The 72,089-nt window shown below is 42.1% G+C and overlaps 2 protein-coding genes, 1 long non-coding RNA gene and 1 pseudogene across 3 annotated transcripts in view; 1 reads left to right on the top strand and 3 right to left on the bottom strand.

The window, feature by feature from the left end:
• LOC115191428 (tripartite motif-containing protein 16-like) overlaps window positions 1-6,259 on the bottom strand; it is a 15,162-nt gene extending 8,903 nt beyond the window's left edge. The window contains exons 1-2 of the mRNA XM_029749279.1: window positions 5,648-6,259; window positions 5,129-5,224 (exon numbers count right to left, since the gene is read on the bottom strand). Coding sequence (XP_029605139.1) covers window positions 5,129-5,224; window positions 5,648-6,244 — 693 coding nt within the window. The 5' untranslated portion in view covers window positions 6,245-6,259. The remainder of the gene's footprint in view (window positions 1-5,128; window positions 5,225-5,647) is intronic.
• A 14,427-nt stretch (window positions 6,260-20,686) lies between these two features.
• LOC115191467 (tripartite motif-containing protein 16-like) lies at window positions 20,687-37,245 on the bottom strand (annotated as a pseudogene).
• Window positions 37,246-49,211: 11,966 nt separating this feature from the next.
• On the bottom strand, window positions 49,212-52,097 carry LOC115191497 (uncharacterized). Its single transcript, XR_003877702.1, has 2 exons — window positions 51,959-52,097; window positions 49,212-49,334 (listed from the first exon to the last, which is right to left on the bottom strand). It is a non-coding gene; the product is annotated as an uncharacterized LOC115191497 (long non-coding RNA).
• A 4,476-nt stretch (window positions 52,098-56,573) lies between these two features.
• Window positions 56,574-66,022, top strand: LOC115191461 (tripartite motif-containing protein 16-like). Its single transcript, XM_029749307.1, has 6 exons — window positions 56,574-57,227; window positions 59,358-59,453; window positions 63,807-64,040; window positions 64,851-65,010; window positions 65,136-65,195; window positions 65,432-66,022. Exons 1-6 carry the CDS (start codon window positions 56,643-56,645, stop codon window positions 65,947-65,949), a joined length of 1,653 nt encoding a protein of 550 aa, XP_029605167.1. The 5' UTR covers window positions 56,574-56,642; the 3' UTR covers window positions 65,950-66,022.
• Window positions 66,023-72,089: the final 6,067 nt, after the last annotated feature.

The raw sequence follows: 72,089 nt of genomic DNA, 5'->3' as shown, positions 1-72,089 counted from the left end.
AGAAAATCATGGGACATATAGTCTTTGTTTGCATGCTATTTTATGTCAATCATATTGCTGCTTGTAGCCTATAACTGATGCTTAGTGGTCGTATGCTGCCATCTATTGGAAATATTTACCAATTAAAAGTTATTAATTCACATAAAGACATTGGTGAGGCAGCTGAGAAATAAAGTGTATTTAATTCCAGAGATCAGTCTCAAACCTGCCCCACCTATCCCACGCCAATTGCTGGACTTTCACATAGAGGTTACTATGTCACCCAGTTCAAACCACATTTAACATATAAAACAAATGAGTCCTGTTTATCAAGTGTTCTGCCTTGCAATAATAAATATAATAAAATAACTAATAAAAAGCAAATGCTTAGATAGGTTTTATTAAAAAAATGACCAATGTTATTTAGTACTAAAATGGTATTTACTAACATAATATTATTACTAAAATAGTTGTAGGCTACCCTACCCTAGAATTAGGGTTCAGGCTAAAATAGGTTATACGTAGGTTTAGAGTTTCTGTACAGCACTTTGTGACATCTGCTGATGTAAAAAGGGCTTCATAAATATATTTGATTGATTGTTAGGTTCAGGGTATTTAAAGAGAAAAACTGTATGGGTTTATAGCTCTCTTGCTCCTCCCTGTGGTCTTCTGTGGGTACTACATACCTCATTCACCACACTTGATAGGCTCATAATCTGAGGTAGAAACTGTGTCAGAGCTACAAATCAATGAGCTCCACCTATCCATTTGGTTTACAACTCAGTGAACCTGCGCAGCATTCTCTCTATTTGATGCCTATGAACCAACAGATTTCAACGATTATCATATTACCCAGCAGCCATTTAGAAACAACACATCTGTTTAAATCGGCCACATCTTGAAAAAGAGGACAGGGACATACGTTTTGTTTAGGTTTTAAACCTTTTTCTGAAAAAAAATATGGTTAAACATGTTTAACGTTTGATGGCTTTGCACCAACCATCTCTTCTAGTCACTAACACTGTAGGTCACTACAACGTGTAACCAGGTGAACAGTGAGCTTCCTCACCAAGTAGCTGTAACCTAGTTAATAATAAGTTACCTGAGGTAAACCTACAAGGTTAAAACCTGTTGGGGCTCGGGGGCAGTATTTTCACAGCCGGATGAAAAACGTACCCAATTTCAACAGGTTACTACTCTGGCCCAGAAAATAGAATATGCATATTATTAGTGGTTTTTGGATAGAAAACACTCTGAAGTTTCTAAAACTGTTTGAATGGTGTCTGTGAGTATAACATAACTCATATGGCAGGCAAAAGCCTGAGAAGATTCCAAGCAGGAAATGAAAATCTGGTGCCTGTATTTTTTTCCAAGTCCTTGCCTTTTTGACACACAGTGAGTTAGGGTTCATTTTGCACTTCCTAAGGCTTCCACTAGATGTCAACAGTCTTTTTTTTTGCCTTTTGCGGCAAACACAGACCGAACAAGAAGGCTGGGAAGCAGGTCACTGAGAAAACCACTTCAGTTCATTGTGCGCATTCACGTGAGAAGGGACCTATGTTCCAAAACTTTTTTCAAGACATAGCATGGGTCCAGTTGGAATATTACTGAAGTTTCACGTTCTAAAGGCCCTAAAGATTGATGCTATACAACGTTTGACATGTTTGAACGAACTTAAAGACTTTTTAAAAAACTTTTAGTCGTGAAATTTTGGGCGCACTTCCTACATTTGGAGTAGCTTACTGAACACGCGAACAACAAGGAGCTATTTGGACATAAATTATTAACTTTATCGAACAAAACAACATTTATTGTGGACCTGGGATTTCTGGAAGTGCCTTCTGATGAAGATTATTAAAGGTAAGTGAATATTTATAATGCTATTTATTCATTTAAATGACTCCAAAATGGCGGCTATCTGTATTGCGTAGTGTATTTTTCTGAGCACAGTACTCAGATTATTGCAAAGTGTGCTTTCCCAGTAAAGTTATTTTGAAATCTGACAATGCGGTTGCATTCAGGAGATGTTAATCTATAATTCTTTGAATAACAGTTTAATATTTTATCAACGTTTATGACGAGTATTTTTGTAGATTGTTGTGCTGTTCACCGAGAGTTTTGGGGGAAATACATTTTCTGAACGTCACGCGCCACTGTAAAATGCTGTTTTTGGAGAACAAAATGAGCTTGATCGAACAAAATGCATGTATTGTCTAACATAATGTCATAGGAGTGTCATCTGATGAAGATTGTCAAAGGTTAGTGCATCATTTTAGCTGGTTTTCTGCTTTTGGTGACGCCTGTCTTTGCATTGAAAATGGCTGTGTGTAATGTTTTGTCTATGTACTGTCCTAACATAATCTAACTTTATGCTTTCGCCGTAAAGCCTTTTTGAAATCGGACAACGTGGTTAGATTAAGGAGATGTTTATCTTTCAAAGGGTGTAAGATAGTTGTATGTTTGAGAAATTTGAATTATGACAATAGTTTCAAATTTGGCGCCCTGATGTTTCACAGGCTGTTGATAGTGTGTACCGCGAAGTTGATGCGGGCTGGTCTCATTGATAACAATAGTAAAGCTGACATTGTGATGCAGAACAATGGACTGGGAATAGAACTTTCAGAAGGTGTGTTGGTGCAACAGTGTTCAATACAACTAATAGGAGCTGGCAGGGTGAAACATGACCTAAAATAAGACCTGTTTTTTCAATACAACTAATAGGAGCTGGCAGGGTGAAACATGACCTAAAACAAGGCCTGTTTTTTCAAAACAACTAAAAGGAGCTGGCAGGGTGAAACATGACCTAAAATAAGGCCTGTTTTTTCAATACGACTAAAATGAGCTGGCAGGGTGAAACATGACCTAAAATAAGGCCTGTTTGTTCAATACAACTAATAGGATCTGGCAGGGTGAAACATGACCTAAAATAAGACCTGTTTTTTCAATACAACTAATAGGAGCTGGCAGGGTGAAACATTACCTAAAATTAGACCTGTTTTTTCAATACAACTAATAGGAGCTGGCAGGGTGAGACATGACCTAAAACAAGCCCCGCTTTTTCGCGTTTACTTCAAAACTACGGCAAACAGCTGGGACACATGGTAATATTATATAACTGGGCTCCTTTGCGGATGCAGTGAACTAGATTTATCTGGCTGATCGTGCTTGTCTGCCCTAAACAAACCCTGTGTACCACCCCTCCCCTGTTTAACCTTGAATTCAGTTAAGAAACAAACACTTGCCTACGAAAAGAGACACCCAACCAAAACCAACCAACTCTTTATGGATCTGTTCATACGGTGGCAGATTAGACACCACTACTCTTGTCGAAATCGGCACCAACACACCCCTCACATAAATCATACTGGTAACTAGCCGGGCAACAAGACTCACCTTTTACATTACCACAACCACCGCCTTGTTCATTCTGGATACAGAGTGTATATGTTCCTCTCCCACCTGTTCACCGACCATGATCAATAATTCCTCCACACCATTCTCCAGAACGCACCTGAAGAGACAGCGTTTCTTCTCCACTCGGTTGAGGACATCACACCTCCCAAACAAACTACTCTACTCCCCCCTCAACTCTAACCGATAAACAGTGGAAACCAATAAATAAACCCTTAACAACTAGAAAATACGCAAAAAGAATAGTAGCCCTCCTCAGGAACCACAAAACCCTCACACAACACCTTCTTCTTCTATGATATAATGGTGGTCCTCAAACCAACGTTAAAGGTGCATGGCGCCACCTACTGTGCTGGAGTGTGTTCAATCACGGTTTACACCATTTCTAAATCCTCCTACCTAACTCAGTACTTCTGAGAAAATAAAAAAGAGTCCTACTAACTTCTAATAGACCCTCCCCCATCCCCCAAATCCCTTCCAACCCCCCCCCGACCCCATCCAACCTCAATGACCCTACACTTCAAACTTTCCCTCTCTTCAACATCCTTACAACAATATAACAACACATGCTCCACCGTTTCATTGACAATACCCTCCAGACACAAACCATTCACATGCTGCCAACCAGATGTAAGGACCAGTTCAATGTACAATGTCCTAAGCACAATCGAGTAAACACCACCTCTTCCTTCCTAATCTGACCTTTGAATCTTGGTCCAACGACCTTTTAGAGGACATATAAATGCCGTCCCTTGTGCTCAGAGTCCCATCTCTTCTGCCACACATCTATCAAAATGTCTCTGATCTTACATTTGTCCTCACCTCTACCCAGTGGAACATTAATATATATTATATCTTGTAGTAAAGCTATTTTAGATAACTGGTCTACAATTTCATCCCTTCCACACCTGAATGTGCTGGGACCCAGCAGAATCTCACTATTACACCCATTCTCTCATTTCTCCATAATAACATAAATACCTACAACTGTCCAACCAAAACCACTGCCTTGTCTACTAGTATATTCCCAACAGTCATCTAGAACAGTAGCAGTGGGATGCTCAACCTCACAGCCTTGCAACCCAATAAGATAATGACAATTTATTACGCCGTATACCCAAAGGCATCTCACCTGCCTCCACTAGTAAGACACATACAGATGTTGATTTAAATGTCCTGACCAGTAAAGGGGTTATTTGTCATCATGGTCAGGCGTGGGGTGTTTGTTTTGTGTGTTTTAATGTTTTGGGGTTTTGTTCTATGCTTTATATTTCTATTCTTTTGAAAATAAATTTTGTGTAAAGTTTACTGTTCATTCATGATTGTTTATTATCTACTTCACTTGCTTTGGCATAGTAAATATATGTTTCCCATGCCAATAAAGATCTTTGAATTGAACTGAGAGAGAGAGAGAGCTTCCATGTTAATGTATAGGGGACATGAGACAGTCATGGTTACTCATGGTTATGTGATGAGGTAGCCCCGCCTGCGACTTCTAAATCAGTGTCGGCCCAATAGGGAATGTTCTCTTGGTGTAATGGTCAATATGTTGGTTTCTCCAAAGATAGACCTGGGTTCATATCCTGTCGGTGACATTAAACAGTCTATTCTCTGAAAGGGGTCCAGACAGCCTGTTCCCAACAGTGGGGTCAGTGGGATTGGAGAGGGACCCCTCTCCCTCTCTCTGATTGGAAGAGAGATGTGAAATGGTGTGTCTCCTCTGGTCAACAATACTCACCTTGAAAGACTCCACAGCCTGTTGGAGCTCCTTCAGCTCCTTCTCTCTCTCCTGGAGTCTCTGCTGGACCTTCTGCTGACTCATCCCCAGCTGCCTCTGTGGAGAATCACTCTTCAATGACCTATCAAGCTGTATTTCTCCAGTAGATCAATAGTATAGTAATGTGACATAGGGCCCATAGAGAGTAAGGTCTACAATCCTGAGGAAGTCCCTTTGCAATATTATATTATGTTGCTATGTGAATGATTATAGTTTTTATGGTAGGACTACATGTATCAAGGGGTTGAGACTGAACTTTGGACTCATAAAAGGCCATTCAGAATGATAATAGTGTTTGACTTTAGAAAATGGTGATACATTTGGAGAATCTGGGTTAACATATCTATATACTCAAGGTCTGTGTTCATATTTGTGGATCCATTTCATTTGAATGATCTTATATTCAAACAGCCTTAGTTCCTACTGTATCTTTAATTCTTTGTTTATCAGACAGTCACCAACAAGTTGTTCTGGTCTTACCTGTTTCTCAGTCCTCTCTGCTGCAGCTGACACTGTATCGTGGCCTTTATGTTCATCCATTGTACACAGATAGCAGATACACTGCTGATCGGTACGACAGTAAACCTCCAGCAGTTTGTCATGATCAGAGCAGATCTTCTCCTGTAGTTGTGCGGTGGCTTTGACCAGCTTGTGCTTCTTCAAAGCAGGAGATTCATAGTGCGATTGGAGGTGAGTCTCACAGTAAGAGGCCAGACACACCAGACAGGACATGAGGGCTTTCTGCTTTCTGGTCCCAGTGCAGACATCACACACCACATCTCCAGGTCCAGCATAGCACAGAGCAGGTGGGGGAGCAGCCTGGACTCCTGTCTTCTTCAGTTTCTCCACCACCTCAGCCAACATGTTATTTTTCCTCAGAGTAGGCCTTGGAGTGAAGGTCTCTCTGCACTGAGGACAGCTATAGACCCCTTTCAGAACATCCTGATCCCAGCAGTCCTCAATACAGCTCCTACAGTAACTGTGTCCACAGGGAATAACCACCGGCTCCTTCAGTAGATCCAGACAGACAGAACAGCAGAACTGGTCCTGGTCCAGCAGAACTCCCTGCTGAGCCATTTGGACGGTTGTTCACTCTCACACAGACAGACGACAGAGAGAATCAGATCAGTTTCGTTTCCTCAGAAGAGAGTTTGTGAAGTGGAGGGACTTCCTGGTTCTGCCAGAGGGGTGGGGTTATAAAGAGGGAGGGAGGGGTAAGAGGAATGGAGGAAGAGAGAGAGAGAGGAACTGCATGCAACAGCAAGAGGGAGACAAATAATTTTCTTCCAAGGTTAGAGCACTTAACATGGAACAAATGACATAATGAATCTTAAAATGTGAGTTGTTAGAATATATGAAGGGTAACAGTTTCTATGAAGTACGTATGTATCATTATTTTAATGACCTTTATAATGCCTTATAATACACCTATGTGTTGTAATGAATCAATAAGTCCTGAGGAGGTGTGATATATGGTTATTATACAGTACCACGGCTAAGGGCTGTTCTTAGACAAGACACAACACGGATTGAGAATTATCTAACACTTTCAACAATACAATCACATTTTATTTTATTGGTCGCGTACACATATTTATCAGATGTTATTGTGGGTGTAGTGGAATGCTTGTGTTCCTAGCTCCAACAGTGCAGTAATATCTACCAATGCTTGTGTTCCTAGATCAGAGAGGGCAAATCTAAAAAGTAAAAGAAAATACTAGGACAAGCAATGATATATAGATATATACTGTGTACTGTGATGTGATGCATAGACAATTTGGAGTACATCTGTAGTATAATCTGAAGAATAGTATATGTACAGCAGTAGTTATATAGGATGAACCATGACTAGAATACAGTATATACATATGAAGTGGACAGCAGTAGTTATATAGGATGAACCAGGACTAGAATACAGTATATACATATGAAGTGGACAGCAGTAGTTATATAGGATGAACCGTGACTAGAATACAGTATATACATATGAAGTGGGTAAAACAGTAAACATTAATAAAGTGACCAGTGATTCCATGTCTATGTACACAGGGCAGCAGCCTCTAAGGCGCAGGGTAGAGTAACCTGGTGGTTGCCGTCTAGTGACAGTGACTAAAGTTCAGGACAGGGTAGAGTAACCTGGTGGTAGCTGTCTAGTGACAGTGACTAAAGTTCAGGACAGGGTAGAGTAACCTGGTGGTAGCTGTCTAGTGACAGTGACTAAAGTTCAGGACAGGGTAGAGTAACCTGGTGGTAGCTGTCTAGTGACAGAGACCAAAGTTCAGGACAGGGTAGAGTAACCTGGTGGTAGCTGTCTAGTGACAGTGACTAAAGTTCAGGACAGGGTAGAGTAACCTGGTGGTAGCTGTCTAGTGACAGTGACTAAAGTTCAGGACAGGGTAGAGTAACCTGGTGGTAGCTGTCTAGTGACAGAGACCAAAGTTCAGGACAGGGTAGAGTAACCTGGTGGTAGCTGTCTAGTGACAGTGACTAAAGTTCAGGACAGGGTAGAGTAACCTGGTGGTAGCTGTCTAGTGACAGTGACTAAAGTTCAGGACAGGGTAGAGTAACCTGGTGGTAGCTGTCTAGTGACAGTGACTAAAGTTCAGGACAGGGTAGAGTAACCTGGTGGTAGCTGTCACCCCTCTGGAGAGTCCTGCGGTTTGCTGGTCTCTTAATGATAATGAGATCTTTCCAGGTACATGGATCACTGGTTTACAGTATCTCTGCTTTTAGCTGGTCTCTTAGTGATAATGGGACCTTTCTAGGTACATGGATCACTGGTCTACAGTATCTCTGCTTTTAGCTGGTCTCTTAGTGATAATGGGACCTTTCTAGGTACATGGATCACTGGTCTATCTGGCTGTTCTAACTCCATGTTGTGCTGCACCTTGAGTTTTCCTCTTCCCTGAAAAACATCAGCATCAGCATCCTCAATATGAGTCATTTCACCATATGAACCCGTTTCACTAGACCCAGAAAGTTACATGACTTGAACCCAATGATGGCTGTTTTTTCTCCCTTTGCTATGACAAACTGAACCTTGTGAGATGTATCATCTCCCTCCAGCACCAATATTCATGTCCCTGAAGTGACATTTGCTTCACCGCTGTAATCTTTCAGTCTTCTCCTTTGTTTTGTGTTCTCCACTGGTTTTACCTGTAACTGTAACAATTCAGTCTCTGGAATGATGTTGACCTGTGCTCCAGGGTCACGTTTAAACACAATGTCAGTTCCGTTAGACTTGTAGGTAGCAGTCCAGTCCTCCTCTGGTCCTGTAAGTGTGACTGTCACCGCTGTTGTCCTGGTCCTAGTTGACACAGTGTACTGTATTTTGTTGTCTCCGCTGCCTGCATTTGAATGAGAAGTGGTTCTTCATGCCACAGTTGTAACACTGTTTTCTATATGCTGGGTACTGGTGAGGTCTGTACTCTCCTCCACAGTTGTAACACTGTTTTCTATATGCTGGGTACTGGTGAGGTCTGTGTTCTCCTCCACAGTTATAACACTGTTTTCTATATGCTGGGTACTGGTGAGGTCTGTGTTCTCCTCCACAGTTATAACACTGTTTTCTATATGCTGGGTACTGGTGAGGTCTGTGTTCTCCTCCACAGTTGTAACACTGTTTTCTATATGCTTGGTACTGGTGAGGTCTGTACTCTCCTCCACAGTTGTAACACTGTTTTCTATATGCTGGGTACTGGTGAGGTCTGTACTCTCCTCCACAGTTGTAACACTGTTTTCTATATGCTGGGTACTGGTGAGGTCTGTACTCTCCTCCACAGTTGTAACACTGTTTTCTATATGCTAGGTACTGGTGAGGTCTGTGTTCTCCTCCACAGTTGCTGCAGGAGCGCTGGTTCCCTTTATTGTGCTGCTGTCCTCTGCAGTTAGCCGTTTATCTGTAGCTCTTCCTTTGCTAACATAGTCCACTTTACATACTGTGTCACTAAGAACACCACTGTCCATTGACTGTATGTGACTCTGAGTCACCTCTCCAGCTTGACACATTTGTGTTGCTCTTTCTAGTGTCAATTCATTCTCACTAAGTAACTTGTCTCTCAGCCCCTTGTGTCTCGGCCCCTTGTCTCTCAGCCCCTTGTCTCTCGGCCCCTTGTCTCTCGGGCCCTTGTCTCTCGGCCCCTTGCCTCTCGGCCCCTTGCCTCTCGGCCCCTTGTCTCTCGGCCCCTTGCCTCTCAGCCCCTTGTCTCTCAGCCCCTTGTCTCTCAGCCCCTTGTCTCTCAGCCCCTTGTCTCTCAGCCCCTTGTCTCTCGGCCCCTTGTCTCTCGGCCCCTTGTCTCTCGGCCCCTTGTCTCTCAACCCATGATAATTATTTTGTATCAGCAAGTCTGCAATTTGACTGAAATCTACTGTTGAAAACATTCCTCTCAAATATCTTGTTTCTTCTGGGAGACATAAATACATCTGGTTAACCTCTACGGGCCACGGTGGCAGTATTGAGAATTTTGAAAAAATATGTGCCCATTTTTAACTGCCTCCTACACCAACTCAGAAGCTAGGATATGCATATTATTAACACATTCGGATAGAAAACACTCTGAATTTTCTAAAACAGTTTGAATGGTGTCTGTAAGTATAACAAAACTCATATTGCAGGCAAAAACCTGAGAAAAATTGATAAAAAAAATGAGAATTTTGTGGCTGTACTATTTAGTGTCATTGTTTATTAGATACCATAGTGAGAAAGGATTCAGTTCGCAACTCCTACGGATTCCACTAGATGTCAGCGATCTTTATAAAGTTGTTTGAAGCTTCTATGATTAACAGGGAGCAAATTAGAATGCATTGAAGTTGACGTCCGTGGGATGTCGTCACTTCCATTATGGCCTGCACCTGCGCAATCATGAGACACGAGACATTTTTAACAGTGAGTTTTAAAAGAATCTTACCCCCATTTTGTGGTCCACCTTCACAATTTGAAGTATTTAACCTGTTAGGGTATAGGGGGCAGTATTGAGAATTTTTTGAAAAAAGATGTGCCCATTTTTAACTGCCTCCTACACCTACCCAGTAACTACAATATGCATATACTTATTATATATGGATAGAAAACACCCTAAAGTTTCAAAAACTGTTTGAATGGTGTCTGTGAGTATAACAGAACTCATTTGGCAGGCAAAACCCTGAGACAGATTCTGACAGGAAGTGGATACCTGATGTGTTGAATTGACTTTGAGCCTATGCCATTGAAAAACAAAGGGGGTGAGGTATATTCTGGCACTTCCTATTGCTTCCACAAGATGTCCCCAGCCTTTACAAAGTGTTTTGAGTGTTCTACAGTGAGATCTGACCGAATAAGAGCCATGGAACGTGATGGTCCATTATTCACCCTGGCGCGCGATTTGATGGTGGGTACTCTCATTCCGAAACGTTTTAAAAGAAAACCCAATGGTCCGCCTTGAATTTTATTCATGTTCTGGTTAAAAAAGGCCCTAATGATTTATGCGATACAACGTTTGACATGTTTGAACGAACGGAAATATATTTTTTCCGTTCTTGAAGTGAAGTGAAGTCCGGCTGGCTTAGATCATGCGCTACAACACGGAGGTTTTTCGACATAAATGATGAGCTTTTTTGAACAAAACTACATTCGTTATGGACCTGGGACTCTTTGGAAGTGACATCTGATGAAGAGAATCAAAGGTAATGGATTATTTATATAGTATTTTCGATTTTAGATTCCTCCAACATGGCGGTTAGTCTGTATCGCGATGCGTATTTTTCTGGCGCAGTGCTCAGATTATTGCAAAGTGTGATTTCCCAGTAAGGTTAATTTAAAATCTGACAAGTCAATTGCGTTCAAGAGATGTAAATCTATAATTCTTTGAATGACAATATAATATTTTAGCAATGTTTTCTAATATTAATTAATTATTTTGTTGTCATGACTTGACTGCCGGTATTGGAGGGAAACGATTTCCTGAACATTAACGCCATAGTAAAACACTGTTTTTAGATATAAATATGAACTTGATAGAACTAAAAATGCATGCATTGTCTAACATAATGTCCTAGGAGTGTCATCTGATGGAGATTGTAAAAGGTTAGTGCATAATTTTAGCTGATTGTATGGTTTTGGTGAAGCCTGTCTTTGAATCGACAATGCATTGCACACCGCTATTGTCAATGTACTCTCCTAACATAACCTAACTTTATGCTTTCCCCGTAAAACCTTTTTGAAATCGGTAAACGTGGTTAGATTAAGAAGATATTTATCTTTCAAAGGCTGTAAGTTAGTTGTATGTTTGAGAAATTTGAATTTGTACATTTATTTGGTTTCAAATTTGCCGCTCTTGAAATGCACCTGCTGTTGATAGGGTGCGCCACGGGGGGCACGCTAACGTCCCAGGTAGCCTCAAGAAGTTAACTTCTCTGGGCTAGGTAGGACGTGACCATCCCACCTGCGAGACACACTATTCAACAGCCAGTGAAATAGCATGGCGCGAAATACAAAACAGCAAAAATGTCATAATTTCATTTTCTCAAACAATCAACTATTTTACAACATTTTGAAGATAAACTTCTCGTTAATCTAACCATATTGTCCAATTTCAAAAAGGCTTTATGGCGAAACCATAAAATTAGATTATGTTAGGACATAAACTTCACATGAAAAACCACACAGCCATTTTCCAAGCAAGGACATGTATCACAAAAACCCCAAATTCTGCTACAATATTCACTAACCTTTGATGATCTTCATCAGATGGCACTCATAGGACTTCATGTTACACAATACATGTATGTTTTGCTCGATAAAGTTCATATTTATATCCAAAAACCCCATCATACATTGGCGCGTGATGTTCAGAAAATGTATTCCCACCAAAACCGCCGGTGAATGTGCACATCAATTTACAAAAATACTCATCATAACTGTTATTGAAAGAATTATAGATGTACTTCTCCTTAACCTCTACGGGCTAGGGGGCAGCATTGAGAATTTTGGAAAAAATATGTTCCCATTTTTAACTGCCTCCTACACCAACTCAGAAGCTAGAATATGCATATTATTGTTCAGGTTTGGATAGAAAACACTCTGAATATTCTAAAACTGTTTGAATGGTGTCTGTGAGTATAACATAACTCCTATGGCAGGCAAAAACCTGACAAGGTTTCAAGCAGGAAGTACCCTGTCTGACAAGGAGTCGTGCGTCTTGCATCTTTTTATTGAAAAGTAAGGATCTTAGCTGTAACGTGACAATTCCCAGGGCTCCAATAGGCTCTCAGAGCCCGGGAAATAACTGAAGGTTTACGAGGGAGCCTCAGGCTGAAACACATTATCACCTTTTGTACATTTACATTTTACATTTTAGTCATTTAGCAGACACTCTTATCCAGAGTGACTTACAGTAGTGAATGCATACATTTCATACATTTTTTTTTTTCTGTGCTGGCCCCCCGTGGGAATCGAACCCACAACCCTGGTGTTGCAAACACCATGCTCTACCAACTGAGCTACAGGGAAGGCTAAGTGTCGACTCAGAGGACCTTTGAATGAGGCGCGTGCACGAGTCGCTCCTGAGGAGAAATTTTATTCGGCTGTTTAGGCTCAATGCATACTCCCGGTCGGAATATTATCACTTATCTACGAGATAAATGGCATAAAAATTGGTTTTAAACAGTGGTTGACATGCTTCGAAGTACGGTAATGGAATATTTAGACATTTTTGACACGCCAATGCGCCATGCATTGGCGTGTCAAAAAGCATTCTGATAGTGAAGAAGCATTCTGATAGTGTCTAGAACTCACGAACAAAACGTCGCTGTTTGGATATAACGATGGATTATTTGTGACCAAACCAACATTTGTTATTGAAGTAGAAGTCCTGGCAGTGTATTCTGATGAAGAACAAGCAAGGTAAGAACATTTTTCTTATAGGAAATGTGATTTTGGTGGAGGCTGACCTGGGTGGGTATCTAAATAGCTAGCCCTGTAATGCCGGGCTATGTACTTAGATTATTGCAAAATGTGCTTCATCCGAAAAGCTATTTTAAAATCGGACATATCGAGTGCATAGAGGAGTAATGTATCTATAATTCTTAAAATAATTGTTATGCTTTTTGTGAACGTTTATCGTGAGTAATTTAGCAAACTGTTAGTAAATTCCCCGGAAGTTTGCGGGGGTTATGCTTTTTCTGAACGTCACATGCTAATGTAAAAAGCTGGTTTTTGATATAAATATGAACTTGATTGAACAGACATGCATGTATTGTATAACACAATGTCCTAGGTGTGTCATCTGATGAAGATCATCAAAGGTTAGTGCTGCATTTAGCTGTGGTTTGGGTTTATGTGACATGATATGCTAGCTTGAAAAATGGGTGTCTGATTTTTTCTGGCTGGGCACTCTGCTGACATAATCTAATGTTTTGCTTTCGTTGTAAAGCATTTTTGAAATCGGACAGTGGGGTTAGATTAACGAGATTCTTGTCTTTAACCTGTTAGGGTATAGGGGGCAGTATTGAGAATTTTTTGAAAAAAGATGTGCCCATTTTAAACTGCCTCCTACACCTACCCAGTAACTACAATATGCATATACTTATTATATATGGATAGAAAACACCCTAAAGTTTCAAAAACTGTTTGAATGGTGTCTGTGAGTATAACAGAACTCATTTGGCAGGCAAAACCCTGAGACAGATTCTGACAGGAAGTGGATACCTGATGTGTTGAATTGACTTTGAGCCTATGCCATTGAAAAACAAAGGGGGTGAATTATATTCTGGCACTTCCTATTGCTTCCACAAGATGTCCCCAGCCTTTACAAAGTGTTTTGAGTGTTCTACAGTGAGATCTGACCGAATAAGAGCCATGGAACGTGATGGTCCATCATTCACCCTGGCGCGCGATTTGATGGTGGGTACTCTCATTCCGAAACGTTTTAAAAGAAAACCCAATGGTCCGCCTTGAATTTTATTCATGTTCTGGTTAAAAAAGGCCCTAATGATTTATGCGATACAACGTTTGACATGTTTGAACGAACGGAAATATATTTTTTGAGAAAAAGAGGGAACGGCGCACTCGCAGGCTCGTGCATACCCAAGCCCTTTGTCCATAGGCAGTCCACTCATTGACTGAGCTACTATTCTCTGCCCAGTAACAGGAGAAGGAGGAAACAAGTTTCTAAAGGCTGTTGACAGCCAATGGAAGCCATAGGAAGTGCAGTGTAGTTTCGATAGGGATTCGAAAGATTCGAAAGAAGAACCACAATTCTCAGAATTCCCACTTCCTGGTTGGATTTTTCTCAGGTTTTTGCCTGTATGAGTTCTGTTATACTCACAGACATCATTCAAACAGTTTTAGAAACTTCTGAGTGTTTTCTATCCAAATGTACTAATAATATGCAAATATTGGACTCTGGGCCCGAGTATTAGGCAGTTTACTCTGGGCACGCTTTTCATCCGAAAATGAAAATACTGCCCACTATACCTTAAAAAGTTAAGTACCAATGCATATTTTCAACTGGTTCTATTACCGAAATATGGTTCCTTTCCTCCCACTTGTTTGATGTTCCCAGACTCTCTATATTTAACCTCTACGGGCCACGGGGGCAGTATTGAGAATTTTGAAAGAAATATGTGCCCATTTTTAACTGCCTCCTACACCAACTCAGAAGCTAGGATATGCATATTATTAACACATTCGGATAGAAAACACTCTGAATTTTCTAAAACAGTTTGAATGGTGTCTGTAAGTATAACAAAACTCATATTGCAGGCAAAAACCTGTGAAAAATAGATAAAAAAAAAAAGAGAATTTTGTGACTGTACTATTTAGTGTCATTGTTTTAAAGATACCACAGTGAGAAAGGATTCAGTTCGCAACTCCTACTGCTTCCACTAGATGTCAACGATCTTTAGAAAGTTGTTTGAAGCATCTGTGATAAATACACACCGAATTAGAAAGCTTACAAGTTGACACGTCATCACTTCATTTTTTGCGCCTGCGCATGAATCTGAGAAGAGTGCCTTTGTCATTATCGTTTATTCTAGACACTTGATAGGTTGTGTGAAAATATTACTGATGTTTACTGATGTTTCACGTTAAAAATGGAACAAAAGATTAGTGCTAAACAACGTTTGACATGTTTAAACAAACGTAAATAGATTATTTACTAGGTTTTCTTTAGTTTTTCGACGTGACTTTACACTGCCCACCTCATTTTGTGGGAGCCTACTGAACGCTAACTATTTGGACATAAATTATGAACTTTGTCAAAAGAAACCACATTTGTTCTGGACCTGGGATCTCTGGCAGCGCCTTCTGATGGAGATAATCAAAGGTAAGGGGATATTTAGAATGTTATTATCGATATTAGATGATGCTAATGCTAACGGTATAGCTTAGCTTAGCTTAGCATATAGCTTATTGTTGTTAGCATAGTACCCAGTTTATACAAAATGTGATTTCCCAGTAAAGTTATTTTGAGATCTGGCCCTTCGGTAGCAATTACGAGATGATAATATATTATTCTTTGAATGACAATATTATAATTTACCAATGTTTTCGAATAGTAATTCCGTGATTTGTAATGCTGGATTCACTGGGTGCATTCGAGCCGAAAAAAATTCTGAATTTCACCGTGACTGTAAATGCTGTTTTTGGATATAAATATGAACTTGATGGAACTAAAAATGCATGTATTGTATAACATAATGTCCTATGAGTGTCATCTGATGCAGATTGTCAAAGGTAAGTGCATAATTCTAGCTAGTTTTCTGTCTGTTGATGCCCTTCTTTGAATTGGCTAAACATTACACGCAGCTATTGTCAATGTACTCTCCTCACATAACCTAACTTTATGCATTCTCCGTAATGCCTCTGAAAATCGGACAGCGTGGTTAGATTTAGGAGATATATCTTTCAAATGGAGGAAAATAGTTGATTATTTGATTTTTTGAAATGATTACTCTTGCAGTTTTGAATTCCCCGCCATGGTCACATGACAATGAATCCCAATACCGGGATAAGATCGGGATAAGATCCTCAACAGGTTAACAAAGGCTATTCAAGAGTCCTTCAGTAGAGTCAGAGAGAGAGGGAAGGGAGAAAGGTATTTATGGGGGGGTCATAAACTTTACCCACAGGCCAACGTCATGACAGTCCCCCCATGTTGGGTTCAATCTTGCGATTAACCTGCACGTTGCAAACCAACATCAAAATGACCGTGGGTTGCCCGGGTTGTGGACCATCGTTGTGGTCCCCATCTGGTGGTCGACCCGGGTAGGGTTTCTGCGAATAAAGAAGTCCAATCCATGGCTGGGCAGCAGATGTCCAGTTGGTAATTGCTGTTGCAGTCCCCTCTCTGGTGGTCAACCCGGGTAGTGTGTCTGCAAATGAAGAAGTCCGCTCCAAGGTTGGGCAGCGGATGTCCGGAGTGGGATCGCCGTTCCGGACCCGTCGTCCAGACTGGAAGATCTGGGCAGTAACTTAGGCAGATGTTAACAACGCACACACACTCATGAAATATATTATTACATTTCCTCCCAAATGAGCGGCGTTGTGGCACTAACTGATGGTTGTATGGGGGAGTTGTTTATGGCTATGTGCCGAAGAAATTGAAACAAAATGAATGAAAGCATAAACAAAAGAAAATATAGTTAAGCCACCTTAATCATCTAATTGGATTGTATTCTATCTACGTCCATGGTCTTGGCAAAATGACCCTATCATGGCATTGTCTAATGTCATATCTAGGGCTTTCCTAATTTGCGGGGTGTTGCTTAGTGTACTATCCTAAGTTGATAACTATATGATAAGTCTACAGCTGTAAGGCACTAGTTTTGGGCAGTCTACAGGGATGACCTATGGACTTCTGAAAAGAAAACTGGTGAGTGCTGTAGCTGTAGAGTTAAAGGCCTCAAAATAAATGTTCAACTTTAGTAAGGCTGGTATTTTGCTCATACCATTAAGGTCCTGGAGTGGCCTAGCCAGTCTCCAGACCTTAATCCCATAGAAAATCTGTGGAGGGAGCTGAAGGTTTGAGTTGCCAAGCGTCATTCTCGAAACCTTAATGACTTGGAGAAGATCTGTAAAGAGGAGTGGGACAAAATCCCTCCTGAGAACCTTGTGGCCAACTACAAGAAATGTCTGACCTCTGTGATTGCCAAAGGGTTTTGCCACCAAGTACTAAGTCATGTTTTGCAGAGGGGTCAAATACTTATTTCCCTCATTAAAATGCAAATCATTTTATAACATTTTTGACATCCGTTTTTCTGGATTTTTTTGTTGTTATTCTGTCTCTCACTGTTCAAATAAACCTACCATTAAAATTATAGACTGATCATTTCTTTGTAAGTGGGCAAACGTACAAAATCAGCAGGGGATCAAATACTTTTTTCCCCCACTGTATCAGTAATGTTCAGAATAGTACTTTAATATCATTGGAGATTGATGGTCTTTTTAATCCACTGTCCAGTGTCAGGAACAGATGAAGTTAGGTCTGCTACTGTTCAGTGATTAAATATGATTTATGGTGATGGGAAATAAAAAATGCAACACTAAACTTCATCTAGTAATAGTTTTCCTTTGTTATTTTTTCCAAGGTGTGTCTTTAACTTGTAAATTGATTATGTGGAGGTGAGCTAGGGAGCAAGGGTCTATAAATGAAAGATCCAGGCAGCCTCTCGTTTTAACAATAAATTGTCGAGGTCACCCCCTCTCCTAGGGAGGGTGACATGTTCGATGCCGATATAACGTAGGGACGAAATCGATTGGTTCTCTTCCAAAAAGTGGGCCACAACCGGGTAAGTCGAGTTTTTGCACCTAATGGTGCTACGATGCTCAGAGATTCGTACTTTTAACTCGCGCTTTGTTTTACCAGAATCATTTTCCCCCCTTGGACAAGTTATAAGATAACTGCCTTAGTGGAGCAGGTCATAACACCTTTGATTGGGATCTGTTTCCCTGTTTGGGGGAGTTTGAAGGATCTACGTGTATAAGTCCCATTGCATTGAGCACAGCCATTACACTTGCAATTTCCATCCTGTAGTGGGTGCAAATAGACATTGTGCAGGGTTATCTTGGGGTGGAGATATAGCTAATGGAACCAGTCTCCATTTGGGGAAAGTCGTTGTCAGTATAACATCTCTGTCTACAATAACATAACCCTGACCTTACTGTTTACAAATGGAACCGGTCTCCAGTTGGGGGAAAGTCCTTGTCAGTATAACCTCTCTGTCTACAATAACATAACTCTGACCTTACTGTTGACAAATGGAACATTCCACCCTAACATGTAGCTGGGAATACGTTATAAACATCAGAATGTCAGTGTGTATGCTGAACCTACTTCCTCAGTAAATGAAACTATGTATGTATGGAGGGGGAAGCCTGCTATTATCTGTCTATACTATGTATGTATGGAGGGGGAAGCCTGCTATTATCTGTCTATACTAGGTATGTATGGAGGGGGAAGCCTGCTATTATCTGTCTATACTATGTATGTATGGAGTGGGAAGCCTGCTATTATCTGTCTATACTATGTATGTATGGAGGGGGAAGCCTGCTATTATATGTCTATACTATGTATGTATGGAAGTGGAAGCCTGCTATTTTCTGTCTATACTATGTATGTATGGAGGTGGAAGCCTGCTATTATCTGTCTACACTATGTATGTATGGAGGGGGAAGCCTGCTATTATCTGTCTACACTATGTATGTATGGAGGGGGAAGCCTGCTATTATCTGTCTATACTATGTATGTATGGAGGGGGAAGCCTGCTATTATCTGTCTATACTATGTATGTGATGTACAACAAGCAGTGCAGCAGTAATGAATGAGGAGGAAAGTGATTTATAGGTTTGTGTTGTTATTATTATTAGTGGCTTGGGTCTTTTTTAATATCAAGGAATATTTCACTTCCTCTGTTCATAGGAGTAACAACATGAATTTGTGCATGAGTCAGAAGTAATGTGGTGCGACTCGAGTTTCGCCATCAGCTGGAAGACTGTGTCCCTTTTTGGTCAGTGGTGAAATGCTCATTGAATTTGTGAACAATATGGAGTCAATTCTATTCATTTCAATACGTAAATATGTTCTAGATGTGATAAATTAAAACAAAGCTTTGATGCAGTTTTTCACTTCACTATGCAAGACATGACGTATCACTTGTATGTACTCATTATTTTGTTTCCTGATTGTTGCACTGAGGATGACGTCACGTTGGCCCATGGTGGTGTTCTTCAACATCTAGATGTGTCGGCCTACAGCGCGTTCCTGGTGTGGATGGAGGTGAATCCAGGCTGAAGCAGGGGAAATGTTTCAAGAAGAGACTATTCCTAGATGAGTTGGGGAAAGCCATGGTGGCACCCCTCATTCAAAGGCGCCAACACCTTCCTCCAACACCTTCCTCCAACATCATCCTCTGCTGGATTGGTGAGAGATATACAAGGGCCAGAAGCAAGATCTACGGCCGGCAGAGACAAAAGAGACAGGAGGAAGAGGGGAATCTGTGTGCACCAAGAGATGTCAAAACCAGCATCACGTTCCATAAATGCAGTGCATATATTTGCAAGGCACATGCAACAACACCACGTATTGTCCAACATGTGCATGAGAAAACACAAAATGTAGCCACCATTGATTGACAGATTGTGAACATTTTAATGTTTTTGTAATTGTTAGTAATACTGTTATTGTTACTGTTGTTATTTAATGTGTTCAGACATTCATTTTGTAAGATGGTAAAGTTTTCATGTGTAGTTTTGGGCCGATGTCCTTTCTTTACGAATCAAATCATACCGGTCAGTTTGGACCAGGAACACAACTGATGTTATTTTGTGCCACTATTTAAACATTTAAAATGGTTTCAAAACAAATGTCCTTGTTAAACTTTGACACAAAGTAGTCTGTGATAAATAACACAATATGTTTCATCTGAGTATTTGTTATAGTCAAAATAATCCATACATTATGATTTTATTTCCTCAAAACGTGTTGTATGAACTCAGGTCAATGAGGCCTACAGGCCATAAATAGTAAATAGAAGATCAAAACTTGTAATGCTCACATGAACATCAGTTGATAAAAAGATCTAACACAATATTAGGTGATAATATGTATTATTATGGATTTATAATCAACTATAATGGGGCGGCCATTTTGGACCGGGAACACAGAATGAATTAACATGAAACCAACACAACAGGAGGGTGAATCTGTTCCTGACTCTGGATAGTGGATTAAAAAGACCATCAATCTCCAATGATATTAAAGTACTATTCTGAACATTACTGATATACTGAGTGGCAAATCAACATATCTGCTGGTTTTATTGTTTAGTTACTCTCTGATCCACTGAGGAAAACTACATAAACAGAGAACCAATTGAGAAAACATATCAATGGTATACATCAACACCATACATCTTGATTCATGGAAATGTACAATGTGGACCATCACCACCAGCATGACTAGTATCTATGTGGACCCTACTACAGTTTAACCAGCTCAGCTATAGACTACACCAGCATGACTAGTATCTATGTGGACCCTACTACAGTTTAACCAGCTCAGCAGTATCATTATAACAATTGAAACTAAACCCAGGATAGAGGGGCTGAGTGAATGTGGTCTGGACTCTGTGGAGGAGGGTCATTGTGTCGGAGACACTGTAGAAGGACAGAGTACCTGCCTTGTGATCCAGGTACACTCCTACTCTGGAGGACTGAGGGCCTGATACTTCAGTCTTAACAGTTTTGTGTCTGAAACAAAAACCATCACTATAGCACTGTAAACTCCAGGACTTGTTATTGTCTCCAAATGTATTACCTCTCACTGATCTGCTGATGTCTTTATATGAGACTGCTGTATAACCATCACCACTCCACTCCACCTCCCAGTAACAGCGTCCAGACAGACCCTCTCTACACAGAACCTGACACTGGTTGGTGAATCTGTCTGGATGGTCAGGATATGGTTGGACTTGGCGTGTACAGGTAACCTTTCTGTTCCCTTTAGACAGAGAGAGTTGTTTGTGTGCTGTGTTTGGGTCCAGTGTGAGCTGACAGGAATCTGGGAGAAGAGCAGAGAAGAGACCAATGAGGGGAGTCAGAACAATAAGTTAAGTCAGATACTGTATCTACCCTGTCTTTGATTAGAGCACAGCAGAGATCAAATCAGAGAAATATGAGGAGTCAGATAGATACCCAGTCTTTGATTAGATCTACTGTTGCTATATATTTCCAGAGGGATTGTTAGGAGTGTCAGTAAAAAGAAACTGATAGTTACTCCTATCATTGCTATGCAGACAACACACAATTAATCTTCTCCTTTCCTCCTTCTGACAACCAGGTGGCGAATCGCGTCTCTGCATGTCTGGCAGACATATCAGTGTGGATGACGGATCACCACCTCAAGCTGAACCTCGGCAAGACGGAGCTGCTCTTCCTCCCGGGTAAGGACTGCCCGTTCCATGATCTCGCCATCACGGTTGACAACTCCCTTGTGTCCTCCTCCCAGAGTGCTAAGAACCTTGGCGTGACCCTGGACAACACCCTGTCGTTCTCCACTAACATCAAGGCGGTGACCCGATCCTGTAGGTTCATGCTCTACAACACTCGCAGAGTACGACCCTGCCTCACACAGGAAGCGGCGCAGGTCCTAATCCAGGCACTTGTCATCTCCCGTCTGGATTACTGCAACTCGCTGTTGGCTGGGCTCCCTGCCTGTGCCATTAAACCCCTACAACTCATCCAGAACGCCGCAGCCCGTCTGGTGTTCAACCTTCCCAAGTTCTCTCACGTCACCCCGCTCCTCCGCTCTCTCCACTGGCTTCCAGTTGAAGCTCGCATCCGCTACAAGACCATGGTGCTTGCCTACGGAGCTGTGAGGGGAACGGCACCTCCGTACCTTCAGGCTCTGATCAGGCCCTACACCCAAACAAGGGCACTGCGTTCCTCCACCTCTGGCCTGCTCGCCTCCCTACCTCTGAGGAAGCACAGTTCCCGCTCAGCCCAGTCAAAACTTTTCGCTGCTCTGGCACCCCAATGGTGGAACAAGCTCCCTCACGACGCCAGGTAAGCGGAGTCAATCACCACCTTCCGGAGACACCTGAAACCCCACCTCTTTAAGGAATACCTGGGATAGGATAAAGTAATCCTTCTAATCCCCCCCCCCCCCTTAAAAGATTTAGATGCACTATTGTAAAGTGGTTGTTCCACTGGATATTATAAGGTGAATGCACCAATTTGTAAGTCGCTCTGGATAAGAGCGTCTGCTAAATGACTTATACGTAAATGTAAATGTACTTACCAATACAGAGACTCACATTGTAACAACTGTTCTCTGGTCTTGGGCTCTGGAGGCAGTACAACCTCCACTATATTCACTACAGACACACAAACACATTGACAAAGAGAGGGAATGTTATCATCATACCATATTCCACATGTATATGACTAGTAGGGAACTTTCAATGGTCTAAAGTTGATGTTCTTATTGTTTTCAACACACCTGTAGTGGAGATCTTGGTCCATTCTCCTTTAAGGAAGTCTTCTAGTTTCTCTCTCAGTTCAGACACAGTCTTACTCACATCTCCAAAGTACTGAAGAGGACGGACAACGATGCTGGGTAAGTCTGAAGATACACTGATACTGGAGAGAGACTGATAACTCTGGAGATAGAGAGACAGAGAGAAAGAGGGATAGAGAGAGCGAGGGAGAGCGAGTGCGAGGGAGAGAGAGAGGGACAGAGAGAGACAGAGGGACAGAGAGAAAGAGAGGTACAGACAGAGAGAGAGAGAGAGAGAGAGGGACGGACAGAGCGAGAGAGAGAGGGATGGACAGAGCGAGAGAGAGAGAGGGACAGACAGAGTGAGAGCGGAACGGACAGAGAGAGAGAGGAACGGACAGAGAGAGAGAGGAACGGACAGAGAGAGGGAGGGACGGACAGAGAGAGGGAGAAACAGGGACAGAGAGAGAGGAAGAGACAGGGACAGAAAGAGAGAGAGAGGGACGGACAGAGAGAGAGAGAGGGATGGACAGAGAGAGGGACGGACAGAGAGAGAGAGTGACGGACAGAGAGAGAGAGAGAGAGAGAGACGGACAGAGAGAGAGAGGGGGACGGACAGAGAGAGAGAGAGAGAGGGATGGACAGAGAGAGAGAGAGGGATGGACAGAGAGAGAGAGGGACGGACAGAGAGAGAGAGAGAGGGACGGACAGAGAGAGAGAGAGAGGGATGGACAGAGAGAGAGAGAGAGGGATGGACAGAGAGAGAGAGAGAGAGAGGGACGGACAGAGAGAGAGAGGGACGGACAGAGAGAGAGAGAGGGACGGACAGAGAGAGAGAGAGAGAGAGGGACGGACAGAGAGAGAGAGAGAGAGGGACGGACAAAGAGAGAGAGAGGGACGGACAGAGTGAGAGAGAGGGACAGAGAGAGGGAGAGACAGGGACAGAGAGAGGGAGAGACAGGGACAGAGAGACAGACAGGACAACATAATGATTAAGATGAATAGTTTCAAATTAGCCTCTTCACTATAGGGGGCACTATTTTCACGGCCGGATGAAAAAACGTGCCCGATTTAATCTGGTCACTACTCTTGCCCTTGAAACTAGAATATGCATATTATTAGTAGATTTGGATAGAAAGAACTATACAGTTTCTAAAACTGTTTGAATGGTGTCTGTGAGTATAACATAACTCATATGGCAGGCAACAACCTGAGAATATTTCAAGCAGGAAGTGGCCTGTCTGCGATTTTGTAGTCCTTCTTTTGCATCTCTATCGAAATTACAGGATCTAAGCTGTTATGTGACACTTTCTAAGGCTTCCATTGGCTCTCTGAAGCCTTCAGAAACCGGATTGAGGCGTCTTCTGTCTCCGGGCAAAGTACAGCAGCACACTTTGTCAGTGTACTGCCTGATGACAGAGAAACTGGATATGCGCATTCACGAGAACTCGCCATTTTTTTCTCTTCCTTTTTGAATGAATACAGCATTGTCCGGTTGGAATATTATCGCTACTTTACGAGAAAAATAGCATAACAATTGATTTTAAACAGCGTTTGACATGCTTCTAAGTACGGTAAAGGAATATTTTGACATTTTTTGTCTCGAAATGCGCTCGCGCGTTACCGTTTGGATAGTGACCTGAACGCACGAACAAAACGGAGGTATTGGATGTAACAATGGACTATTTGGAAAAAAAACAACATTTGTTGTTGAAGTAGCAGTCCTGGGAGTGCATTCTGACGAAGAACAGCAAAGGTAATCCAAGTTCACTGAGCCCCGAAGTTGGCGGGTGTCTGAATAGCTAGCCTGAATAGCTAGCCTGTGATGGCTGAGCTATGTACTCAGAATATTGCAAAATGTGCTTTAGTCGAAAAGCAATTTTAAAATCTGACATAGCGATTGCATAAAGGAGTTCTGTATCTATAATTCTTAAAATAATTGTTATGTTTTTTGTCAACGTTTATCATGAGTAACTTAGTAAATTCACCGGAAGTTTTGGGTGGGAATGCTAGTTCTGAACATCACATGCTAATGTAAAAAGCTGTTTTTTGATATAAATATGAACTTGATTGAACAAAACATGCATGTATTGTATAACATAATGTCCTAGGAGTGTCATCTGATGAAGATCATCAAAGGTTAGTGCTGCATTTAGCTGTGTTTCGTGCTTTTGTGACATATATGCTTGATTGAAAATGGCTGTGTGATTATTTTTGGATGGGTACTCTCCTGACATAATCTAATGTTTTGCTTTTGCTGTAAAGCCTTTTTGAAATCGGACAACGTGGTTGGATTAACGAGAGTCTTGTCTTTCAAATGGTGTAAAAATGTCATATGTTTGAGAACTTGAAGTTATAGCATTTTTAAGGTTTTTGTATTATCGTGCCACACTCTACCATTGGATAATGGTGAAATTGGTGATATTCCGCTAGCGGAACGTCTGTCCTCAACTGGTTTAAGTTAATTTCATATCACATGTAACAAGGCAGTTTATTTACCTGGAGGAAATGGATGTGATCCTCTGTGTGTGAGAGCTGCTCCAGCTCAGTGCTTCTCTTCCTCAGCTCAGCTAGCTCCTGCTTCAGTTGCTCCAGAAATCCTTCAGCTTGACTCACTTGAGCCTTCACTTGAGCTCTGATCAGCTCCTTCACCTCAGAGCTCCTTCTCTCAATGGAGCGGATCAGCTCAGTAAAGATCTGAACACTGTCCTCTACTGCTGCCTGTGCAGAGTGCTGTTAATAAGAGAGAGACAGAGAGAGAGAGAGAGAGAGAGAGAGACAGAGACAGAGAGAGAGCGGGAGAGAGACAGAGAGACAGAGAGACAGAGAGAGAGAGAGAGAGAGAGAGACAGTAGGTACAGTAGCCTCTGCACCTCATTGAGTCAGAACGCTGCCACCCTGCTCTCCAGGTCCACCAGGCCTTGTCCCCCTTCTGGAGAGGCAGGTACAGAACACCGCTTGGCCCTGCTCTACTCTCCTCCCTCCTGGTCCCCCCTCCAGTAGCCTGCCCCGCAGCAGAGCTCGACCCAGCCTCTGTCCCCTGAGTCCTAGTAGGCTGGACAATAGAACGAGTCAAAACGGCCAAAGAATGTTGTCTGAGCTGGAACACTAGCGAGGCCATAACAAATGAATTGAAACGAACCTTCACAGAGCCTCTTCTGACTGGAATGATCCTTAGAATTCCATTTCCCCGAAATGGCACCAAAAAATTTCTACCTTTTTATTTTACCACTAAAACCTGTTCTTAGGACCAAACTGAAAAATAACAACTGGTGTAGAAAGTAAACATCCGCACCTCGATGGTGCCAAGTGTGTTTATGTCTGCGTTACCAGGAAGTAGGAAAAAACGGGCAACTTCTGACTATTTCTGGTCTAGTGATCGATGACAGCAGAGGACGCTGCCCATCCTTTTGTCATTAGAAAGAGGAGATTCTCCTGATTAAAATGGTGTCCGACATGAAAACATCTAAATGTACACATTGTGAGATATTTAGTGAAACAGACATACCATAACTAAGCTGCTCAAACTTACATCATTAGAAATAATAGGTTATCCTGATTAAAATGGTGTAGAACTTCAAACCATTAAAATAAATACATCTATTACAGATAATTGGAGAAATAGACATGTCCCTATTTCCCCAAAACAATGGCAGTCAGAAAGTTATAACAGCAGTCTTTTATTTAACCAGCTTACCATTTATCTACGACCATTTGACTTTGTGTTTAACATTTAGTGGTTTGTAATCTAGCGGTTAAGAACGTTGGGCAGTAATTGAAAGGTGGCTGGTTCGAATCACCGAGCCGACTAGGTGAAACATCTGTAAATCGCCTTTTTTAGGCAGATTTAGTCACTTAACCCTAGTGGCTCTGGATAAGAGTGTCTGCTAAATGACTCATGTAAACGTAAACTAGAATTCTGTGAAAGGGCAGCTGGTAGCTTAGTGGTAATAGCGTTTGGCCGGGCAGCAGGTAGTCTAGTGTTTAGAGCTTTGGGCCAGTAACCGAAAGGTTGCTGGATTGAATCCCCGAGCTGACAAGGCACAAATCTGTCGTTCTGTCCCTGAACAAGGCAGTTAACCCACTGTTCCCTGGTAGGCCATCATTGAAAATAAGAATCTGTTCTTAAAACCTGTCTGGGCAAGGGGGCATTATTTTCACGTCCGGATGAAAAACGTATCCAATTTGAACAGAGTAAAATGGCCTAATACTCCTGCCCAGAGTCAAATATTTGCAAATGATTAGTAGATGTGGATAGAAAACACTCTGAAGTTTCTAAAACTGTTTGAATGGTGTCTGTAAGTATAACAGAACTCATATGGCAGTCAAAAACCTGAGGAAAAATACAAGCAGGAAATGAAAACCTTGTGGCTGTACTATTTTCAAGTCATTGCCAATGGAACACACAGTGACTAAGGATTCATTTTGCACTTTCCTAAGGCTTCCACTAGATGTCAACAGTCTTTAGAAAGTTGTTTGAGGCGTCTACGATGAACAGAGACCGAATGACAAGGCTGGGAAGTTGGTGACCCAGGGAATGACATCACTTCATTGGCGTGCATTCATGAGGGAGTATCCTCTGTTCCAAAACGTTTTTCAAGACACAGGAACCGTCCGGTTGAAATATTACTGAATCTTCACGTTCTAAAGGCCCTAAAGACTGATGCTATACAACTTTTGACACGTTTGAACGTAAATAGATTTTTTTTACTTTTCGTCATGACATTGTCCGTGCGCTTCCTACATTCGGAGTAGCTGAACTGAATGCGCGAACAACAAGGAGTTATTTGGACAGAAATTATGAACTTTATCGAACAAAACAACATTTGTTGTGGACCTGGGATACCTGGAAGTGCCTTCTGATGAAGATTATTAAAGTTAAGTAAATATTTCTATTGCTATTTATGCATTTAGATGACTCCAAAATGGCAGCTATCTGTATTGCGTAGTGTATTTTTCTGAGCAGAGTACTCAGATTATTGCAAAGTGTGCTTTCCCAGTAAAGTTATTTTGAAATCTGTCAATGCTGTTGCATTCAGGAGATATTGGTCTATAATTCTTTGAAAAATCAGTTTAATATTTTATCAACGTTTATGACGAGTATTTTTGTAAATTGTAGTGATGATTCACCGAAGGTTTTGGGGGAAATACATTTTCTGTCACGCGCCGATGTAAAATGCTGTTTTTAGATATAAATATGAACTTGATAGAACAAAAAACGCATGTATTGTCTAATATAATGTCCTAGGAGTATCATCTGATGAAGATTGTCAAAGGTTAGTGCATAATTTTTCCTAGTTTTCTGCTTTTGGTGACACCTGTCCTTGCATTGAAAATGGCTGTGTGTAATTTTAAAAATAAAAAACGTACCCGATTTAATCTGGTTACCACTCCTACCCAGTAACTAGAATATGCATATACTTATTACATATGGATAGAAAACACCCTAAAGTTTCTAAAACTCTTTGAATGGTGTCTGTGAGTATAACAGAACTCATTTGGCAGGCAAACATCTGAGAAGGTTTCATGCAGGAAGTGGCCTGTCTGACAAGGAGTCGTTCTTCTTGTTTCTGTTTATTGAAAAGTCAGGATCTTAGCTGTTACGTGACACTTCCCACAGCTCCAATGGGGTCTCAGAGCCCGGGAAAAACCTGAATGACGTAATTCAAAGCCCTGGCTGAAACACACGAGCGCTTTTGCTAAGTGGTCTATCAGGGGACAAAGGGCTTTAGGCGCGTGCATGGTCCACCCCCGTCTTTCTGTTGTTCCTGCTTCTTACAGACACGCAGATTCCCGGTCGGAATATTATCGCTTTTCTACGAGATAAATTGCATAAAAATTTACTTTAAACAGCGGTTGACATGCTTCGAAGTACGGTAATGAAATATTTAGAATTTTTTTGTCACGAAATGCACCTTGCGCACGATCGTTATTTACCATTTCGGATAGTTTCTGGAACGCACCAACAAAACGACGCTATTCGGATATAACGATGTATTATTTGGGACCAAACCAACATTTGTTATTGAAGTAGAAGTCCTGGGAGTGCATTCTGACGAAGAACAGGAAAGGTAAGACCATTTTTCTTATAGTAAATGTGATTATGGTGAAGGCTAAACTTGCCGGGTGTCTGAATAGCTAGCCCGTGATGGCTGGGCTATGTACTTAGAATATTGCAAAATGTGCTTCATCCGAAAAGCTATTTTAAAATCGGACATATCGAGTGCATAGAGGAGTTCTGTATCTATAATTCTTAAAATAATTGTTATGCTTTTTGTGAACGTTTATCGTGAGTAATTTAGTAAATTGTTAGTAAATTCATCGGAAGTAAGGGGGTATGCTAGTTCTGAACGTCACATGCTAATGTAAAAAGCTAGTTTTTGAAATAAATATGAACTTGATTGAACAAAACATGCATGTATTGTATAACATAATGTCCTAGGTGTGTCATCTGATGAAGATCATCAAAGGTTAGTGCTGCATTTAGCTGTCTTCTGGGTTTTTGTGACATTATATGCTAGCTTGAAAAATGGCAGTGTGATTATTTTTGGGAGGGTACTCTCCTGACATAATGTAATGTTTTGCTTTCGTTGTAAAGCCTTTTTGAAATCGGACAATGTGGTTAGATAAAGGAGAGTCTTGTCTTTAAAATGGTGTAAAATAGTCATGTTTGAAAAATTGAAGTTTTTTCATTTTTTAGGTATTTGTAATTCGCGCCACGCTATACGATTGGATAACAGGTTTTAACTGACTGAAGGCTACATTTAAAATATAAAAGCGTGGCAATAACTTATTACCTTTTCATTATGCATCGTCTTTTCTATTACAAAATAATTCCAATAGATGGCTGTTAGTGCTAAAATGATCTATAACACTTTATATTTTGCAATTCTGAGTAATTACTACATTAGTAAGGATATCCACTGTATTCAGTACTGCTGATAATGCTAAATAATTCCAATAGATGGGAGCATAAGACAGTTCAGATTAGTTTAGGTCAAGTACAAGTATCCAACTCAACAAGCCCCTCCAAAAACTTGTTCCGTCTGCGAGCAGCGAGCACTCTGCCTTCTCCCACAAGAGAGTGGCATGTTGAGGTACATTTACTAACCGTGAGGGCTGCATGATGTCATTTATTGTCAGGCTGGAAGATGCATCGTCTTTTCTAGTCCGAGGCTGTTTACTCCCAATATGACATATTAACATGATGTTATAATGCATGTTTACTAGGGTTGAGGTCAGCACATCTGACTAGTGGTTATTTGACCAGGGTTCAATACCTGCTATAGTTAATATTGTTTTGATCACCCAAAAGCAACACAGGACAAACAAGAGATATATAGCTAACTGTAAAGTAATGAGTGACCATTTTAGAAAATCATGGGACATATAGTCTTTGTTTGCATGCTATTTTATGTCAATCATATTGCTGCTTGTAGCCTATAACTGATGCTTAGTGGTCGTATGCTGCCATCTATTGGAAATATTTACCAATTAAAAGTTATTAATTCACATAAAGACATTGGTGAGGCAGCTGAGAAATAAAGTGTATTTAATTCCAGAGATCAGTCTCAAACCTGCCCCACCTATCCCACGCCAATTGCTGGACTTTCACATAGAGGTTACTATGTCACCCAGTTCAAACCACATTTAACATATCAAACAAATGAGTCTTGTGTATCAAGTGTTCTGCCTTGCAATAATAAATATAATAAATCAGCTAAGAAAAAGCAAATGCTTAAATAGGTTTTATTTCAAAAATAACAAAAGTTATTTAGTACTAAAATGGCATTTACTAAAATAATATTATTACTAAATAGTTTTAAGCTACCCTACCCTAGAATTAGGGTTCAGGCTAATATAGGTTATACGTAGGGTTAGAGTTTCTGTACAACACTTTGTGACATCTGCTGATGTAAAAAGGGCTTCATAAATATATTTGATTGATTGTTAGGTTCAGGGTATTTAAAGAGAAAAACTGTATGGGTTTATAGCTCTCTTGCTCCTCCCTGTGGTCTTCTGTGGGTACTACATACCTCATTGCGACCTGTACGCTCTCGTTGGTTGGCCCTCGCTTCATTCTCGTCGCCAAACCCACTGGCTACAGGTTATCTACAAGACCCTGCTTGGTAAAGCCCCACCTTATCTCAGCTCACTGGTCACCATAGCAGCAAACAGCCCATCCAACTACCTCATCCCCTTACTGTATTTATTTATCTTGCTCCTTTGTACCCCAGTATCTCTACTTGCACATTCATCTGTTCATCGATAACAGCTCAGCATTTAACACCATAGTACCCTCCAAACTCGTCATTAAGCTCGAGACCCTGGGTCTCGACCCCGCCCTGTGCAACTGGGTCCTGGACTTCCTGACGGGCCGCCCCCAGGTGGGGAAGGTAGGTAACAACATCTCTACCCCGCTGATCCTCAACACTGGGTTCCCACAAGGGTGCAGTCTCAGCCCTCTCCTGTACTCCTTGAGGAGTGAGGTCTGCACAACGCATCACCGGCTGCAAACTACCTACCCTCCAGGACACCTACACCACCCGATGTCACAGGAAGGCCAAAAAGATCATCATGGACAACAACCACCCGAGCCACTGCCTGTTCACCCCGCTATCATCCAGAAGGCGAGGTCAGTACAGGTGCATCAAAGCTGGGAATGAGATTCTGAAAAACAGCTTCTATCTCAAGGCCATCAGACTGTTAAACAGCCATCACTAACATTGAGTGGCTGTTACAAACATACTGACTCAACTCAAGCCACTTTATAATGGAAAAATGTATGTAATCAATTTATCACTAGCCACTTTATTACCCTACATTACTCATCTCATATGTATATACTGTACGCTAATACCATCTACTGCATTTTGCCATCTTGATGTAATTAAATGTGTCACTAGCCACTTTAAACAATGCCACTTTATATTATGTTTTCATACCCTACATTATTCATCTCATATGTATATACTTTATTCTATACCATCTACTGCATCTTGCCATCCTATATATTTATATGTACATATTCGTATTCATTCCTTTACACTTGTGTGTATAAAGAAGTTGTTGTGAATTGTTAGGTTATATTACTTGTTAGATATTACTGCACTGTCAGAACTAGAAGCACAAGCATTTCGCTATACATTAACACCTGCTAACCATGTCTATGTGACAAATACATTTGATTTGATCATCTGCACATCTACCCTTCCAGTGTCTAATTTCTATATTGTAAATTACTTCGCCACCATGGCCTATTTATTGCCTTAACTTACCTCATTTGCACTCACTGTATATTGACTTTTTGTATATATACTCACTGGATATCATAAGGTGAATGCACCAATTTGTAAGTCGCTCTGGATAAGAGAGTCTGCTAAATGACTTAAATGTAAATGTGATGTAAATGTTTTCTTTTGTTCTACTGTATTATTGACTGTATATTTGTTTTACTCCATGTGTAACTCTGTGTTGTTGTATGTGTCGAATTGCTTTGCTTTATCTTGGCCAAGTCGCAGTTGCAAATGAGAACTTGTTCTCAACTAGCCTACCTGGTTAAATAAAGGTGAAAGAAAAAAAAGAAAAAAAACATGCAGTATAGAACACCATCTAGAAGACATATCATTACATACAGTATAGAACACCATCTAGAAGACATATCATTACATACAGTATAGAACACCATCTAGAAGACAGAGACATATCATTACATACAGTATAGAACACCATCTAGAAGACAGAGACATATCATTACATACAGTATAGAACACCATCTAGAAGACAGACATATCATTACATACAGTATAGAACACCATCTAGAAGACATACCATTACATACAGTATAGAACACCATCTAGAAGACAGAGACATATCATTACATACAGTATAGAACACCATCTAGGAGACATATCATTACATACAGTATAAAACACCATCTAGAAGACAGAGACTTATCATTACATACAGTATAGAACACCATCTAGAAGACATATCATTACATACAGTATAGAACACCATCTAGAAGACAGAGACATATCATTACTTACAGTATAGAACACCATCTAGAAGACATATCATTACATACAGTATAGAACACCATCTAGAAGACAGAGACATATCATTACATACAGTATAGAACACCATCTAGAAGACAGAGACATATCATTACATACAGTATAGAACACCATCTAGAAGACAGAGACATATCATAACATACAGTATAGAACACCATCTAGGAGACATATCATAACATACAGTATAGAACACCATCTAGAAGAAAAAAAGAGACATACCTGGTTAAAAAAAGGTGAAAAAAAAGAAGAAAATTCAAGACACTTGATAGGCTCATAATCTGCGTCAGAGCTACAAATCAATGAGCTCCACCTATCCATTTGGTTTACAACTCAGTGAACCTGCACAGCATTCTCTCTGATGCCTACGAACCAACAGATTTCAACGATTATCATATTACCCAGCTGCCATTTAGAAAGAACATATTAAAAAAAGTTATTTCTTCATTTAAAAAAAATATTTTCTGGCTGTTTAAATCGGCCACATCCTGAAAAAGAGGACAAGGACATACGTTTTCTTTAGGTTTTAAACCTTTTTCTGAAAAAAAATATGGATAAACATTTTTAACGTTTGATGGCTTTGCACCAACCATCTCTTCTACTCACTAACACTGTAGGTCACTACAACATGTATCCAGGTAAACAGTGAGCTTCCTCACCAAGTAGCTGTAACCTAGTTAATAATAAGTTACCTGAGGTAAACACACAAGGTTAACGCGGGCTGGTCTCATTGATAACAATAGTGAAGCTGACATTGTGAAGCAGAACAATGGACTGGGAATAGAACTTTCAGAAGGTGAGTTGGTGCCACAGTGTTCAATACAACTAATAGGAGCTGGCAGGGTGAAACATGACCTAAAATAAGACCTGTTTTTTCAATACAACTAGTAGGAACTGTCAGGGTGAAACATGACCTAAAATAAGACCTGTTTTTTCAGTACAACTAATAGGAGCTGGCAGGGTGAAACATGACCTAAAATAAGACCTGTTTTTTCAGTACAACTAATAGGAGCTGGCAGGGTGAAACATGACCTAAAATAAGACCTGTTTTTTCAGTACAACTAATAGGAGCTGGCAGGGTGAAACATGACCTAAAATAAGACCTGTTTTTTTCAATACAACTAATAGGAGCTGGCAGGGTGAAACATGACCTAAAAAACCTAGACGAGAGTAAATGAAACAAAAACCACTTCAAATTTACCAAAACCAACCAACTCTTTAAGGATCTGTTCGTCCGTAAAAAACGGAGGCAGATTAGACACCACTACTCTTGTCGAAATCTGCACCAACACACCCCTCACATAAATCATACTGGTAACTAGCCGGGCAACAAGACTCACCTTTTACATTACCACAACCACCGCCTTGTTCATTCTGGATACAGAGTGTATATGTTCCTCTCCCACCTGTTCACCGACCATGATCAATAATTCCTCCACACCATTCTCCAGAACGCACCTGAAGAGACAGCGTTTCTTCTCCACTCGGTTGAGGACATCACACCTCCCAACCAAACTACGCTACTCCCCCCTCAACTCTAACCGATAAACAGTGGAAACTAAGAAATAAACCCTTAACAACTACAAAAAATTTTTGGAAAGTACGCAAAAAGAATAGTAGCCCTCCTCAGGAACCACAAAACCCTCACACAACACCTTCTTCTTCTATGATATAATGGCGGTCCACAAACCAACGTTAAAGGTGCATGGTGCCACCTACTGTGCTGGAGTGTGTTCAATCACGGTTTACACCATTTCTAAATCCTCCTACCTAACTCAGTACGTCTGAGAAAATAAAAAGAGTACCAGTAACTTCTAATAGACCCTCCCCCATCCCCCATATCCCTTCCAAATCCCCCCAACCCCATCCATCCTCAATGACCCTACACTTCAAACTTTCACTCTCTTCAACATTCTTACAACAATATAACAACACATGCTCATTGACAATACCCTCCAGACACAAACCATTCACATTCTGCCAACCAGATGTAAGGACCAGTTCAATGTACAATGTCCTAAGCACAATCGAGTAAACACCACCTCTTCCTTCCTAATCTGATCTTTAAATCTTGGTCCACCGACTTTTAGAGGACATATAAAGGCAGTCCCTTGTGCTCAGAGTCCCATCTCTTCTGCCACACATCTATCAAAATGTCTCTGATCTTACATTTGTCCTCACCTCTACCCAGTGGAATATTGTTTTAAAGCTCTTTAGCTAACTGGTCTACAATTTCATTCCCTTCCACACCTGAATGTGCTGGTCCCCAGCAGAATCTCACTACTACACCCATTCTCTCATTTCTCCATAATAACATTGATACCTACAACTGTCCAACCAAAACCACTGCCTTGTCTACTAGTATATTCCCAACAGTCATCTAGAACAGTAGCAGTGGGATGCTCAACCTCACAGCCTTGCAACCCAATAAGATAATGACAATTTATTACGCCGTATACCCAAAGGCATCTCACCTGCCTCCACTAGTAAGATACATACAGATGTTGATTTAAATGCACCAATACATATCCTTAAAGCTATATACTGGATTCTGTCCAGCTTCTGATGACAAGTCTTTGCCGCTGTTCCAGAAACTATACACCCGCAATCAATTGGCGTCCTGATCAGAGCTCAATAAATATCTATCAACGATTGTCTGTCAGCACCTGTAACGATCGGCGTCGGGTAATGAGGAAGCGGACCAAAGCGCAGCTGGGAGCGAACACATGTTTATTCAACACACTGGAATAAACACGTACACCAAAACAAGAAAATGCCGATACGGTACTTGCTCAAAAACAAAGAGACATCACCCCACAAACAGCGTGGGGAAAACAGAAACTTAAATGTGATCCCAATCAGAGACAATTAGCGACAGCTGTCTCTGATTGGGAATCGACAGAACCCAACATAGAAATAACCCACCTAGAGCCAACACAAGGCTAAAACGTAAACATAAAAAACAAACCAAGGAAAAATACCCAACATGACACACCCTGACCCAAAATACCCGAGTTCACCTGGTCAGGGCGTGACAGCACCCCATTCATAACCAGAGACCCACACAACCAACTACCATTAAAGTGATGGAATGAGAGCGAAAGACATCGTTACAACACTGTACTTAGACATAATATAATGTTTCTTCTTCTTTGGAGTTTAACGGCAGTTGGCATGTCCTCTTGATGTAATGGTCAAGATGTTGGTTTATCCCACGGTAGACCTGGGTTCATATCCTGTCAGTTACATTAAGCAGTCTATTCTCTGAAAGGAGTCCTGTTCCCGTCAGTGGGATTGGAGAGGGGCCCCTCTCTCTCTCTCTCTGACTGGAGGAGAGAAGTGAAATGTTGTGTCTCCTTTGGTCAACAATACCCACCTTGAAAGACTCCACAGCCTGTTGGAGCTCCGTCAGCTCCTTCTCTCTCTCCTGGAATCTCTGCTGGACCTTCTGCTGACTCATCCCCAGCTGCCTCTGTGGAGAATCACTCTTCAATGAGCTATCAAGCTTTATTTGTCCAGTAGATCAATAGTATAGTAATGTGACATAGGGCCCATAGAGAGTAAGGATTCAAATGTATCTGTGTGAAATTATATTATTACGTTGCTATGTGAATGATTATAGTTTTAACAGTATACGTAAATGTATCAAGGGGTTGAGACTGAACTTTGGACTCATAAAAGGCCATTCAGAATGATAATAGTGTTTGACTTCAGAAAATGGTGAAACATTTGGAGAATCTGGGTTAACATATCTATACAATCAAGGTTTGCGTTCATATTTGTTCTGCTGAGGATCCATTTCATTTGAATGATATCATATTCAAACAGCCTTAGTTCCTACTGTATCTTTAATTCTTTGTTTATCAGACAGTCACCAACAAGTTGTTCTGGTCTTACCTGTTTCTCAGTCTTCTCTGCTGCAGCTGACACTGTATCATGGCCTTTATGTTCATCCATTGTACACAGATAACAGATACACTGCTGATCGGTACGACAGTAAACCTCCAGCAGTTTGTCATGATGAGAGCAGATCTTCCCCTGTAGTTGTGTGGTGGCTTTGACCAGCTTGTGCTTCTTCAAAGCAGGAGATTCATAGTGAGATTGGAGGTGAGTCTCACAGTAAGAGGCCAGACATGCCAAACAGGACATGAGGGCTTTCTGCTTTCTGGTCCCAGTGCAGACATCACACGCCACATCTCCAGGTCCAGCACAGCACAGAGCAGGAGGGGGAGCAGCCTGGAGTCCTGTCTTCCTCAGTTTCTCTACCAGCTCAGCCAACATGTTATTTTTCCTCAGAGTAGGCCTTGGAGTGAAGGTCTCTCTGCACTGAGGACAGCTAGAGACCCATTTCAGAATATCCTGATCCCAGTAGTCCTCAATACAGCTTCTACAGTAACTGTGTCCACAGGGAATAGCCACTGTCCAGACAGACAGAACAGCAGAACTGGTCCTGGTCCAGCAGAACTCCCTGCTGAGCCATTTGGACGGATGTTCACTCTCACACAGACAGTCGACACAGAGACTCAGATCAGTTTCGTTTCCTCACAAGATAGTTTGTGGGAGGGGGATGGACTTCCTGATTCTGCCAGAGGGGTGGGGTTAGAGGGAGGAAGGGGTTAGAGGAATGGAGGAAGAGAGAGAGGAACTGCATGCAACAGCAAGAGGGAGACAAATAGTTTTGTTCCAAGGTTAAAGCCCTTAACATGGAACAAATGACATAATGAATCTTAAAATGTGAGTTGTTAGAATATATGAAGGGTAACAATTTCTATGAAGTACGTATGTATCATTATTTTAATGACCTTTATAATGCCTTATAATACACCTATGTGTTGTAATTAATCAATAAGTCCTGAGGAGGTGTGATATATGGCTATTATACAGTAACATGGCAAAGGGCTGTTCTTAGACAAGACACAACACGGATTGAGAATTATCTAACACTTTCAACAATACAATCACATTTGATTTTATTGGTCGCGTACACATATTTATCAGATGTTATCGCGGGTGTTGTGAAATGCTTGTGTTCCTAGCTCCAACTGTGCAGTAATATCTAACAATACACACTAATCTAAAAATAATCAGAATGCAATTAAGAAATATAAACATTTTAGGACGAGTAATGTCGGAGTATAAATGTATATATTGATCAGCATGTTTGTCTGTAACACACTTGGTATCACAATTCATGAACCCTTAAACATAATTCCATCCAGTACAGATATCTCATCCCTGTATTGACCATAATTGTAGGGTATAGGTCAACTCCCTCCAGTATAGATATCTCATCCCTGTATTAACCATAATGGTAGGGTATAGGTCAATTCCATCCAGTACAGATATCTCATCGCTGTATTGACCATAATGGTAGGGTATAGGTCAACTCCCTCCAGTACAGATATCTCATCCCTGTATTGACCATAATGGTAGGGTATAGGTTAACTCCATCCAGTACAGATATCTCATCCCTGTATTGACCATAAGGGTATAGCTTGTACAGACCACCTGCATGTTATGGCTTCAATTAACTTTAACAAACAGTCATCTTCTGCAGCAGCACGTGAAATAACTGTCCACATTTCATCTGAGACAGGGCAACTCTTTCTGATAAGGTTTACATGTATGGTGTCGTCCTGCTCGTATATCTGGTTTAGTTCTGAGCTGTCAAAAGCTCTGGACAATGTGTTTGCCAATAACAATTGTTTCCCTGACCTGTACTCCAGTTGCAAGTCATATTTGTGGAGTTTTAGAAACAGTCTCTGTAGCCTTGGTGGTGTGTATGTTAGACCCTTCTTTACAATAGTAACCAAAGGTTTATGATCTGTTTCTGCCCACACTGTTTTACCATAGATAAACACATGGAATTTATCACATGCATATGACAGTGCCAATGCCTCTTCGTCAATCTGATCATAGTTCCACTCAGAAGTTGTCAGAGCCCTGGAGTCATATGTGACTGGGCTTCATCTAGTGTCATACTGCTGTAACAACACTGCACCTAAACCTGCTTTAGAGGCATCTGCTGAGATGTTGGTGTTGAGCTTTTCATCACAGAACCTCAGTACTGGAGCATGCATGATCAATGCCTTGAGCTGCTCCAACTCTTTCTGCTGATTACTGTTCCAACACCACTCTGTAGTTTTACACAGTACACTTCTCATCTGACTCGTGGGAGTTGACAGATTAGGTACACATTTACCCACATAGTTAACCACATCTAAGAACCTTTGTACACCCTCTTGATCGGTAGACGGTGGCATGTTCTTGATGGCTGTCATTTTGCTCTGGTCATTTTGATCTTCACATGTTCGTTTTTCACCCAAGAATGTTTTCAACCTGGTTTTGTGTTCTTCAACAGTCTGACTCCATATTAACACATTATCAATGGACACTGTGGTGCCTGGCACACTCTCAAATATCTGTTGTACTGCCCTATGAAAGACTTCTGGTGCTGAAGTGAGACCAAACGGGAGCCTTTTAAATGAGAACCTACCAGAAGGAGTATTGAAAGTAGAAAGCCTTGTTCTCTCCTTGTCTAGACTGATCTGCCAAAACCCTGATGAGGCGTCTAGCTTTGAGTAGTGTTTATCCCCTGTTATGTCCCTGAATATCTCCCCTCTGGAAGGCAGCTGAAAGTGTTCCCTTTTTACATACTTGTTTATCTCTGTTGGATCCATACACAGTCTGAGAGAGCCGTCTTTCTTCTCCACTATTACCGGTGAGTGGACCCATTCAGAAGGCTCTTCTACTTTGTCTAGGATATCTAAGGCCTCTAGCCTCAGCAGCTCTGCTTTTAGCTGGTCTCTTAGTGATAATGGGACCTTTCTAGGTACATGGATCACTGGTCTACAGTATCTATGCTTTTAGCTGGTCTCTTAGTGATAATGAGATCTTTCTAGGTACATGGATCACTGGTCTATCTGGCTGTTCTAACTCCATGTTGTGCTGCACCTTGAGTTTTCCTCTTCCCTGAAAAACATCAGCATCTGCATCCTCAACATGAGTCATTTCCATTAGTCAATGTCAGTTCCATTAGTCTTGTAGGTAGCAGTCCAGTCCTCCTCTGGTCCTGTAAGTGCTACTGTTCCCACATAGACATCAAGTATGTCCAGTCTTTTACATCTTGTCTCTCAGATGAGAGAGACAGAAATGGTTGTGTCCCTGTGGTGTTTTTTAGATAAAGACTTTGTAGTCCACCTGATAGAGAAGGACCCAAGGATACGCTACACATGTGACCAGGCTCTTCAGCAGCCCTGGTAGACTGAACACACACACACCTTCTGTTGTCCTCCAACAGAGCCTGGCCCTCATGTCTCTCTCCCTCCCTCAAGATTGATGGAGACACAGCCCTGGATCAGAACATCCATGAGTCAACAAGAACTTCACCAAGAGCAAATGGAAGGTGGGCTACTCTTACTGTCCTCTCCTGCTATCAACTGTTAGACCTTCATGGAACATTCTAGGAGCTTTATGGTGCAAAATGGCCTTTTACAATAAGGGTATCTTTACAAGGGGGTTATAAAGGGTTTATAATTAGTTTATTAATGGTTAATGAATCATTTGTAAATGCGTAAGTCTCTGATGGAAATGTGTTTGGTCCTGCAGCAAGTGTTTAATGCCACAGCGGTGGTCCGTCACGAAGAGTCTCCAGCTTGGGACCAGTCAGACCACCCTGCCCAGCCCTGTAGAAGAGACTCCCAGTCAGACCACCCTGCCCAGCTCTATAGAAGAGACTTCCAGTCAGACCACCCTGCCCAGCCCTGTAGAAGAGACTCCCAGTCAGACCACCCTGCCCAGCCCTGTAGAAGAGACTCCCAGTCAGACCACCCTGCCCAGACCTGTAGAAGAGACTCCCAGCCAGTCCACCCTGCCCAGCTCTATAGAAGAGACTCCCAGTCAGACAACCCTGCCCAGCCCCTGTAGAAGAGACTCCCAGTCAGACCACCCTGCCCAGCCCCTGTAGAAGAGACTCCCAGCCAGACCACCCTGCCCAGCCCTGTAGAAGAGGCTCCCAGCCAGACCACCCTGCCCAGCCCATGTAGAAGAGACTCCCAGTCAGACCACCCTGCCCAGCCCTGTAGAAGAGGCTCCCAGCCAGACCACCCTGCCCAGCCCTGTAGAAGAGGCTGGGTCATATTATTGTGGGAGTGGGACAGAGTTTAAACAGTGTATTCCTGGGTCATGTTATTGTGGGAGTGGGATAGAGTTTAGACAGGGTTTGTACTCTGGCTTTTTAAAAATGGACGTCTGCTTGTTTTTATCTCTGTATTTGTGTTGTTTTTAATGGTCATTATCATTCCCCCTTGACAATGTCGCATCCTAAGATGCTGGGTTCTTTTACTGAAGACTCCAAAGCTTATAATAAACGTAACAGATTCATTTAATGTTCTCCTGAATACATTCCAGTCGACCTTCTCTCTACAGTGTCCCAACTCACCAATACGTCATTGAACTTTACCCGCCCTTTCATCTCGTAATCCAATCATTTCAATACAAGAACGGAAACCCTATTGTCATTTGTTAATTCAAATAACTCAACCCCTGCATACATATATATATTTGCATGATTTCAAATGGCATTTGAATCCAGGGTCATATTAGTTAGGGAAAACTGTAGTGAAATATTATGCAACAGACAACAAAAACAAAAGTTTATTTTCTTAAGTTCATTAGTCACCTCCTAATTTCAGTAAATTTTCTTCAGTTTGGTGCCTCGTGAATATGACTCAGGTCTCCGTGGAAACATCAATGTAAATTCACCTTTGATTTTTACTCCTCACTTTCCCTTTCAGGTCCATAGGGTTTTACTGCCCCCTGCTGGAGACTGGAGCACACTGCAGTCCCTGGCTTTCTTTGTGCAGCTGAAGGATGAGGTCCTCATCACCTGTTGTGATGGGTCCAACAAATATCCCCAGGTGAAGGCAGGGTCCTATCTCATCCAACACGTCAATGACTTTTATAGGAGGGAGGGAGCATTTCCAATGTTAAGCTATGGAATGAACTGTACATTTTATGGTGAATTTTAATACAGTTTACTTTAATACAATAATTCCTTGAATGTAATTAGTTTGTGTATTGTAATTATGTTATTGAAACAGAATAAGTCAGAAATGAGAAAATAAATAAGTCCAGTCCAACAATTACCTCTCTCCTTTTTCACATCCCTCTATCATCTCTCCATGGGGGAGTACAACCATTACCTCTCTCCTCTTTCACATCCCTCTATCATCTTTCCATGGGGGAGAACAACCGTTTCCTCTCTCCTCTTTCACATCCCTCTATCATCTCTCCATGGGGGAGTACAACCATTACCTCTCTCCTCTTTCACATCCCTCTATCATCTCTCCATGGGGGAGTACAACCATTACCTCTCTCCTCTTTCACATCCCTCTATCATCTCTCCATGGGGGAGTACAACCATTACCTCTCTCCTCTTTCACATCCCTCTATCATCTCTCCATGGGGGAGTACAACCATTACCTCTCTCCTCTTTCACATCCCTCTATTATCTCTCCATGGGGGCGTCCCAATAATCTCTCCTTCCTCCTGAAGTGTAGCTTTCCTTCACTACTCCTCACAAGTGTAAAAGCATTTTCAAGATTTCAAAAAGGCTTTACAACGAAAGCAAAACATTAGATTATGTCAGCAGAGTACCCAGCCAGAAATAATTAGACATCCATTTTTCAAGCTAGCATATAATGGCACATAAACCCAAACCACAGCTAAATGCAGCACTAACCTTTGATGATCTTCATCAGATGACAACCCTAGGACATTATGTTATACAATACATGCATGTTTTGTTCAATCAAGTTCATATTTATATCAAAAACCAGCTTTTTACATTAGCATGTGACGTTCAGAACTAGCATACCCCCCGCAAACTTCCGGTGAATTTACTAAATTACTCACGATAAACGTTCACAAAAAACATAACAATTATTTTAAGAATTATAGATACAGAACTCCTCTATGCACTCGCTATGTCCGATTTTAAAATAGCTTTTCGGTGAAAGCACATTTTGCAATATTCTGAGTAGATAGCCCGGCATCACAGGGCTAGCTATATTTGACACCCACCAAGTTTAGCCCTGACCAAAGTCAGATTTACTATAAGAAAAATGTTATTACCTTTGCTGTTCTTCGTCAGAATGCACTCCCAGGACTTCTACTTCAATAACAAATGTTGGTTTGGTTCAAAATAATCCATAGTTATGTTCAAATATCCTCTGTTTTGTTCGTGCGTTCAAGACACTATCCGAATGGTAAAGAAGGGTGATGCGCACGACGCATTTCGTGACAAAACATTTCTAAATATTCCATTACCGTACATCGAAGCATGTCAACCGCTGTTTAAAATCAATTTTTATGCAATTTCTCTCATAAAAAGCGATAATATTCCGACCGGGAAAGCGTGTTTACGTTCAAAGAGAGAGAAAATAAAAGCATGGGATCCCCTCGTGCACGAGCCTCAGTCTGATGGTACTCTGACTGGCCACTATCCAAACGCGCTAATGTTTTTCAGCCAGAGGCTGGAATTACATCATTCAGCTTTTTCCCGGGTTCTGAGAGCCTATGGGAGCCGTAGGAAGTGTCACGTTACAGCAAAGATCCTCAGTTTTCAATAAACAGAGCCAAGAAGAACAAGAACTTGTCAGACATGCCACTTCCTGTAAGGAATCTTCTCAGGTTTTTGCCTGCCATATGAGTTATGTTATACTCACAGACACCATTCAAACAGTTTTAGAACCTTTAGGATGTTTTCTATCCAAAGCCAATAAGTATATGCATATTTTAGTTACTGGGCAGGAGTAGTAACCAGATTAAATCGGGTACGTTTTTTATCCGGCCATGCAAATACTGCCCCCTATCCCCAACAGGTTAATAATGTCCTGCTTGGGCTAGGGGGCAGTATTTTCACTTTTGGATGAAAAGCATGCCCAGAGAAAACGGCCTAATACTCGGGCCCAGAGTCAAATATTTGCAAATTATTAGTAGATTTGGATAGAAAACACTCTAAAGTTTCCAAAACTGTTTGAATGATGTCTGTGAGTATAAGAGCCCTCATATGGCAGGCAAAAACCTGAGAAAAATACAACCAGGAAATGGAAATCTGATGCCTGTAGGCTTTTCAAGTCATTGCCTTTCTAACACACAGTGACTTAGGGTTCATTAGGGTTCACTTAGGGTTCACTTCCTAAGGCTTCCACTAGATGTCAACAGTATTTAGAAAGTTGTTTGAGGCTTTTGCGGTAAACACAGAGCAAACAAGAGGACATGGAAGTAAGTGACTCAGAAAATGACATGGGTTTCTGACGCTTGTTCACATGAGGAGGTAGCTGTGTTCCAAATATTATTGGAATATTATTGAAGTTCTAAGATAAAAAGGCTCTAAAGATTGATGCTACACAACGTTTGACATGTTTGAACGAATGTAAATATAACTTTTTTTTACTTTTCGTCGTAACATTTTCCGCGCGCTTCCTACACTTGGAGTAGCTTACTGAACGCGTAAACAACAAGGGGGTATTTCAACATAAATTATGGACTTTATCGAACAAAACAACATTTATTGTGGACCTGGGATTCCTGGAAGTGCCTTCTGATGAAGATCAGTTTAATATTTTGTCAACGTTTATGATGTGTATATTTGTAAATTGCGGTGCTGTTTCACCGGCAGTATTGGAGGCAAAATATTTTCTGAACATCACGTGCCAATGTAAAATGCTATTTTTGGATATAAATATGAACTTTATTGAACAAAACATACATGTATTGTCTAACATTGAGTCCTAGGAGGATCATCTGATGAAGATGGTCAACGGTTAGTGCTTAATTCTAGCTGAATTTCTGGTATTTGTGACCCCTCTCCTGCTTGGAAAATGGCTGTGTGGTTTTTCTTGTGTTGTACCTGTCCTAACATAATCTGACTTTATACTTTCGCCGTAAAGCCTTTTTGAAATCGGAAAATGTGGTTACATTAAGGAGAAGTGTACCTTTAAAATGGTGCAAAATAGTTGTATGTTTGAGAACTTTGAATTATGACATTTTGTTGTTTTCAATTTGGCGCTCTGATTTTTCACTGGCTGTTTAACCTCTCTGGCGCATGTGAGACGAACTCGTCCCACCTACGTAACAGCCACTGATATCCAGTGGCACGATTTTTGAATCGTTAGAAATACTACTACTTCAATTTCTCAAACATATGACTATTTTACAGCTATTTAAAGACAAGAATCTCGTTAATCTAACCACACTGTCCGATTTCATAAAGGCTTTACAACGAAAGCAAAACATTAGATTATGTCAGCAGAGTGCCCAGCCAGAAATAATCAGACACCCATTTTTCAAGCTAGCATATCATGTCACATAAACCCAAACCACAGCTAAATGCAGCACTAACCTTTTATGATCTTCATCAGATGACACACCTAGGACATTGTGTTATACAATACATGCATGTCTGTTCAATCAAGTTCATATTTATATCAAAAAACAGCTTTTTACATTAGCATGTGACGTTCAGAAAAAGCATAACCCCCGCAAACTTCCGGGGAATTTACTAACAGTTTGCTAAATTACTCACGATAAACGTTCACAAAAAGCATAACAATTATTTTAAGAATTATAGATACATTACTCCTCTATGCACTCGATATGTCCGATTTTAAAATAGCTTTTCGGATGAAGCACATTTTGCAATAATCTAAGTACATAGCCCGGCATCACAGGGCTAGCTATTTAGACACCCACCCAGGTCAGCCTCCACCAAAATCACATTTCCTATAAGAAAAATGTTCTTACCTTGCTTGTTCTTCGTCAGAATACACTGCCAGGACTTCTACTTCAATAACGAATGTTGGTTTGGTCCCAAATAATCCATCGTTATATCCAAACAGCGACGTTTTGTTCGTGAGTTCTAGACACTATCAGAATGCTACATCACGGTCCCGCGCATGGCGCATTGGCGTGACAAAAAATGTCTAAATATTCCATTACCGTACTTCGAAGCATGTCAACCGCTGTTTAAAACCAATTTTTATGCCATTTATCTCATAGAAAAGCGATAACATTCCGACCGGGAATATGCATTGAGCCTAAACAGCCAAATTAAATTTCTCCTCAGGAGCGAATTGTGCACGCGCCTCATTCAAAGGTCCTCTGATCCGCCACTTACCAAAGGCGATAATGTGTTTCAGCCTGAGGCTGCCTCGTCAACCTTCAGGTATTTCCCGGGTTCTGAGAGCCTATCGGAGCCCTGGGAATTGTCACGTTACAGCTAAGATCCTTACTTTTCAATAAACAGATGCAAGACGCACGACTCCTTGTCAGACAGGGTACTTCCTGCATGAAACCTTGTCAGGTTTTTGCCTGCCATAGGAGTTCTGTTATACTCACAGACACCATTCAAACAGTTTTAGAAAATTCAGAGTGTTTTCTATCCAAACCTGAACAATAATATGCATATTCTAGCTTCTGAGTTGGTGTAGGAGGCAGTTAAAAATGGGCACATATTTTTTCCAAAATTCTCAATACTGCCCCCTAGGCCAAACAGGTTAATAGTGTGTCCCGTGGGTGGGACGGTAGCGTCCCACCTGCCCAAGAGAGGTTAAATTGTAGACAGGTTAGAAGTTGTACCATCCATGTTAGGATCCCAAGCATAATGCAATTCTCTAATGTTTTGGTAAAGGAGGATGCCCTGAGGTATGACTGAAGGATGTTATATATACTCAGCTACTATAAGGAGTGATTTATAGTGGGGGGCCAGTACGGGTAGTTGAGGATTCAGTCAAAAGAGGAATGGTAACCACTTCTGGGAAACCTATTACACATGCCCAGTTGATTTTGAATTTATTAGATGTTGTACTTTTACAGAAAAGTTAGCTATTTGTAAGTGTGAAGCTCACTCTAAGGGAACGGATAAAATTAGCAAGGGCAACAGGAAGGCAGATCAGGAAGCGGAACGGGCAGGCCTCAAGCCGCAGCCACCGACACAGCATTTGTTGAAAGAGGAAGTGAACGTAGACACAACGGTATTACAAGACGGACAAACTAGACCACCAGTTAAGGAGATTACAAAATGGGGAAAGTTAGGAGCGATCTATAAAGATGGGACTTGGTACATGGATAAGTTGCCCTTACTACCTAACTCATTGTTTAGTTATGCAGGAATATTGATACATGGGCAGATCCATGTATCAACAGGGGTTGATGGTAGAAATAATAAGAAAAAATTATGTAGAAATAATAAGAAGTTAATAATAATAATAATGGAAGTTCTGCAGAGAGATGAGACAACATAAACACACTGAAGGAATGAGTGTGTGTGTTCTCACCAGAGAGGTCGAGACAGCAGGATGACTACAGGGTTACGACCACACAATCCTGTATATATTAACCTGTTGGGGATAGGGGGCAGTATTTGCATGGCCGGATAAAAAACGTACCCAATTTATCTGGTTACTACTCCTGCCCAGTAACTAGAATATGCATATAATTAGTAGATTTGGATAGAAAACACTCTAAAGTTTCTAAAACTGTTTAAATGGTGTCTGAGTATAACAGAAATCATATGGCAGTCAAAACCCTGAGACAAATCCTAACAGGAAGTGGAAATCTGATGTGTGGAATCACTTTCAAGCCTTTGCCATTGAAACACACAGGGACTTATTAATCATTTAGCACTTCCTAAGGCTTCCACTAGATGTCAACAGTCTTTACAAAGTGGTTTGAGTGTTCTATGGTAGAAACTGACCCAAAGAGAGGCTTGGAATGTTGGTCACAGTGGGAGGGCCATTACTACTATGACACGGGCGCCCATGGGAACCCTTTTGTTCCAAAATGTTTAGTAAGACAATGCAATCGTTCGCCTTAAATATTATTGAAGCTCTGGTTGAAAAAGGCCCTAAAGATTTATGTTATACAACGTTTGACATGTTTGAACGAACGTAAATATATATTTTTTGCACATTCGTCACGACAAGTCCAGCGCGCCTCGTACATTATGAGTAGCCTTCGGAACGCGCTAACAAGAAGGAGCTATTGGGACATAAATTTTCGAACAAAACTACATTTGTTGTGGACCTGAGATTCCTGGAAGTGCCTTCTGATGAAGATAATCAAAGGTAAGGGAATATTTACAATAGTATATTTGATTTTAGATGGTTCCAAGATGGCGCTAACATGTATCGCCTAGCCTATTTTTCTGAGCATACCACGTCGTTTATTGCAAAGTGTGATTTCCCAGTAAAGTTATTTTTAAATCTGGCTATGCGGTTGCATTCAAGAGATGTTAATCTATAATTCTTTGAATGACAATATTACATTTTAACAATGTTTTCGAATAGTAATTTTGTAAATTGTAGCGCTGATCCACCGGAAGCATTTGAGGGAAAATATTTTCTGAACGTCACGCGCCGATGTAAAATGATGTTTTTATATATAAATATGAACTTTATCGAACAAAAAATGCATGTATTGTGTAACATGATGTCCTAGGAGTGTCATCTGATGAAGATTGTCAAAGGTTAGTGCTGCATTTAGCTGTGTTTTGGGTATTTGTGATGCATGCTAGTTGCTTTGAAATTTGCAGTGTGATTTTTTTTGGCAGGGTACTCTCCTAACATAATCTAATGTTTTGGTTTTGCTGTAAAGCCTTTTTGAAATCGGACAACGTGGTTCGATTCAGGAGAGGTGTATCTATAAAATGGTGTAAAATAGTCATATGTTTGAGAAATTGAAGTTATAGCATTTATGAGGTATTTGTATTTCGCGCGACACGATTCCACTGGCTGTTGACTAGGGTGGGACGCAAGCGTCCCAAGTTCCCAGACAGGTTAATGTACTGTGTCTGTACTACAACCCACCAGACAGGTAGAGACAGAGGATGACTATAGGGTTACCACCACACAGTCCTGTATATATTAATGTACTGTGTGTCTGTACTACAACCCACCAGAGACGTAGAGACAGCAGGATGACTACAGGGTTACCACCACACAGTCCTGTATATATTAATGTACTGTGTGTCTGTGATACAACCCACCAGAGACGTAGAGACAGCAGGATGACTATTGTCATGGAAATTAATTAATTAATTTATTGTTTGATTTATTTCTTTATTTTACCCCTATTTCGCCACAATTTCGTGGTATCCAATTGGAAGTTACAGTCTTCTCCCATCGCTGAACCTCCCGTAAGGCGAAGGTCGAGAGCCGTGCGTCCTCCGAAACACAACCCAACCAAGCCGCACTGCTTCTTGACACAAAGCCCTCTTAACCCGGAAGCCAGCCGCACCAATGTGTCGGAGGAAACACCGTACACCTGGTGACCGTGTCAGCGTGCATTGGGCTCGGCCCGCTCGGCCTGCAACAGAGCCTAGACTCAAACCAGGATCTCTAGTGGCACAGCTAGCATTACGATGCAGTGCTTTAGAACACCGACCACTTAGGAGGCCTGTCATGGAAATTCTAACCAATAGGAAGAGAGACTAGATTATTCAAACAGCAACTTTATTATAAGATTTTCAAATCTGGAACATTTGACAATCACTCAATAGTCCAGAGTCTAATGTTCAACAAACAATGTTGGGTCTCAGCTTTTATAGAAAAGTACAACCTCTTTGTCTACATGGCTGTTAGCAGCTGTGTGAAGACAGTGGAGGCATAGAGTGCAGACAGTGATAACCTCCAGCTTCATTACTCTTTTCTGCTGATATTTAGGTGCTGCTGCTCCAGCTAGTTTCTGATCTCTGGTATGTCTCCACCCAGCTGTGCCCATTGCAAATACCAAAAAACAGGATATGTCACTTACGGTAGTCACACCCAAACTGCTCTTGGCCACATTCCTGAGTTACACAAAGACAGTTTGTATCAGTGGAAACATACTAGCTAATAACTATACATCATTCTCTGAGTAGAAAACAGATTGACAGAGGGGATGTACAGGTAGTGGGTTAGTGTGTGTTACTGATCCTAGACAGAGGAGACATACAGGTAGTGGGTTAGTGTGTGTTACTGATCCTAGACAGAGGGGACATACAGGTAGTGGGTTAGTGTGTGTTACTGATCCTAGACAGAGGGGACATACAGGTAGTGGGTTAGTGTGTGTGTTTGTGGTGCAGTGTGAGTTGACTACAGTAGTAATCCCAGGTTTCTGTAGTCTGGTCATAGATTTGTGTTCTTGCCAACTCCATTGCTGTCATTCTCAAGCCAAACATTTGGTATCACCATGAGTGACAAGGAGTTGGCATGATGACACAAATAGACTGGGACTCAGGCTAAGGTCTGCAGCAGTGAGGAATGTGTGTGAGAATGTGGAAGAGCATGTTGTGGAGAGAACTGAACAGTGGAAGATACACTACAGTGCATTCAGGAAGTATTCAGACACCTTCCCCCTTTTCCACATTTTGTTACGTTACAGCCTTATTCTAAAATTGAATAAATAAATAAAAATCCTTATCAATCTACAAACAATAACTCATAATGACATCACAATACCCTATAACGACATCACAATACCCCATAATGACATCACAATACCCCACAATGGCATCACAATACCCCATATTGACAAAGCAAAAACAGGTTTGTAGTAAAGTACAACTTCTTTGTCTACGTGGCAGTTAACAGCTGTGTGAAGACAGTGGAGGCATAGAGTGCAGACAGTGATAACTACCTGTGTCTTTACACTTTTCTGCTGATATTTAGGTGCTGCTGCTCCAGCTAGTTTCTGTTCTCTGGTATGTCTCCACCCAGCTGTGTCCATTGCAGATACCAACAAACAGGATATGTCACTTACTGTGGTCACACCCAAACTGCTCTTAGCCGCATTACTAAGTTACACAAAGACAGTTTGCATCAGTAGAAAAATACAAATTCATAACAGTAGATAATTCTCTAAATACAAAACAGATTGACAGAGGGGATGTACAGGTAGTGGGTTAGTGTGTGTTACTGATCCTAGACAGAGGGGACATACAGGTAGTGGGTTAGTGTGTGTTACTGATCCTAGACAGAGGGGATGTACAGGTAGTGGGTTAGTGTGTGTTACTGATCCTAGACAGAGGGGATGTATAGGTAGTGGGTTAGTGTGTGTTACTGATCCTAGACAGAGGGGATGTACAGGTAGTGGGTTAGTGTGTGTTACTGATCCTAGACAGAGGGGACATACAGGTAGTGGGTTAGTGTGTGTTACTGATCCTAGACAGAGGGGATGTACAGGTAGTGGGTTAGTGTGTGTTACTGATCCTAGACAGAGGGGATGTATAGGTAGTGGGTTAGTGTGTGTTACTGATCCTAGACAGAGGGGATGTACAGGTAGTGGGTTAGTGTGTGTTACTGATCCTAGACAGAGGGGACATACAGGTAGTGGGTTAGTGTGTGTTACTGATCCTAGACAGAGGGGATGTACAGGTAGTGGGTTAGTGTGTGTTACTGATCCTAGACAGAGGGGATGTACAGGTAGTGGGTTAGTGTGTGTTACTGATCCTCGACAGAGGGGACATACAGGTAGTGGGTTGGTGTGTGTTACTGATCCTAGACAGAGGGGACATACAGGTAGTGGGTTAGTGTGTGTTACTGATCCTAGACAGAGGGGACATACAGGTAGTGGGTTAGTGTGTGTTACTGATCCTAGACAGAGGGGATGTACAGGTAGTGGGTTAGTGTGTGTTACTGATCCTAGACAGAGGGGACATACAGGTAGTGGGTTAGTGTGTGTTACTGATCCTAGACAGAGGGGACATACAGGTAGTGGGTTAGTGTGTGTGTTTGTGGTGCAGTGTGAGTTGACTACAGTAGTAATCCCAGGTTTCTGTAGTCTGGTCATAGATGTGTGTTCTTGCCAACTCCATTGCTGTCATTCTCAAGCCAAACATTTGGTATCACCATGAGTGACAAGGAGTTGGCATGATGACACAAATAGACTGGGACTCAGGCTAAGGTCTGCAGCAGTGAGGAATGTGTGTGAGAATGTGGAGAGCATGTTGTGGAGAGAACTGAACAGTGGAAGATACACTACGGTGCATTCAGGAAGTATTCAGACACCTTCCCCCTTTTCCACATTTTGTTACGTTACAGCCTTATTCTAAAATTGAATAAATAAATACAATTCCTAATCAATCTACACACAATACCCCATAATGACATCACAATACCCCATAATGACATCACAATACCCCATAATGACATCACAATACCCCATATTGACAAAGCAAAAACAGGTTTGTAGTAAAGTACAACCTCTTTGTCTATGTGTCAGTTAACAGCTGTGTGAAGACAGTGGAGGCATAGAGTGCAGACAGTGATAACCACCAGTTTCATTACTCTTTTCTGCTGATATTTAGGTGCTGCTGCTCCAGCTAGTTTCTGATCTCTGGTATGTCTCCACCCAGCTGTGTCTATTGCAGATACCAACAAACAGGATACGTCACTTACTGTGGTCTCACCCAAACTGTTCTTAGTCACATTACTAAGTTACACAAAGACAGTTTGCATCAGTAGAAAAATACAAGTTCATAACAGTAGATAATTCTCTAAATAGAAAACAGATTGACAGAGGGGATGTACAGGTAGTGGGTTAGTGTGTGTTACTGATCCTAGACAGAGGGGATGTACAGGTAGTGGGTTAGTGTGTGTTACTGATCCTAGACAGAGGGGATGTACAGGTAGTGGGTTAGTGTGTGTTACTGATCCTAGACAGAGGGGACGTACAGGTAGTGGGTTAGTGTGTGTTACTGATCCTAGACAGAGGGGATGTACAGGTAGTGGGTTAGTGTGTGTTACTGATCCTAGACAGAGGGGATGTACAGGTAGTGGGTTAGTGTGTGTTACTGATCCTAGACAGAGGGGACATACAGGTAGTGGTTTAGTGTGTGTTACTGATCCTAGACAGAGGGGATGTACAGGTAGTGAGTTAGTGTGTGTTACTGATCCTAGACAGAGGGGACGTACATAGTATAGTATAGTATGGTCAGGGCGTGGCAGGGGGGTGTTTGCTTTGTGTATTTTGGGGTTTTGGGTTGTTTTCTATTTCTATGTTTATTCTAGGTTGTTTATTTCTATGTTGAGTTTGTTTGGGGTTGGTCTCTAATTGGAGACAGCTGTATCTCATTGCCTCTGATTAGAGACCATATTTATGCACTGTGTTGCCAGTGTGCAGATACAGCCCGGTGCGCTTGGTGAAAGCTCCTCACAGGTGCCATGCTAGAGCCAGCATCGAGCCAGGACCGGTGATGCAAGTTGCTAGCGTCAGACCTCCGGTGAGGGTTCATAGTCCAGTACGTCCTGTTCTTGCTCCTCGCACTAGCCCTGTGGTGCGTGTTACTAGTCTGGCGCCTCCAAAGCCAGTCCCACGCATCAGGCCTCCAGTGCGCCTGTCCAGTCCAGTACGTCCTGTTCCTGCTCCTCGCACTAGCCCTGTGGTGCGTGTTACTAGTCTGGCACCTCCAAAGCCAGCCCCACGCATCAGGCCTCCAGTGCACATTCCCTGTCCAGAGCTTCCGGCGACAGTTCCCCGTCCAGAGCTTCCGGCGACAGTTCCCCGTCCAGAGCTTCCGGTGACAGTTCCCCGTCCAGAGCTTCTGGCGACAGTTTGCAGCCCGGAGCTGACGGAGACGGCCTGCAGCCCGGAGCCGACGGAGACGGCCTGCAGCCCGGAGCCGACGGAGACGGCCTGCAGACGGAGACGGCCTGCAGACAGAGACGGCCTGCAGACAGAGACGGCCTGCAGCCCGGAGCCGACAGAGACGGCCTGCAGCCCGGAGCCGACAGACAGGGCCTGCGACCCAGAGCCTACAGTGACGGCCTGCGACCCAGAGCATTCAGCAGTGGTATGCAACCCAGAGTCTTCTGTGGGGGTGGGCAGGTTAGATTGGGGACTAAGCCCGGAGCCGGAGCCACCTCCGTAGGGGGGGTATTGGGAAGGGGGGGTGTAGCACAAGAAACGTCGGTGACGGTGGCCACCCTCCCTTTATGTTTGGGTTTCTTTTTGTGGGTTGTTGTTTTTAAGGTGCATTTGGGGTCTGCACCTTTGGGGGGGGTACTGTCACGTTTTGACCAGTAAAGAGGTTATTTTGTTATTATAGTATGGTCAGGGGGTGGCAAGGGGGTGTTTGCTTTGTGTGTTTTGGGTTGTTTTCTATTTCTATGTTTATTCTAGGTTGTTTATTTCTTTGTTGAGTTTATTTGGGGTTGGTCTCTAATTGGAGGCAGCTGTATCTCATTGCCTCTGATTAGAGACCATATTTAAGGAGGGTTTTTTCTCATTGTGTTTGTGGGTGGTTGTTTTCTGTTTAGAGTTCAATGTTCCTGACAGAACTATTTTGGCTGTCGTGCATTTTTTTTTTTTTTTAAGTGTTCTAATAAAGTAAAGGTGATGAGCACTCAATACGCTGCGCCTTGGTATACTCCCTTCGACGGTCGTGACAATAGGCCTATGTGTTCATCTTATCATATTTCTCCAATGCCAAATCAGTGTGTCTTGTTTGCAACGAAACTGTCTCTGTTTGCAAATAATAAAATCTGAGACATCATTATGCATGGTACTTTCAAAAGTTAGACCTACTTTTACATTATTTATTTAAAAAAATAATACTTTCCACCCCAGACAGACTGGGCCTACCTTTCCACCCCAGACATACTGGGCCTACCTTTCCACCCCAGACAGACTGGGCCTACCTTTCCACCCCAGACAGACTGGGCCTACCTTTCCACCCCAGACAGACTGGGCCTACCGTTCCACCCCAGACAGACTGGGCCTACCTTTCCATCCCAGACAGAGTGGTCATAACAATACAGTAATATGTAAGGTTTAACGAATGGCTACTCTTATTCCGTGGCTTAACCCAACTAGAGACGGTCACACGTGTTTCCCTAAAAGCTGACTGGGTTTAAACATCTTCTATTTTACATAAAGTTAAAGCTCAATCAACTGATAGCAACAGAATTAGATTACTTTCCAAGCAAAGTGTATTTTTTGTCTCCTCAGCAATAGGTTGTAGCTCAGCCAATGAATGTCAAAGAATCTTAATATCCCCATATGCATTCAGACTCACGTCTTTGCTGGGTATGTAACAGTTTATTTATGGCATAATGCATTGTGGACCAATGCGCTGTAATACAGTGCCTTGCAAAAGTATTCACCCCCCTTGGCGTTTTTCCTATTTTGTTGCATTACAACCTGCAATTTAAATTGAGTTTTATTTGGATTTCATGTAATGGACATACACAAAATAGTCCAAATTGGTGACGTGAAATGAAAAAAATAACTTGTTTAAAAAAATTCTAAAAAATAAAACTGGAAAAGTGGTGGGTGTATATGTACCCACCCCCTTTGCTACGAAGCCCCTAAATAAGATCTGGTGCAACCAATTAACTTCAGAAGTCACATATTTAATTTAATAAAGTCCACCTGTGGGCAATCTAAGTATCACATGATCTGTCACATGATCTCAGTATATATACACATGTTCTGAAAGGCCCCAGAGTCTGCAACACCACCAAGCAAGCAGCACCATGAAGACCAAGGAGCTCTCCAAACAGGTCAGGGACAAAGTTGTGGAGAAGTACAGCTCTGGGTTGGGTTCTAAAAAAATATCAGAAACTTTGAACATCCCACGGAGCACCATTAAATCCAATATAAAAAAATTAAGAATATGGCACCACAACAAACCTGCCAAGAGAGGGCCACCCACCAAAACTCACAGACCAGGCATGGAGGGCATTAATCAGAGAGGCAACAAAGAGACCAAAGATAACCCTGAAGATTGGAGTATCTGTCCATAGGACCACTTATAACATATGGAAGAATGTACTCTGGTCAGATGAGACTAAAATTGAGCTTTCTGGCCATCAAGGAAAACGCTATGTCTGGCACAAACCTAACACCTCTCATTACCCCGAGAATAGCATCCCCACAGTGAAGAATAGTGGTGGCAGCATCATGGTGTGGGGATGTTTTATATTGGGAGGGACTGGGAAACTGGTCAGAATTGAAGCAATGATGGATGTCGCTAAATACAGGGAAATTCTTGAGGGAAACCTGTTTCAGTCTTCCAGAGATTTGAGACTGGGACGGAGGTTTACTTTCCAGCAGGACAATGACCCTAAGCATACTGCTAAAGCAACACTCGAGTGGTTTAAGGGGAAACATTTAAATTTCTTGGAATGGCCTAGTCAAAGCCCAGACCTCAATCCAATTGAGAATCTGTGGTATACCTTAAAGATTGCTGTACACCAGCAGGAACCCATCCAACTTGAAGGAGCTGGAGAAGTTTTGCCTTGAAAAATGGGGAAAAAATCCCAGTGGCTAGATGTGCCAAGAGACTTGCAGCTGTAATTGCAGCAAAAGCGGGCTCTACAAAGAATTGACTTTGGGGGGTGAATAGTTATGCACGCTCCAGTTTTCTGTTTTTTTCTCTTATTTCTTGTTTGTTTCACAATAAAAAATAATTTGCATCTTCAAAGTCGTAGGTATGTTGTGTAAATCAAATCATACAAACCCCTCAAAAACTATTTTAATTCCAGTTTGTAAGGCAACAAAATAGGAAAAATGCCAATGGGGGGGTGAATACTTTTCACAAGGCACTGTAGATTACATTACAAGGCATTCGGAAATTATTCAGACCCCTTGACTTTTTCCATATTTGGTTACATTACAGTCTTTTTCTAAAATTGATTAAATAAAATGTAATCATGAACTGAAATTTAACCTAGGAATTAAAATATTTGTCTCCTTCTCGATGTTGCATGCAGTTCTCTCTCTCTCCCTCCCTTCCTCTAACTCCTCCTTCACTCCCTCCCTCTATACTCACTTATCTGGCAGAACCAGAAAGTCCATTCCTCCCAAATACTCACTTCTGTGGAAACAAAACATATCTGAGTCTCTGTGTCGTCTGTCTGTGTGAGAGTGAAAACAACCGTCCAAATGGCTCAGCAGGGAGTTCTGCTGGACCAGGACCAGTTCTGTTGTTCTGTCTGTCTGGATCTACTGAAGGAGCCGGTCACTACTGCCTGTGGACACAATTATTGTAGAATCTGTATTGAGGGCTGCTGGGATCAGGATGTTCTGAAAGGGGTCTATAGCTGTCCTCATTGCAGAGAGACCTTCACTCCGAGGCCTAATCTGAGGAAAAATAACATGTTGGCTGAAATGGTAGAGAAACTGAAGAAGGCTGCTCTCCCTCCTGCTCTGTGCTATGCTGGACCTGGAGATGTGGCATGTGATGTCTGCACTGGGACCAGAAAGCAGAAAGCCCTCATGTCCTGTCTCATGTGTCTGGCCTCTTACTGTGAGACTCACCTCCAATCTCACTATGAATCTCCTGCTTTCAAGAAGCACAAGCTGGTCAAAGCCACCGCACAACTACAGGAGAAGATCTGCTCTCATCATGACAAACTGCTGGAGGTTTACTGTCGTACCGATCAGCAGTGTATCTGTCTGCTGTGTACAATGGATGGACATAAAGGCCATGATACAGTGTCAGCTGCAGCAGAGAGGACTGAGAAACAGGTAAGACCAGAACAACTTGTTGGTGACTGTCTGATAAACAAAGAATTAAAGATACAGTAGGAACTAAGGCTGTTTGAATATGAGATCAATCAAAAGAAATTGATCCTCAACAGAACAAATATGAACGCAACCTTCAGTATATAGATATGTTAACCTAGATTCTCCAAATGTATCACCATTTTCTAAAGTCTGTTTGGTTCTGAACAGACAGAATAAAAACTCAAACAGCTGCAAAGACAATGTATGATGACACAAGAACATATATTTATAACCTCATACTAGGCGGGGTCAACTCCTTACACATCTAGACAGCCAATACATCTCTGTTGCTAGGCAGGAACTGAATTGGTTCCTGTCACTGGTGTAGTCATGGCCCTGCCTGAGGCTAGAACCTTGGTGGGTGTGGAAGTGTATGTGTGTGAGATAAGACTGTAGTAGGAGGGTCGTTGGGGTGGGCCCCTCTGGCCCCCCTCCCAGAGGTTTCTTCTCACTTCATCTGTTGACTTGAACTCGAGACGAATTCCTGCCTCCTCCCTAGTTCTGCAGCTGGCCTGCCTTATCAGAGACTAACTAGACTGTTGAATTCCTGGCTCCTCCCTAGTTCTGCAGCTGGCCTGCCTTATCAGAGACTAACTAGACTGTTGAATTCCTGGCTCCTCCCTAGTTCTGCAGCTGGCCTGCCTTATCAGAGACTAACTAGACTGTTGAATTCCTGGCTCCTCCCTAGTTCTGCAGCTGGCCTGCCTTATCAGAGACTAACTAGACTGTTGAATTCATGGCTCCTCCCTAGTTCTGCAGCTGTCCTGCCTTATCAGAGACTAACTAGACTGTTGAATTCTTGGCTCCTCCCTAGTTCTGCAGCTGGCCTGCCTTATCAGAGACTAACTATACTGTTGAATTCCTAGCTCCTCCCTACTTCTGCAGCTGGCCTGCCTTATCAGAGACTAACTAGACTGTTGAATTCCTGGCTCCTCCCTAGTTCTGCAGCTGGCCTGCCTTATCAGAGACTAACTAGACTGTTGAATTCCTGGCTCCTCCCTAGTTCTGCAGCTGGCCTGCCTTATCAGAGACTAACTAGACTGTTGAATTCATGGCTCCTCCCTAGTTCTGCAGCTGTCCTGCCTTATCAGAGACTAACTAGACTGTTGAATTCTTGGCTCCTCCCTAGTTCTGCAGCTGGCCTGCCTTATCAGAGACTAACTAGACTGTTGCATTCCTGGCTCCTCCCTAGTTCTGCAGCTGTCCTGCCTTATCAGAGACGAACTACACTGTTGAATTCCTAGCTCCTCCATAGTTCTGCAGCTGGCCTGCCTTATCAGAGACTGAAACTCAACTGTGGAATTCCTAGCTCATCCCTAATTCTGCAGCTGGCCTGCCTTATCAGAGACTAACTAGACTGTTGAATTCCTGGCTCCTCCCTAGTTCTGCAGCTGGCCTGCCTTATCAGAGACTAACTAGACTGTTGAATTCCTGGCTCTTCCCTAGTTCTGCAGCTGGCCTGCCTTATCAGAGACTAACTAGACTGTTGAATTCCTGGCTCCTCCCTAGTTCTGCAGCTGGCCTGCCTTATCAGAGACTAACTAAACTGTTGAATTCCTGTCTCCTCCTTAGTTCTGCAGCTGGCCTGCCTTATCAGAAACTGAAACTAGTTGCCCTTTGTCTCCCTCTTTAGGAACATTGATATTCCACAACAACATGTTTGAACAGAATATTTCAGCACTTCCCCTTGTCTCTCTCAGTAACTTTCCATATACCAAGTTCCTATCCACCCTTCATTGACCCCAACATATACATTCCTTATATATGTAAAGTCATCAATACGTTATAGTATGGTAACATGAATAAGTATATTTCTAGCTAGAATCCAACAAGTCAAACATCATTATCATTAGTTATCAAACGTCATTATCATTCATTATCAAACACCATTATCATTAGTTATCAAACACCCAATCAGCTCCTGATTTGTGTTCTGTTAAAACTATAATTATTCACATGACAACATAATGGTATATTTTCACACAGACACTTCCTCAATATTTGTATCCCTATATTCTATCGGCCCTACGTCACATTACTATACTATGACAAATAAAGCTTGATAGCTCATTGAAGAGTGATTCTCCACAGAGGCAGCTGGGGATGAGTCAGCAGAAGGTCCAGCAGAGATTCCAGGAGAGAGAGAAGGAGCTGAAGGAGCTCCAACAGGCTGTGGAGTCTCTCAAGGTGAGTATTGTTGACCAGAGGAGACACACCATTTCAATTCTCTCCTCCAGTCAGAGAGAGAGAGAGGCCCCTCTCCAATCCCACTGACCCCACTGTTGAGAACAGGCTGTCTGGACCCCTTTCAGAGAATAGACTGCTTAATGTAACTGACGGGATATGAACCCAGGTCTACCGTGGGATAAACCAAAATCTTGACCATTACATCAAGAGAACATTCCCTATTGGGCCGACACTGATTTAGAAGTCGCAGGCGAGGCTACCTCATCACATAACCATGAGTAACCATGACTGACTCATGTCCCCTATACATTAACATGGAGCTCTCTCTCTCTCTCAATTCATTTCAATTCAATTCAAAGATCTTTATTGGCATGGGAAACATATCTTTACTATGCCAAAGCAAGTGAAGTAGATAATAAACAATCATAAATGAACAGTAAACATTACACTCACAAAAGTTTCAAAGGAATAGAGACATTTCAAATGTTATAATTCAAGAGCAAACAGAGAGAGCCGTGCGCCAGACTGAGTTCTGGAGGTGAAATGGAAATGAATGAGGGAGAGTTAAGTGAGGTAGAAGGTGTGTAGAAGAGCTCAGAACCAGAGAAGTATTTGGTCATATGAGATTTGACTTCAGAAGAGATCCAGGGTGTGTTGAGTGGTGGTGTCCCATCCTCCCAGGTCGTTGGCATGGTGCAGGAGCAGATAGGGTCAAAGTAGTGGAATGGGGTAGTGGGTTTTTAATGAGTGTAGGGTTAGTTGGCATGGTGCAGGAGCAGATAGGGTCAAAGTAGTGGAATGGGGTAGTGGGTTTTTAATGAGTGTAGGGTTAGTTGGCATGGTGCAGGAGCAGATAGGGTCAAAGTAGTGGAATGGGGTAGTGGGTTTTTAATGAGTGTAGAGTTAGTTGACATGGTGCAGGAGCAGATAGGGTCAAAGTAGTGGAATGGGGTAGTGGGTTTTTAATGCCTGTAGGGTTAGTTGGAATGGTGTTACTTAGTATTATCATAATTTGCCCTTTTCCCATTTTCAACATATTGGATGCCAACCGCCATTAAACTCCAAAGAAGAAGAAACGTTATATTTTGTCTATGTACAGTGTTGTAACGATGTCTCTCTCTCTCATTCCATCACTTTCGTGGTAGTTGGTTGTGTGGGTCTCTGGTTATGAATGGGGTGCTGACAGACAATCGTTGATGGATATTTATAGAGCTCTGAACAGGACAACAATTGATTACGGGTGTATAGTTTATGGAACAGCAGCAAACACTTAAGCTGGACAGAATCCAGTATATAGCTTTAAGGATATGTATTGGTGCATTTAAATCAACATCTGTATGTGTCTTACTAGTGGAGGCAGGTGAGATGCCTTTGGGTATACGGCGTAATAAATTGTCATTATCTTATTGGGTTGCAAGGCTGTGAGGTTGAACATCCCACTGCTACTGTTCTAGATGACTGTTGGGAATATACTAGTAGACAAGGCAGTGGTTTTGGTTGGACAGTTGTAGGTATCAATGTTATTATGGAGAAATGAGAGAATGGGTGTAGTAGTGATATTCTGCTGGGTCCCAGCACATTCAGTTGTGGAAGGGAATGAAATTGCAGACAAGTTAGCTAAAAGAGCTTTAAAACAAGACATAATATATATTAATGTTCCACTGGGTAGAGGTGAGGACAAATGTAAGATCAGAGACATTTTGATAGATGTCTGGCAGAAGAGATGGGACTCTGAGCACAAGGGACGGCATTTATATGTCCTCTAAAGGTCGGTGGACCAAGGTTCAAAGGTCAGATTAGGAAGGAAGAGGTGGTGTTTACTCGATTGTGTTTAGGACATTGTACATTGAACTGGTCCTTACATCTGGTTGGCAGCATGTGAATGGTTTGTGTCTGGAGGGTATTGTCAATGAAACGGTGGAGCATGTGTTGTTATATTGTTGTAAAGATTTTGAAGAGAGGGAAATATTGAAGGGTAGGGTCATTGAGGTTGGATGGGGTTGGGGGGATTGGAAGGGATTTTGGGGATGGGGGAGGGTCTATTAGAAGTTAGTAGGACTCTTTTTTATTTTCTCAGAAGTACTGAGTTAGGTAGGAGGATATAGAAATGGTTTAAACCGTGATTGAACACACTCCAGCTCAGTAGGTGGCGCCATGCACCTTTAACGTTGGTTTGAGGACCACCATTATATCATAGAAGAAGAAGGTATTGTGTGAGGGTTTTGTGGTTCCTGAGGAGGGCTACTATTCTTTTAGCGTATTTTCCAAATGTATTTTCTAGTTGTTAAGGGTTTATTTGTTAGTTTCCACTGTTTATCGGTTAGAGTTGAGGGGGAGTAGGGTAGTTTGTTAGGGAGGTGTGATGTCCTCAACCGAGTGGAGAAGAAACGCTGTCTCTTCAGGTGCGTTCTGGAGAATGGTGTGGAGGAATTATTGATCATGGTCGGTGAACAGGTGGGAGAGGAACATATACACTCTGTATCCAGAATGAACAAGGCGGTGGTTGTGGTAATGTAAAAGGTGAGTCTTGTTGCCCGGATAGTTACCAGTATGATTTATGTGAGGGGTGTGTTGGTGCTGATTTCGACAAGAGTAATGGTGTCTAATCTGCCTCCGTTTATTACGGACGAACAGATCCGTAAAGAGTTGGTTCGTTTTGGTCAATTTACAAGTGGTTTTCTTCACTAAATTCAAGGTTAAACAGGGGAGGGGTGGTACACAGGTTTTGTTAGCATAGATAGTGTGGACATTTTTTACAAATATTTTCTGATGAAACTATCCGCCAAGGATCCCAGTGATATAATATTGATATATATATATATATATATATATATATATATATATTTGGAAGATATATTGGAAGGCCTCGGAATAGAAAAGACAATGCATCTTCCAGCCCGACAATAAACATGCATTAAAATACCAACAAATAGCCAAACACTCTAACCAATAGGATACCTGCTGCCCGGCCCAACGCTCTAACCACTAGACTACCTGCCACCTCTACGCTCTAACCACTAGACTACCTGCTGCCCGGCCAAACGCTCTAACCACTAGACTACCTGCTGCCCGGCCAAACGCTCTAACCACTAGACTACCTGCCACCTCCACGCTCTAACCACTAGGCTACCTGTCACCTCTACACTCTAACCACTAGGCTACCTGCTGCCCTTTCACAGAGGTCTAGTTTACATTTACTTGTGAGTCATTTAGCAGACACTCTTATCCAGAGCCACGAGGATTAAGAGCCCAAATCTGCCTAAAAAAGGAGATTTACAGATTTTTCACCTAGTCTGCTCGGGGATTGGAACCAGCCACCTTTCAGTTACTGCCCAACGTTCTTAACCACTAGATTACACACCACTAAATGTTAAACACAAAGTCAAATGGTCGTAGATAAATGGTAAGCTGGTTAAATAAAAGACTGCTGTTATAACTTTCAGACTGCCATTGTTTTGGGGAAATAGGGACATGTCTATTTCTCCAATTATCTGTAATAGATGTATATATTATAATGGTTTGAAGTTCTACACCATTTTAATCAGGATAACCTATTATTTCTAATGATTTAAGTTTGAGCAGCTTAGTTATGGTATGTCTGTTTATTTCATTAAATATCTCACAATGTGTAAAATGAGATATTTTCATGTCGGACACCATTTTAATCAGGAGAATCTCCTCTTTCTAATGACATAAGGTTGGGCAGCGTCCTCTGCTGTCATCGATCACTAGACCAGAAATAGTCAGAAGTTGCCCGTTTTTTCCTACTTCCTGGTAATGCTGACATAAACACACTTGGCACCATCGAGGTGCGGATGTTTACTTTCTACACCAGTTGTTATTTTTCAGTTTGGTCCTAAGACCAGGTTTTAGTGGTCAAATAAAAAGATAGACATTTTTTGGTGCCATTTAGGGGAAATGGAATTCTAAGGATCATTCCAGTCAGAAGAGGCTCTGTGAAGGTTCGTTTCAATTCATTTGCTATGGCCTCGCTAGTGTTCCAGCTCAGACAACGTTCTTTGGCAGTTTTGACTCGTTCTATTGTCCAGCCTACTAGGACAGGGGACAGAGGCTGGGTCTAGCTCTGCTACGGGTCAGGCTACTGGAGGGGGGACCAGGAGGGAGGAGAGTAGAGCAAGGCCAAGCGGTGTTCTGTACCTGCCTGTCCAGGAGGGGGGACAAGGCCTGGTGGACCTGGAGAGCAGGGTGGCAGCGTTCTGACTCAATGGGGTGCAGAGGCTACTGTACCTACTGTCTCTCTTTCTCTTTCTGTCTCTGTTTCTCTCTTTCTCTCTTTCTCTCTTTCTCTCTCTCTCTCTCTCTCTCTCTCTCTGTCTCTCTCTCTCTTAACAGCGCTCTGCACAGGCAGTAGTGGAGGACAGTGATAAGATCTTTACTGAGCTGATCCGCTCCATTGAGAGAAGGAGCTCTGAGGTGAAGGAGCTGATCAGAGCCCAAGAGAACGCTCAAGTGAGTCAAGCTGAAGGACTCCTGGAGCAACTGAAGCAGGAGATAGCTGAGCTGAGGAAGAGAAGCACTGAGTTGGAGCAGCTCTCACACACAGAGGATCACATCCATTTCCTCCAGGTAACTAAACTGCCTTGTTACATGTGATATGAAATTAACTTAATGTGAAACTATTCATCTCAATCATTATGTTGTCCTGTCTGTCTCTCTGTCCCTCTCTCTCTGTCCCTCTCTCTCTGTCCCTCTCTCTCTGTCCCTCTCTCTCTGTCCCTGTCCCTCTCTCTCTCTCTCTCTCTGTCCGTCCCTCTCTCTGTCCGTCCCTCTCTCTGTCCGTCCCTCTCTCTCTGTCCGTCCCTCTCTCTCTGTCCGTCCCTCTCTCTCTGTCCGTCCCTCTCTCTCTGTCCGTCCCTCTCTCTCTGTCCGTCCCTCTCTCTCTGTCTGTCCCTCTCTCTCTGTCTGTCCCTCTCTCTCTGTCTGTCCCTCGCTCTCTGTCCGTCCCTCGCTCTCTGTCCGTCCCTCGCTCTCTGTCCGTCCCTCTCTCTCTGTCCGTCCCTCTCTCTCTGTCCGTCCCTCTCTCTCTGTCCGTCCCTCTCTCTCTGTCCGTCCCTCTCTCTCTCTCTCTGTCCCTCTCTCTCTCTCTGTCCCTCTCTGTCCCTCTCTCTCTGTCCCTGTCTCTCCCTCTCTCTCTGTCCCTGTCTCTCCCTCTCTCTCTGTCCGTGTCTCTCCCTCTCTCTCTGTCCCTGTCTCTCCCTCTCTATCTGTCTCTCCCTCTCTATCTGTCTCTCCCTCTCTATCTGTCTCTCCCTCTCTATCTGTCTGTCCCTCTCTCTCTCTCTCGCTCTCTCTCTGTCCATCCCTCTCTGTCCCTCTCTCTCTCTGTCTCTCTCTCTCTCCAGAGTTATCAGTCTCTCACTCTCTCTCTCTCTCCAGAGTTATCAGTCTCTCTCCAGTATTAGTGTATCTTCAGACTTACCCAGCATCGTTGTCCATCCTCTTCAATACTTTGGAGATGTGAGAAAGACTGTGTCTGAACTGAGAGAGAAACTAGAAGACTTCCTTAAAGGAGAATGGATCAAGATCTCCACTACAGGTGTGTTGAAAACAATAAGAACATCAACTTTAGACCATTGAAAGTTCCCTACTAGTAATATACATGTGGAATATGGTATGATGATAACATTCCCTCTCTCTGTCAATGTGTTTGTGTGTCTGTAGTGAATATAGTGGATGTTGTACTGCCTCCAGAGCCCAAGACCAGAGAACAGTTGTTACAATGTGAGTCTCTTTATTGTGAAGTAACTAACAGTCTCTTTTTACTGACACTCCTAACAATCCCTCTAGAAATATATAGCAATAGTAGATCTAATCAAAGACTGGGTATCTATCTGACTCCTCATATTTCTCTGATTTGATCTCTGCTGTGCTCTAATCAAAGACAGGGTAGATACAGTATCTGACTTAACTTATTGTTCTGACTCCCCTCATTGGTCTCTGCTCTGCTCTTCTCCCAGATTCCTGTCAGCTCAGACTGGACCCAAACACAGCACACCTACTCCTCTCTCTGTCTGAAGGGAACAGAAAGGTGACTTATACAGACCAAGTCCAACCATATCCTGACCATCCAGACAGATTCACCATCTACTGTCAGGTTCTGTGTAGAGAGGGTCTGTCTGGACGCTGTTACTGGGAGGTGGAGTGGAGTGTGGATGTTTATACAGCAGTCTCATATAAAGACATCAGCAGAACAGGGTCAGATAGTGGATTTGGAGCCGATAACAAATCCTGGAGTTTATATTACTGTAGAGGTGGTTATTGTTTCAGACACAATGATGTTGAGACTGAAGTATCAGGCCCTCAGTCCTCCAGAGTAGGAGTGTACCTGGATCACAAGGCAGGTACTCTGTCCTTCTACAGTGTCTCTGACACAATGACCCTCCTCCACAGAGTCCAGACCACATTCACTCAGCCCCTCTATCCTGGAATTGGTCTCAATAGTTATAATGATACTGCTGAGCTGGTTAAACTGTAGTAGGGTCCACATAGATACTAGTCATGCTGGTGTAGTCTATAGCTGAGCTGGTTAAACTGTAGTAGGGTCCTTATAGATACTAGTCATGCTGGTGTAGTCTATAGCTGAGCTGGTTAAACTGTAGTAGGGTCCACATAGATACTAGTCATGCTGGTGTAGTCTATAGCTGAGCTGGTTAAACTGTAGTAGGGTCCACATAGATACTAGTCATGCTGGTGTAGTCTATAGCTGAGCTGGTTAAACTGTAGTAGGGTCCACATAGATACTAGTCATGCTGGTGTAGTCTATAGCTGAGCTGGTTAAACTGTAGTAGGGTCCACATAGATACTAGTCATGCTGGTGGTGATGGTCCCCAGATGTGATGATTCATTCTACTCTGTTTTATCTATAATGATTTAACTGATTTGATCTTCCGATGTTCTAAATTAAAATTAACATTCAATGTATTCATATTTTTGTAATTGCAATGTTTTAATCTTGTACATTTCCATGAATCATGATGTATGGTGTTGATGTATATTGGTTGTCATTCAGAACCATTGATATGTTTTCTCAGTTGGTTCTCTGTCTCTATGTAATTCTCCTCAGTATCATTGATCAGCTTGTAGGCTCGGCCCTAATTGATGTGTTCTCTGTCACCTGGAGCTGCATGGAAAATGGTCCAGGAACAAAAGGACAATTCAGGACTAGTCAGCCCACTACAAGCTGGAATCACTTACTTTCTACTAAAGTATATGGTCTGGTTTCCCAGACACAGATTAATCCTAGTCCTGGACTAAAAAGTATGTTCAATGTAGATGTCCAGGAAACCTGCCCTAAATGTGTCATCTTTCATCCTCCCATACTGCTCAGTCCAGCAACATTAAACCTGTCCACCAGGTGGTGCTATTGACCAAACAATAAAACCAGCAGATATCTTGACTTGCCACTCAGTATATCAGTAATGTTCAGAATAGTACTTTAATATCATTGGAGATTGATGGTCTTTTTAATCCACTATCCAGAGTCAGGAACAGATGAAGTTAGGTCTGCTACTGTTCAGTGATTAAATATGATTTATGGTGATGGGAAATAAAAAAATACAACACTAAACTTATTCTAGTAATAGTGTTCCTTTGTTATTTATTCCAAGGTGTGTCTTTAACATGTAAATGGATTGTGTGGAGGTGAGCTAGTGGTGTGGCTGATAGAATAGAATGAAAAGGGAGGAGGGGAGGAAGAGGGGAGGAGTGAAGGGCTGTTCAAGAAACCAGATGAGGAAGAGAAAGATGTTCAGGGGAATTACTGTCTCTATTCCAAATGGTTCCCTATTCCCTACGTAGTGCACTACGGTGCTTCTGACCCGGTCTAAAGTAGTGTTCTACATAGGGAATAGGGTGTAGATTTATTACAATATCATGCTTTAGTGTTTGGCACAAAAAAAATATCAGATCTCCACCTTCCCACTTCATGTCTGTCATCCCCCAGTTCTGTTAAGACTTCCTCTCATTGAACTGGGCCTCAATCTAAATGGTCACTTTGTATTGATAGTCCATACTGGGCTTTACTATGGTTCTACATACAGTACCTGTATTGATAGTCCATACTGGGCTTTACTATGGTTCTACATACAGTATCTGTATTGATAGTCCATACTGGACTTTACTATGGTTCTACATACAGTACCTGTATTGATAGTCCATACTGGACTTTACTATGGTTCTACATACAGTATCTGTATTGATAGTCCACACTGGGCTTTACTATGGTTCTACATACAGTATCTGTATTGATAGTCCATACTGGGCTTTACTATGGTTCTACATACAGTATCTGTATTGATAGTCCATACTGGACTTTACCATGGTTCTACATACAGTACCTGTATTGATAGTCCATACTGGGCTTTACTATGGTTCTACATACAGTATCTGTATTGATAGTCCATACTGGGCTTTACTATGGTTCTACATACAGTATCTGTATTGATAGTCCATACTGGACTTTACTATGGTTCTACATACAGTATCTGTATTGATAGTCCATACTGGACTTTACTATGTTTCTGCATACAGTACCTGTATTGATAGTCCATACTGGGCTTTACTATGCTTCTACATACAGTATCTGTATTGATAGTCCATACTGGTCTTTAATATGGTTCTACATACAGTATCTGTATTGATAGTCCATACTGGGCTTTACTATGGTTCTACATACAGTATCTGTATTGATAGTCCATACTGGACTTTACTATGGTTCTACATACAGTATCTGTATTGATGGTCCATAGTGGTCTTTACTATGGTTCTACATACAGTATCTGTATTGATAGTCCATACTGGACTTTACTAAGGTTCTACATACAGTATCTGTATTGATAGTCCATACTGGGCTTTACTATGGTTCTACATACAGTATCTGTATTGATAGTCCATACTGGGCTTTACTATGGTTCTACATACAGTATCTGCATTGATAGTCCATACTGGTCTTTACTATGGTTCTACATACAGTACCTGTATTGATAGTCCATACTGGGCTTTACTATGGTTCTACATACAGTATCTGTACCTGGAGGGTTTCTGCTCACATATTCCTTCATCTCCACAACTTTATCTGATTCTCTCTCTCTCCCACTTCCCTTCATGTATTTAAAGGAAATGACTGGTATATGTAAACTCCCTCTACTCCATGTCAACACCAATCCAATGCTTTTACATTTGTGAGGAGTAGAGAAGGAAAGCTACACTTCAGGAGGAAGGAGAGATTATTGGGACGCCCCCATGGAGAGATGATAGAGGGATGTGAAAGAGGAGAGAGGTAATGGTTGTACTCCCCCATGGAGAGATGATAGAGGGATGTGAAAGAGGAGAGAGGTAATGGTTGTACTCCCCCATGGAGAGATGATAGAGGGATGTGAAAGAGGAGAGAGGTAATGGTTGTACTCCCCCATGGAGAGATGATAGAGGGATGTGAAAGAGGAGAGAGGTAATGGTTGTACTCCCCCATGGAGAGATGATAGAGGGATGTGAAAGAGGAGAGAGGTAATGGTTGTACTCCCCCATGGAGAGATGATAGAGGGATGTGAAAGAGGAGAGAGGTAATGGTTGTACTCCCCCATGGAGAGATGATAGAGGGATGTGAAAGAGGAGAGAGGTAATGGTTGGACTGGACTTATTTATTCTCTCATTGCTGACTTATTCTGTCTCAATAACATAATTGCAGTTTACAAGATAAGTACATTCAAAGAAGTATCCATGTTTTACAGTTTTCACAGTGTAACAGAAATGTTGTCTGAATCTATAGCCATTAATTGTACATCTTGTCTCACACAATAATTGGTTTCTGCAGGGTAGAGATATGACGGGGAGACGGTCATGACCTCCTCCTCAGACCTTTTGGCAGAACGCCCAGAATATCTTCAATTAAGATAGGACACGGTGCCAGACAGGAACCAACCCTGTGAAGCATGTTCTATAAGATAGGAGACGGTGCCAGACAGGAACCAACCCTGTGAATCATGTTCTATAAGATAGGAGGCAGTACCAGACAGGAACCAACCCTGTGAAGCATGTTCTATATGATAGGAGACGGTGTCAGACAGGAACCAACCCAATGAAGCATGTTCTATAAGATAGGAGACGGTGTCAGACAGGAACCAACCCAATGAAGCATGTTCTATGTATCTTTCTTGATGTATACTGTCATGAAGTTGCCCTGTTGGGGGCGGTTTATGACCCCCCATAAATACCTTTCCCCCTTTTCTCTCCACTCTACAGAATGGACTCTTGGAAAGACCTTTGTTAATGTAGAGAGAGTATGGTAACATCAAAAGGTTTACTTATTTATTCTCTCATTACTGACATTCTTCATCACTGAAGTAATTACACAACATGATTCATGTTAGATAGATAATGCTCTCTTCCTCCTATAAGAGTCATTGAAGTGTTGGATGAGATAGGACCCTGCCTTCACCGGGGGATATTTGTTGGACCTGTCACAACTGGTGCACTAGCGGTTCTGGGGGGGGGGGGCAGTGCTGGGAGGCGGTGCTCTTAATTTTTGCTATCGTTCTTTTTTTTTACATCCGTTATTAGAAAGTGGCAACGATGATGATTATGAACATGGTCTTTTGCCTGCTAATGCCTGCAATGCAGTGAAGAAAACGATATGACAACAATAACGTCTAATGTAACTGGCCCCTCTAACAGTACAACTGGCCCCCAGCTTGGCCCCCCCAGTATGAAATGATCTATAACCGCCACTGAAAGGGTGATGAAGGCCCCCTCGTCCAGCTGCACAAAGAAAGCCAGGGACTGCAGTGTGCTCCAGTCTCCAGCAGGGGGCAGTAAAACCCTATGGACCTGAAAGGGAAGGTGAGGAGTAAAAATCAAAGGTTACATTGATGTTTCCACGGAGACCTGAGTCATATTCACTAGGCACCAAACTGAAGAAAATCAACTGAAACAGGGAGGGACAAACTGAGCAAGAAATATTTTCGATGTTTGTACTTTTAGGACTTTTCTATTGATTCCATTTCAACAATCTCAATCAACCACTGCTTATTAAGTATTCCAAATTATTTTAAATAGTAATTGAACGCAGGTCTGTTTCCACATGCAATAAGCCTGTAACGTCTTGTACCATCTCAGGTAAAGGTGTTTCAAATGGAAGGGCAAGTCTCACCACTGAGAGGAAAACATCACTGGTCCACCTCTGCATCAGGTCAGCTATGTTGATCAGTACTGTCCCAGGGATGCTGGGAGCAGAGATGAACTCCCCTGACCTGGTACCACCTATGGAGTTGTCATTTTAATATCAGTTTAACCCCATTACTGCTATAACACACATCAACCATGTTAATAGAATGAAATGGATCCAGGTTCCATTTATTCTACAATAGATTTCATCACAGGTCACTTGGTAAGTTTGTTAATATCATCATCACCATCATCATCAAATGTATTTATAAAGCCCGTTTTACATCAGCCGATGTCACAAAGTGCTGTACAGAAACAGTCTATGTTATGGAAAGAGCAGGTGTCCTTAATGTTTTGTACACTCAGTATATGTTGTGTCTACAAGCTCATTCCCACAGAAAACTGCAGAGGGAAGCAGTACCACCCAGTCAACCATCAGACTCCATTGTGAGACGCCTCACAGAGGATATTCAACCATCATTGCAAATCCAAGATGTCAATATCAACAAGGTGCTGATCAGTAAAGAGAAGAGAGACTAACATTCTAGAATGATCCCTTTTTTCTGCAGGGTTCTCACAGTGAAAAACAACAGGATTACAAGAGTGTTCTACGCTTTCTTCATTTGATCCAATTCAAAGTTGACAATTATTTTATGGGATGAGAATTAAGTGGAATGACTAATCTTAGCTGGTCTGAGAAAACTGATGAGACTTCTCTCCTTTATGTGTACATTGGGCCATTTAAAAAGACACCAATCTGTAGAATCTCTTCTCACAGTCAGTGCAGTGATGAGGCTTCTCTCAAGTGTGTATCCATTGGTGTGTTTTTACATTGCCCAATCGGGAGAAACTCTTGCCACATTAAGAGAAGAAGTAAGGCTTCTCTCCTCTGTGTTCTCTGATGACCCTTTTAGCTCAGCTGTTTACTACAACTCATCCAGAACGCCGCAGCCCGTCTGGTGTTCAACCTTCCCAAGTTCTCTCACGTCACCCCGCTCCTCCGCTCTCTCCACTGGCTTCCAGTTGAAGCTCGCATCCGCTACAAGACCATGGTGCTTGCCTACGGAGCTGCGAGGGGAACGGCACCTCCGTACCTTCAGGCTCTGATCAGGCCCTACACCCAAACAAGGGCACTGATTTCATCCACCTCTGGCCTGCTGGCCCCCCTACCTCTGAGGAAGCACAGTTCCCGCTCAGCCCAGTCAAAACTGTTCGCTTCTCTGGCACCCCAATGGTGGAACAAGCTCCCTCACGACGCCAGGACAGCGGAGTCAATCACCACCTTCCGGAGACACCTGAAACCCAACCTCTTTAAGGAATACCTGGGATAGGATAAAGTAATCCTCCTATCCCCCCCCCCCCTAAGATATAGATGTACTATTGTAAAGTGGTTGTTCCACTGGATATCATAAGGTGAATGCACCAATTTGTAAGTCGCTCTGGATAAGAGCGTCTGCT

Source organism: Salmo trutta, chromosome 4, assembly GCF_901001165.1.
Source record: "Salmo trutta chromosome 4, fSalTru1.1, whole genome shotgun sequence".
NCBI classification, from domain to species: domain Eukaryota; kingdom Metazoa; phylum Chordata; class Actinopteri; order Salmoniformes; family Salmonidae; genus Salmo; species Salmo trutta.
Note: the sequence above shows the minus strand (reverse complement) of the source record. Positions and strands in the feature narration are given on the sequence as shown.

Coding starts and splice junctions, on each gene's coding strand:
- LOC115191461 (XM_029749307.1), top strand. CDS start 56,643: ATGGCTCAGCAGGGAGTTCTGCTGGACCAGGACCAGTTCTGTTGTTCT. Junction 57,228..59,357: donor CAGAGAGGACTGAGAAACAG/GTAAGACCAGAA, acceptor GATTCTCCACAG/AGGCAGCTGGGGATGAGTCA. Junction 65,196..65,431: donor CAGAGAACAGTTGTTACAAT/GTGAGTCTCTTT, acceptor CTCTTCTCCCAG/ATTCCTGTCAGCTCAGACTG.